Raw genomic sequence first — 55444 nt, 5'->3', positions numbered from 1 at the left:
TGTCATTCATAGGTGTTCTATAGACATGGAGGTACCAGGTGTTGCCTCCAGGTGATGCCTTTCAAACTTCCATTGAGTACTTCAGCTTGGTAAGTGAATTTTGTGCAGGGGGACAGTTACCTAACACCAAGTTTCATTTTATATGTGTGTGTGTGTGTGCTGGGGGGCAGAGTGTGATTTTCATGCTTTCATCAAGGCTTCTGCAATTACGTAGCAGTTGGCAGAGGGACAAGTGACTGGAAATGCCCCCAATAGCACTTATGAGATTTCACAGACTTTATTCACTCCCAGAATCAGACTCTATACTGTCTAAATAGTTGTTTATCTCACAGATACATGGCCTACACTCAGTACCACAGAACCAAAGGACCTGGTATGATCTCCAGACGCAAACTAAACCTGATGTTAGAATAAAAATGGTTTTGAAGGAAAATCCCCATTCACAGTCTAATATTGCAATAGACTGAATCTGGGTCCATAAGTCAGGCTCTACTTGCTATAAAGCAAAATGTTAAGACTAGTCAAGGTTACCTGACCAAATTTACACTTTATGTAATTTGCTGGAAAGAGAATATTCTTGTGCTGAAGTCATACTCTTTAATTTTTCACAATGCATTGTCTATTTAAAAAAAAGTTTGATGATCACCTTATAATTATAAATATTTCACTTTATTTAACATAGACCCATACTGCTACACTCATATTAAAAAAAAAAGTGTTAAACAGATGCCTGAGATAGATTAAACTGCTCCTCTAATCTGGGCAACATCTTTTCAGTCAAATTGAAACTATTTAAAATTCAACAAGCCTTTGTGATATTGCATATGCAGCTGCTCACAGCACCATACATCATACATACTTACATACCTTCAGCAGCTGCTCTCCATTATTCAGGACCAGCAGGTATGGGTCCTCTGGTGAACCCCAAGGCAAAACCAAAGCATGAGATGGGATTCAAACCAGGGTCCTCTGAATCCAGACACAGTGCCTTTAACCACTATACAACCTGTTGTGCCCCATAAAAATATATAGTCAGCATTCAACACCTAAAGCAAATGACAGTGAGATTCAAACCCACGCATACAAAGCACAGCTTAGCAGTCCATCCTCTTAGCCGCGCTTAAGCAATCTGATCATGTCACCTGCAGTGTATCTATTAAGTGTCCTTTTCAACAGCTGAGAGCAAATCAGTGGAGGTATAAAATGGTCCTTATAAAAAAGAAAGAATTTAAACATGACAGTGTCAAGGGTGGCACAGTGGTGCAACCACCTCACGGCACATGGGTGGTCCGAGAAAACATCAGTTCAATCTCCCCTTGGCCTGTGTGGCGTTTGTATATTGTGATCTGCCCATATCCCTGTATCCAAAGACATGAGTTTCAGGTGAATTAGTGACTCTAAATTGCACTTAGTGTGTGGGTGAGTGACTCTGTATCTGTGGCTAGCCTGTGATGGACTGGTGTCCCATCCAGGGTGTATACCCCCTCAGACTTGCACCCAAAGCTGTCATGATCACTTCAGTTCACCACAACCCTGCTCTGGACAAGCGGTTTTTGAAATTTGATGGATGAATTATAATGCCCTCCACTGAATTACATAATACATGAAAATTCAAATTTGTAAGTAAGGCTATTTTATGAGATCACCTAATGCACAAGCTCAAACCAAAACATCCGAGTGGTTCTGGAAACACTTCCAGGACTTGGCAAATTAAATTATTTTGAAGAAGCATACCTAGTGTGGACAGCAGAAGCAAGGCTGGTTTGAAAACAGATCTGAGCTGCTGAGCTGGGGGTTAGCCTTCGTCCACGTGTAGCAAATAATCAGAAGAGGAGCAATACTTAGGTGCAAGACTGCCAGGAGATCAAGGCAAATATTGAATCTTGACTATAGTAAGATCTCAGAACCTCCTCATGTTGTTCGATCAATCAGTCTATCTATGCATTTAATTTGCTTTTTATTTTCTTTTAGCAATCAATATCATTCCAAAGCACTTGGCGGAGCATATTTTGGAAAGAAATTATAAAGGTAGTTGAAATACATTTCGCAAGTTGAATGTTGCTGTCAGAGCTAATTCATCTATAGGACAAAAAAGGGAATGGAAGGATTTACACAATGCTGGTATGTTTTTTGTTCTGTTCATTCAGACAGAAAATGCTTATTTCCATAATAAGATTGTGAAAATTAAGCAATTATCGAACCCAGTTTTTCTTCTTGTCTTCACTGACGCTTGTACTCTCAGCAAAACCAGGGAGATGGTCTTTCACTACTTTAATGCAAAAGAGGATTATATGACTGAAGTCAATTAAGTCCAAATAGCAAAGCTTCACTGACTGTAATGTGCCAAGCTATTCATAAAAATTATTTTACAAGATGGCATTTTTCTAAATCCCACAACTTCTTTGGCATTGTTAATGTGTATTTCATTTATGCACATAGTAAAATGTGTATTTCATTTAACACATCATTAGCAAGGACACAAGTATTAATTTAATCATAACAGTTTGTCATTTAAGTTTTTGCAGTATACTGTTGAAGAGGGCCACTCAATGCTTCAGCTACATCTTGATGGTTTCAGCTGGAAGAAAGCTGAAATAAAAGTGGAAGAGAGTAACATCATGGATGTTGTCTACCAATGTATTTTCTCCGTATTTTGAAGCTAGTGGCACCTTGGGAAATAGCTGCTTTTAGCACTTCTTCAATGTTCATTCCACTTTTCTGGAGTCATTTTTTTCCTAAGACACACTGAGTTGGAGTGCGAATAACATTTTCTCTCATGTCCCTTTGGTCAAATACATGTTGAAGTGAAGCTTTCTTCAAAGCCCAGTCAAGTGTTTGGTGCTGAAGCTGGTCATCACTGTATCGCTGCAGACTAGAGAAACAATATTTTCCAGATTTCTGAAAATAAACCAATATTCATTAAATAGGCTGTGTGCTGGTGAATCCAGTCAAGGAAAGAAACATGTTTTATTTAGCACTGCTGGCAATAATACTTGATAAAAATACTTGTTAAAAATAATTCTAACAATGTGCAGGGGTCATTTAAGAATGGTCAGTTGTTCAGGCCTTCATTCATGGTGACAATGTTGTATAATAGACGATGAAATGTTACCAGTGTAAACTTGGTCAGCACAGGCTGAATACAAACTTTTGATAACTGACTTTCTAATCCAGTAAGAAATTGGTGTAATGTTTTTAACTTGTATGTAATTTGTAAGTAGAACAGAGTTTTAGATTTTGAGTCACATCTGTTTTTCCAGGATCTAAAGGGAATAAAATGTGTGGTATAATTATTATTAATTTTTCCTTGTTTATTAATATTATTAGTAGTTATTAAAGTATTATTAATGTCTCTCATAAAGTGGTCCACAGCGATCACTGGATGCAATGCTCTACCGAGAAGGATTTTAACTTATCATCAACAACAGTTATTTAAAACGGATTACCAGTAAATTTTATCATTTTCATCGGTTCATTCGCCAATGAAACATGAACTAACTTGAAAATATCCACTTTGATGACTCCCATCGCTGACAGTATCTTATTTGTTACCAATAAGAACAAACTCTCATGGTCACGTGGGTCGGTTCAGCCACTGAAACGTCACCAGTCCACAAATTTAAAATCAGTGAAAGAAACTGATTAGCTTCACTATGTAAACGTCATATCCCAAGAATGACTGTTAACAGTGATATGTTTTTAAAAAAGGCAGCTGAACTTTCAAAATTATATTATTATTCATTTGTTGCTTAATCTTCCAATTGATCTAAAGACACTGGAGTGTAGTTATAATGTAGAGTCAGTGTATAATACTGCTGAAGGGGACAGCAGCGGCAAGGAGCACGACTTAAGACGGCAACCTTCAGGAGACAAGTGTATGTCCTTCTCCACGAGTCTGCTTTACACCCCTTTTACCTGGAAAGAAGGTTGAAGCAGGGGATGTCACAAAATCCCAAAAAAATCACAATTCGGCACTGGGTGCAAATAAAGAACGCAATAAAAAATGTTTTAATCGGTAGAACTGCTGATATTTAAAGTTCAGGTAGTCCGACGAGAAAGCAACTAGAATAACACCGTAAGTCCGCTCAGTGAGTAAAAATGAAACACTCTGCACTGCGGTACAGTACAGTACTAAGTGCCCCACTGAACACCGATTCATGTAGCACGTGCAGCTATAATAAAACCGCCATAACGCAGAGTACAAAACAAATCGTTTAGATGCCAGAAAAAGGGTTTTAATTTTTTCAGCAAAGGGTTTAATTGCTGAATCTGCAAAATACCTCGAACACTTTATTAAGCCCTGTTTTGAAGTACTACAGGATTCTGTTCAAAATATGTTCTGCTTTTCTCGATCACAGAGGTAAAGTCTCGTGAAAGCAGTATTATTTTCATCAAAACTATAATATTTCATTTTGATATATTGCCTAATTATATCTGAGTTGCAGCTGATATGGTTTCTTTTAACGTGGTAGCAATTAAAATATAATGTTATGTTTATTAAAATTACGACATAAACGCACCGACGTAGCTGATTTTATCTGTTTTATTCCTCGGTTTTACAGAGCCTCATAAGCATGTTTCTTTTATATTAGTTTGCAGGCCCTACATACAAAATCGCTTTGTGGTATTATCTAAAAATAGTACAGCATCCTCCACTATTGCAAGGAACCAAGACTAATTTAAGAAGGAGCAGGACTGTGGAAGAGGGACCACCCACTGACCTTAGTGCACCAACCTGAGGTCAGCGCCAAAATGGCGCTCCTGAATACTATTAGCAAAAAGGTGGGCTTTCCACCTGGTTCCACATGCATGATCCATAAGAAATACACGTCTGATCAGGCACCTGTATCCACTGCAAGCAACTGGGCTGATCTATCTTTGCCGTACAAAGAGTGCACACCAAGAAATATGTCAACAAAAGAGCCATTCATCTGAAGGCCGAATGTGCGCCTTCGCCAGCTTATATTCCATGGTTTCTGCCTGCTTAAAGGTGTGCATTTTAAATATGCCTAAATGTGAGGTGAACTAGACACTGTATGTGAGTCTTTGACTGGTCAGAATATTTCTCTTCATTTCTATTGACTTGACTTATCATGATTCCAGTACATAATGAAATCTGAAATATATTATGTACTGATTCTGAAATGCCTCTAATTCTGCATTTTCCTTCTGTGTGAAAAGGGATTTTATTGATTGGTGTCTCTAAAATGCCTTCTTGGCTTTCAGTAAGTAGCAATAAATGTAAGTTTCTAAATACATAAATTATATATAGATTATATATATGTATATATACTGTTTGTACATATATGTATATATATATATACAGAGAGAGAGAGAGAGCGCTACACTGTATGTATTTTCCTCAGAAAATTGAGGCATCCGACAAGAAAGTAAATTTAGTGGGAAGTAACAAAAGAACATGTGTTTTATATCATTTTATATAGTGAAATTTAGCACTGGGCGGTTTAAAATAAGGCCTCTGCAGCGCACCTAACGAGCTATTAAATTTAACAACCAACGGACACAGAATTACGATTCTGTCCGGGTTACTCCCTCTCATCCAAAAAGTTCACACATCTCCCTGTGTGCACGTGCTTCTAAACCGGTGACATTTTCATTCATGTAAAATTTTGATTTATGAATTCCGTAAGCTTCTCTCTAACACCTTTATGACTGATCTAACATTTGCTTCCGGGATTTACCATAAATCCAGATTTACGGATCTGACGATACGTTTAATAGATTGTTGTAACACTAAACACTATAAATCCTGAATGTGAGCAAACGAATAGAACTCTTCTGTTCTTTGCCATAATCCACATATGAGGATTTCACTTTCAGCATTTCATTCTTTTTTACCACATTCAGAATATTGTCTTCTGTTTATTTATTGTCAACAGAAAAATTTAAGCATGTTGTATTTAATGCACCCTTTCTAAATTGAAGCAACCTTTAAAAAGTTATAAACTGTATTTGGGTATGGGCTCTGTTCAATTTTCTTACTTGCAATTAAGGTAAAGAAAGAAAAAATTAAATCTAAAACCAAAAAAATATATAATTTTATTTAACTATATGGCTGTTTCCTTATTAAGTTCTTAGTGCACTGAAAATTTGACTTCTCCCGGTACTGAACAGGAGGCCTACACCAACCTGAGAAAGAGTTGAAATGAAAAAATGTAAGCATTTGTCTCCGACAAAAACAGTGGCAATGATTACTATTAAAACATTTTGCTGATCGAAAAGCTGTTTGTTCAGTGAACACTTCTATATTTAATTACTGAAGCTTTTACGAACGTTTTAATTGCACAGATATAAGCGCCAGGGAGTGAACATTTCTTCATTTATTTTCAAAAATATTGAAAAATTAATATGGAAACTGTACAAAAATAAATCGTCTCTCCCCATTATATTGACTTGAAGGTGAAACTGAATTGTGCATTTAATTAATTCAAACTTACCTCATCCTTTTATTTCAAATACAGTCATAAATAAAATATATACCAGCCACACTGTCTTTTCTTTAACTTGATCACTAAACGTGTGTGCCTCGGATTAATATTAATTGTTCATATGCTGGAAGTCGATAGCTGTGAGAGAATCCGTGAAAAAATCCAACCCGTCCGTCGATATCTCCACAGAACTTTCTGGAGTTTTCGAGAAACTCGAAGAGACCGCATCCGAAAGCTGGAGGCAGGGATCAGAGGGGAAAATATAGAAATCCTGGAAAGGGGAGAGGTTCGGGAAAGGGGTACCGCCGCCGTCCTCCACGCGATCGGACGAGCTCTCGGGCCTCACCGCCGACACGCCGTTGGACGAAGGCTCTGCGAAGTGTTTCGCATTTTTCTCACTGCCGTTCAAAGTCGAAACAGCAAAGCTTTGGTAATCTCCATTCTGCAGATTCTGACACAGATGAGCAGATGAGTTCTTGCTCAGTTCGTAGGTCTCCCTTTCCAGAAGGGCTCCCGGCGCGCTGGCCATCATGCCTTGTTGCTCGGACACTGAGCCCACTTCCCCATCTGCATCTCCTGCGACGTTCTGGTTCTCCTTGCACTGCGTTTGTCTTTTGTGCTTCATCCTCCGGTTCTGAAACCATACTTTCACCTGCCGCTCGGTCAAATCAAGCGAAGCGGCGATCTCAATCCTCCGGGGTCTGCAGAGGTACTTGTTGAAGTGGAATTCTTTCTCCAGCTCCAGAAGTTGGGTGTTGGTGTACGCGGTCCTCAACCTGCGAGCCCCACTGCTTCCCTCCGGAACTTCAGACAAGTCTAAAACAAAACACATTAAAAAAAAAGATACTCCATTGCAGGAATGTGGAATGTTGTACATTGCTAGCCAGGGTGTCAATGACAATAAATTTTATGTGTGGATGCCACCATGGAACTCAGTAGAGCTGGACTCCAAAGCAGGGAGGAAGGATGGAACTGCTGACAAGTCTGGGCCCAGCTTAATAAATGAGACAGCTGTCGGGTTCAACAGCGGCAATTTATCATTCTCCATTACTGTCACACATCAAAACTCAAATACAGCACGGCTATTAACCGCAGTGTGGAAACCAAAAAAAAAAAAAAAAAAAAAAAAAAAAACACAAAAGAGACGTTCTCATCGTGCTTTGAGCAAAGGGCTGAAACACAAACTTCGGGAAAAAAAAATAAAAGCAAATTAGACCGCTAAAGACAGTGGGTTTACAGTAGCCTTCACTGTACAGTACAGGTTTCTCTTGTCTTTTCCTACCTTTGGGGGAGAAGCAGACGGATCCGGCTTCGAGGGCTGCTGCTCCAGAAGGTGAGATGGTGTTTTTCTTGGAGGCTTTCTTCTCCTTCATCCACGGATACTCCGGGGGAGGCGAGGCGGTCGGCGGCGGGCTGCCGCGGCCATGCGGGCTCGCTTTGGGCCGGCTGTGGCGAGGGAGGCTGCCGGGGTTCAGCCTTGGTATGGTCTGCTCGAAAGGAGGAGGAATCCGTGTGGAGAGGGACAGCGTCGAGCTCTTGATTGATGAACTCTGAAATGAATCACTGACGGGGAGAAGAGATGTCAGGCACTCTGCAAGCGACGGCTGACTATTGATAAAACCCGTCTCATGCCTAAATTCGTAATTCATCTCCTCTCCGATTCAGACTGAGCCGACAAGCGCTTTTGTGAATTCCGCTCTCTGGGTAAAAGTCATTTAAAACAATTGTGCGTTTTGTCTAATTCACTGTTTACGACTGTATATGGAGGGCGCGCCTGTTAAACTATAGCTTTCATGAAGACAAGGTTGAAACTGGACCGAACTGCTTGTCACATGATTACCTTTTGCCCAATGACAATTTGGGGTTTAATCAAAAAGAAGTCACAGTCTGCGTGATCAAACCAAAAGTCTGCGAGCAACGCCTTATTGAAGTTATTCTACGATACTTATTCATTTATTTATCCGTTTTGGTCACTTTATCTCTCCTTGTTCCACACAACCAGATTTATTTTGATAAGGGTGAGACAGCAGGCTGTCGGCCCCATGCATTGTCCCTGACTGTCAATACACTTCCTTGCACCTCACAAACGAATCAAGCAACTAAAATCTAAGGCCTGGAGCCATTAACAAAGAAACACATTAATCTAAAAGTTTCTGACAGAAAGTGTGGACAGCCCAAGTTCTGAGGAGGAGAGAATTGCAATGTGTCCCTGTGTCAAACTGCATGTGTGCACAGCAACACGAATACAAAACAAGCACAGAGAATCACACATATTTTTAACCTGTGAAAAACTTCAAAAGAATATTATAGCAAAATACAGCGAAGGTTTAAAAGGCATCTTGCTTTCTAGGCCATTGGAAGACACTCAATGATTCCAGCTGCAGACAATTTAATTTATTTCATATATTACACTAGACTGTCTCTGTGTTTGTGGGTTCTTTTTTCCATAAAAATGTTGCATTATATGTATGTGTGACGATCAACAAATTCAGTTCGCATATACATAGTTAAATTTTTAATTAAAACCTGAATATCTACCGGCAATTTTAAGGACATAGTATTTTGGAGTTTTTAATTTCACTTGTACTGTATATCCTCGTGTGCAGCCATGTGAAAAGTAACTACTAGTTAAATTAGTGTTTAAAACGGCAGGAGTGAGGGCGATTTTTTTTTTCTTTTTCTTCACAAATTTCGCAAAACTTTGGGCGGGAAGAAAACTGGAATGAAATGGTACATGGGAATCAAACTACAGTGAAATACTCTTGTGTGTGTGTGTGTGTGTGTGTGTGTGTGTGTGTGTGTGTCGTATTCTTACGGTAGCCTAAAACGGGGGAAGAGTAATAGGTCTTTCCTAGTTTATTGCTTATATTCCAAACAAAGAGCTCTGGGAGGCTGTGCGCTATCAATCTTGCTGGCCAAAAGGCCTGACAGCTCCGTGCCCTGAGACCTCATTTAAACTTTCTAACTCCCTCTCAGATCTGCCGGAGCCAAGAGAAGAAGAAAAGTGCTTCACTTACAGGAGAAAAGCCTTAGGAACACAGGGCTTTCCTTTTAAACATCTTATTATATCTGGAACAAAAAATTATGTTCATTTATTCAGTAACCGGCGACTTTATTTTAGGATTGGTCGTCATGTTGCCTGAGGAAGAAGTTACTTTTGAGATAGAACTTGGAAAAGGAGAGGAGAGATGTAGCTGCTAAGAAAGAGACGGATGGGCTTGCAATTACACCGGGCTTTGTGTGCGGAAAGCGAGTGGGTGTCAGTATTCTGCGAATTCAATTCAGCCCCACGCCTTTTCTACTTCGGACGTTTTCTTCTGGTCTTCTCTTTTCCCAGAGCAGAATCACACCGGGGAATAAACACTATTAGAGCTGGTGTGTGTTATTTGTCTAGAAATAAATATTCTGCCACTTCGGTGGACGAAAAACATCGCGGATTATTAATGCCTTACAAGTTTGCTCCTAACCCGTGTCAGTAGAAGAAATACGTTCAAGAAAGTATTCTCACCACGACGGTATTTAAAGAATTTATACTTACATTTCTTCAATGCGCTGAAAACCACGATTTAAAGAAATTACGTGGTAAGAAATACCATTGGCAATATAAGTAACTACAACATACAAATGTTGTTTTGCTTTTAAATGTTTTTTTTTGACACATTAATTGTGACGAAATAAATTAAAACCCATCTATTACCTCTTAATGTAACAAAGATCAGTTAACAAGAGTTTTATATCGCACGGATCTTTCTGACGGTTTTGTTTTAAAATAAAAGTAGCGAAGACATAAACAGTTTTAGTTTTCTGCTGAAGATGTAAAAAGAAATAAAAACAAGAAAGAATCATTTTCAAAATATGTAAAGAAACGAATAAATTTGAAGTCTGTTCGCACACATTTGCCTGTGTTTTATTTTTCATTTTACATTTGAATAATTTAAAACCTATTTGTATTTATTACTTTTTATTGCCTTGCTCACTTTAACTTTATGCATCGGAAGTTACATGTTTGATTTTTTAAATTTACATTTCTTTTCTCTTTCTGATCTCCCTCAGGGTTGTTACTTATGCGTAGAAATAAATGTTGTGTTTTTTTTTTTCTTTCCCAGACCCGGATCGCTTGTTATATATAGCTATATTAGATATATTCTCAGACATCCCAGACCCTGAAACATCGAGAAAGAAAATCCATCTTTGTATATATATTTCATCCTTATATTTAATTTTCAGGACAGTGCCTGACATACACACGTAGGACCTACTCGAATATTTTAAAATATTTTACAGTAAAATTCATTAGATTACCATATATTTTCACCTATAGAGTATCGAGGCACACTGTTTATAATGATTCGTTGGGATAATGATGCATTGCTCTTGTCATTAATTTCTATAACGAAGGGAATCACCACTAGTTAACATGAGCAATGATATTTGATATCATATTGCTATCATTTTCTTAAAGTAAAGGCTCTAAGGTGTTGTATTACCTACACTGAGTTCGGAAGCACATCCCAAAATACCGTATGGCATGTGCCAATAAATCTTATTTAACCTCTTCCTTATTTCAAAGAATTAAAAGTAGACTTTGAAGAAATGTCTATATCGACCCATGATAAGAATCTCTTACAAGTACCAAGAACTTTTCAAGAACAATTTATGCAGTTACATCATTTAAACGTTTTGTGTAAACTGTTCAAACGCAACATGATATATGCAAATATCAAGTATTGATAAATAAAAGCAACAAAATTTTTTTTGTCAAATTGAATCCTAGATCACATAGGAAGCATTGATATGAGGATCACATTCCTAGTGTGGAACAAGTTTTCGATGAAAAAACAGATATCCCACAGCAAAAGTGTGACTTCGTTATAAATGTGGCGAAATGAACCTGAAGTTATTACAGTGCTAATGTCTTCCACACCATGCCTGTCTGAAGCTGGGGTGAAAGCCCACCAGTGAGTCTTTGTCAGTGGAGTGGAAAGGATGAAATATGTAGCATAAGAATATTTCATTTCTTTCGATTTACAACTAACAGTTTCACTGAGAAGCCTCATTTCTTGACGTTGTCTCCGTGTACGTGGTCACACTCCGCGTTAACTCTCGGTAGCCCTGAGAAGGGAAATGATGAAAAATGGCGGTCAGTGGCACCGGATATGACGTTGATTTTTTTTTTTTTTTTTTTAAAAACGCTTTATGCGGAAGATTCGATTGCTGATGAACACACGACCTTCTCTGCGTGTAGAGCCTGAGTGGTTTCATTTCACTGTAAATTATTTTGCAATAATTGCTATGTATTACCTTTTGTAATGAATCACACAAACCTGCACCATTTATGTATTTTTAAGCAAATTATTTTCTGTGTTATTTTTGTAGCTGTTCTAGTCTTAACACCAAGATAACTGTTCAAAACCAACATCTACCATAATATTATTTACCTGCCTTTTCCATGGTAACTTGCAATGTTAGATAATCAACTTTTCAATGTTATATTAATTTATCCGGGAAGGTATTCTTACTGCATCAATTCAGAGTGAGTACCTTCATCAGCTGAAGCGGTACTACAGCTGGAGGAGGAATATGAACCTGGAACCTTTGGATTACAAAAGAATGACCCTTATCTTGGCACGTTGTTATGCCAATGCTATGAGGTATCACAATGTAGGTGGATGCATTGCTCCATAGCTGTTCAAGAGCTGGTGGGCTCACCCGTGTGGTGGGGGCAGTAAGTCCACTTAAGTGAATGGGACAGATGGGAAATGTAGGGAAGATGGGGGATCTCCAACCAGCATGGTCTGCGGTCAGCAGCTGGTGGGATGACCAGCGGGATTGTTGTGGTGGCGTGCAGTTTTCCACATGCAGTTCTCAGTACATTCATGATGCCCCTGATGGGAGATTTACCTGCCAGGAAACTACATGGACCATGCATGTGAGAGTGAGGATATTGCTGCTGAACAGCACTGTAACTGAAAACATATGTGCCTTGATATGGGTCAATGCTATCTACTGCAGAGCTTTCAGAGACTGTAGTCTTTTATACCTTCTTGCTTCCCCCACAAACTAATTATATGCACACAGCACTGGCTAAGAATAATTTGTACCACAACATTTGCAACTCTTATTTGTGGTCATACCTCCAGATGGGGCAACGCTGAGACCTATTTGAAGTAATTAATCTAACTTCATTTCATAACACCAACTTGTTTAATGTGACACCACAAATGCCTTTTGTCACAAACATTTTACTGTAGCATTCTTAAATGCTTAAATAATTCAGCTGAAATAAGGTTAAAGGGAGCATGGGCTGATCAGAGTTCTGAGGAAATGCATTTAAGATACTCTAGTATCATGAAACATGCAACAAAAGTGTGAATGTGCAACAATTCATTATATTTTTATACTAAACATTTTTCTTATCATACAATATTTCCCTTTAATTTACTCTGCCTAACTAACTTTAAAACATCCAAACAGTTTGAGTCATTAAGCAAGTAGAATATCAATTTCACACTTCTTATCACAGAATGTGTCACAAATCCGGGGGGTGCGGTGGCGCAGTGGGTTAGACCGCAGTCCTGCTCTCCGGTGGGTCTGGGGTTCAAGTCCCGCTTGGGGTGCCTTGCGACGGACTGGCGTCCCGTCCTGGGTGTGTCCCCTCCCTCTCTCCAGCCTTACGCCCTGTGTTGCCGGGTAGGCTCCGGTTCCCCGTGACCCCGTATGGGACAAGCGGTTCTGAAAATGTGTGTGTGTGTGTGTGTGTGTGTGTGTCACAAATCCTACAAATACTAAACGGATGCAAGTATACATGGATGTGAAATTATTAGAATGGAGCATATTAAGACATACAACTAACAAGCTGTAGACAAACATTAAATATTTATATTATGGTCCAGTCACTGGATGTGCTCTTACAGCTGAAAAATGATTTTCTTTCCTGAATAAACATGCTATACCTGTGGGTGTGTCTGGCTCTAGGTGTGACCAGGGCAAGGGACACCAATTAGTGTTCTTCCAGTTTTTATTGTCATTTTTCATACTGCCAAATCTGAGAGAGCAAAATCTCCTGTCACTGCTAGGGGATGTCAGTAGCAATGTACTACCTTGCAATTAATTGAGGACTGGAGTATTTTTTATCCTAGAAAGTAAAATAATAAATACCCTGAAAAACACACAGTGAGACAGACTTTTATTCAATAGTCACAATGCTTGAAATGTGTCAGTTTTGTAATCCCTACACCTTGCTGTCCCTATTGCACTGCTCTTGTAGCATAAATTAAGCACAGCAAATTCAGTCTGTTTGCAGTTTAAAAATAAATACACACACACACACACACACACACACACACTTTCAGAACCGCTTATCCCATATGGGGTCACGGGGAACCGGAGCGTACCCGGTAACACAGGGCGTAAGGCCGGAGGGGGAGGGGACACACCCAGGACGGGACGCCAGGCCGTCGCAAGGAACCCCAAGCAGGACTCGAACCCCAGACCCACCGGAAAGCAGGACCGTGGTCCAACCCACTGCGCCACCGCACCCCCTAAAAATAAATATTTTTCATTATTTTTATGAAAAACTGCTTGAACAGCTTTATATGAGCCTCAAATGGTTGTGTAGCTAGCATTGCCTTGTTGTCTGAGTCTATGCATGCAGGCTGCACTATCCAGGGGTCCCACACATGTCAGTACCTAGAACTAGCTCTAGTTGTACCAGTTGTGCAAAATAATTTCATTTTTAAATATGTTTAATATGCGTTCTGAAAGTCATGCCACACCTTAAGATAGCCTGGAAAATCATCTGTCTGAGAGGTTGATAAAGAAACAAAAATGTGCTTTACACAGGTCAGCGAGTTCCAGTTTTTCCTTTCCAGGTAATGAATCATAAGAGGGAAGTGTAAAATTCTACCTAAACAAAGAATTTTATTTTAAGTAGCTTGGTATTTACAAGGTACACCTACACAACATCTACAACCACTTGTCCTGAGTCAGGTTGCAGCAAGCTCAAGCCCAACCTGGCAACACAGGGCGCAAGGCTGGAAGGGGAGGGGACATACCCCAGACTGGATGCCAGTCCACTACAAGGCACTCCAAGCAGGACTTGAACCCCAGACCCACCACACAGCAGGCCCTAGCCAAATCTGCTACCAAACCTATGCTACTGCACCACCTTTATTTAGAAGGTACTTATCTTCAATTACACTAGTAAAAACACTCAGCTCTATAAATGACCCAATTATAAGTAATTTTGAATAAAGACATAATAATAATATGACATTTATAATTGGGATTCTTGTTAAGTAGTTGGGGCAAGTATATGGATTTTTGTTTTTAAGATTTTTAATTTGGTTAATGGTGTAGTGGAAGTGGCCATATGGTTGGAAGAGAAGAAATGGACAGCAGAGATTAACAAAACTGGGTTTTATTAACTGAATTGTGAAATAAAAGAAAAAGTCAGCACAAACATAGCAGCAACAAAAATCAAATATACTCGCAAATAATTCCATCATTCTATTGCAGAGTGTTTGAGCCTCTTCCAGTTTTCTCAGTTCTCATCCTTTATCACTGCTTGATCAGTTGCTTTATGTAATTTCCTAATTGTCTTGTTGGAAAAAGACAAGAAAACTGCTAGAACAGCTGGTGGTGTAGTGATTAGAGCTACTGCCTTGCAACCCAAAGGTTACAAGTTTGAATCCCACCTCTGGCTAATACTAATGACTGTTGAGCAATGTACTTACCCAGCTGTATAAATGGGTGAATCATAGTAAGTAGCTAATGTTGTAAGTTGCTTTGGTGAACAGCCTCAGATAAACATAAGGTCTTATGAGAGGAAGCTCATTGTCACTATCTGTGTGCATTTCTGCATGTAGAAGGCAATAGGGCACACTATTAAGTGTTATGGTTCCTTTTCCCAGCAGCTCACAGATCCTGGAGTCATACCTGCCTAAAGAGGAAATTGCCTTTTTAAAACTCTTGTGGCCGTCATGATGCCACTGAAAAGGTAACTGCAATTATGTAACCACGCATCATGGTCTCCTTTCACTTTTGCTCGGTGCTGTATAGCTTAGGCTTGATGGGCTGAACATGACTATTCTATACATGCTGTTGATGTGAAAAAAAACATTTGCCAAATTTACAAAATGTTCCTGGTTTGAATTGTGCCTTTGAAATGCTTTCAGCCTTATGTGGCTGAGAATTTAAGATACTTGTATTTGTGATCTCAGTAACTGCTACAGCATCCTTGTTTCTTAAAACATATGACACACACCTAAATGGTTGAAAGGGACCCTGTATAATGTAAGCTTCTCTGATAAAGCAATCTCTGCAAGCCCCTGCCTTTCTCACTCAGAACTGCAGAATCTCTTTTTTAACATTCAAGAAGGCTCGCAAAACACATCTGGTTGAAACTCATTTATCCCCTGACCTTCTATGTGCTTGAAAAATGTGTACTATGTTACCTCTTTAATGAAACTATATGTGCAGCTACTTATGTAATGTCCACAGGTTTAAATGGTGGAATGAGACACATAATTGGCTTTATTTAGGAATCACGGTGTCTGTATCCAGATCTTTCTGTCCGCTGGTATAATGCACTGATTTTCTGAGATCCATAACTTCTGAGAGAAGTGTCTGCTAAATCAATTAATCTTAATGTAAAAGTACACGTAAATGAAATTATGTTCAGCTGCTAGTCTATGTTTAATATGTATTCACAGCAAAGATACCTTACCAAAGACTGTCTATATTATTGTCTGCCTATAGTTTCTTACCCAGAACACACTCAGTGTGAATCCTCAGCACACAGTCCTAAATACAACACACGGAGCATCTTCTTAAAAAGATATTTTACAGAAACTTGACATTTTCAGCTGTTGCACACTTATAAATTTGTATACACATCATGTGATGGAATAAAACTCATGTTACTAGGATTAAATAAATGGCAACATGTAAACTATGACCTGCAAGGTACTAGGAACTATATATTATAACAAATATATATATATATTTGTATATATATATTTCAATATATATATATGTATATTTCAATATACATATATATATTGAAACGATCTGAGCAAACATTATGCAAGGGTATAATAAAACAAATCAAAGTTATGACTCATATAAGAATAAGCTAATACTGTATTTCATGCAACTAAAACCAAAAAGAAAAAAGTGTAAATGCATAGGGAATATGAAGTTGCCAATATGCTAATTAGATACCTAATTAAAGAAACCATTTGAACTACGAATTCAAGTGCATTAACCAGAAACCTATAATGCAATAAATTAGCAACAAACCTCTTATGAAGGATTTTACAAATGTCATAAATATGAATTAATTTACCTATTGAAAGTCAGAGTAGCTCTTGATAAAGAGTGGGGAGAATTTAATGTGGCTAATTTTGTCAACAATCTGCTGATTTACAACCTGGGCCACCCTGTACCTAGTATCCTTTACATGGAGTGAAGAGTTCAGTCAACAACAGACCAAACTATTCAGGCCATTATGAAACAAAATATTCTGTTGTAATATAAGAAGATATGAAGTAATGTAAAGATTTATTACATTTAATATAAGAATGATGTCAAAGAAATTAAACAATATATTTAAACACAATGCTACACATTATACAGATTTTTTTTTAAATTGTTCTAACAGATATTGTATTAAATATTTAGTATTTCAGTATTTTCTCTGATAACATATTTCAGTCTTTTGCTGACATAACTTTAGCAAAATGTAAAAAACAGTATTATATTGCACGATGAAAATAATGTAAGTAAATTATTATTTAAGTAAACAATTTATTTCTTAAATAATTATTAAATTATCATTCAAGTAAATAATTTAACATAAGTTTTGGAACTTAGAAATTAGTACCTTGAAAATTGCAATATTTTCCAAATCTGTATACATACAGTGTAATTATTTTTCGATAAGGGAGAATTAGATTTCCTATTTTGTAAACTGGGTTTAAACGATATTTGCACACATTCGGGGAAAAAAATGTACACGAAACATATTTTTGAAAGTTATTATGCTCTATTACTTTCTGACACTGAGGCGAATATCAGAGGAACACTCAGAATTGGTCATTTGACAGCGACTTTCGTCTCACTTTTCACAGTACAGGGAACTTTACGTGTCTGCCTTTTATAAACGCTACACGCCTACCTTGTTTTTTCCCATTTGAGGTTATAAAGAGTGCACGTTCGGATATTATCGTCGTAAACGAAATCTAAGAGAATACTGTTGTCACTAAAACTATAAATAAAGGTAGAGAAAAAAACAACATTATTTCTGATTGCAGTGAATTAACTGTGTGGAACTTCCACCAGTACTGTAATATACTGCACCTCCGTCTTTCCTAACTAACGGTCTTTCAGAATCATGTGCAGCTTGTTTCTCAGCTGTTTTTAATGCTCCAAGTGCAGTTCGTGGACAGACGAGCTCCTTCGGGCGAGTGAGAGCAATAAGTCCTGCGTGGAAAAACAAGGCGAGTTCACACTGAACCCACCGCTCTAGCGCTGCGCCCGCACACACTACTACTGCGCACCACTTCTCCGAAACTGCGCTTTTTTTCGCTTCTCGTTAAAATGTGTTCCAAACCACCCCTCTTTTAAGAACTACACGCTACAGTTCTGCTACAAGGAAAAATTCCGTTTACATACAAAACTGAAACGTCCTTCAAATAATACTCTGAAAATATGTATCGAGGCGTTATTATCGTAACACTTACAAGATATAAAAATGAACGAAATAGCTCTAAATTATATTTTGACAGCTCACAATGGGACGTATTTGGAACGACAGCAAGGGAGACGGACATGGAAAAATGGCACATAAGCCATTGCATCGAGGGCCGTGTCTGCAGTGCTCTCAAAAGTTTATTTTCTCCCGTTTTCCCCAATTTAACTAAGACCTTCACATTTTTTTCCGACTCTTAAAAAGGTCTTAAACACGACCAAGTAATAAAAGCACAGTGGAGCAGTCATTTGAACAGAATGTAAGTTTCATGTCACCTAGGAGATACATCCACAATAAATCTCACATTAAATTTAACACATATTGGATGAAGAGGTGAAAGACGCACGCTACTTTTATTTCCCGCCACAAAAAAAAAAATCACATAAAATTTTATTCCAGGGATTACCTTATAAAATTACATGGCCCGTGCACTGCACATGTAGCCTGTATGACTGCGTAAAAAATGACACAATTAATGGTTTCTACTGACGTTAATAGAAGCCAAAACATTAGCCTATAACAATGTGCCTAAACAGGAGCATACGGTCGATTCACTGTGGATTTGTTTGAGCTCAGATTTTCAAAATAACCACACTTTACTTTTCAAATACTCTGTGTAGGCCAACACCAGTACCCAAAAATAACCAAATACTACAACATAATACAATACAAATTTAGGTACAATTTTATCACACATTTCTGGAATATTTCATTGGAAATATTTTTCTGTTTTATAACCGCAAAACTTTCAAATAGTTGATTTTATTGTTGCCATTGTTGTAGGAAAGTAGCTATAATAATTCCTGATCTAAAGCTGACTTTGGACATAATTAAGGGAAGAATCATTGAATTTTACCGCAGATGTAGTAATTTGCTGCTTTTGATTAATGAAGTTTGCTTACTTTCGCCATAGCAAACTTAGTTTTCATTCTAATCACTTTTATTCCAGTCGAACACAAAGGGGCAGCGGGAGGCAAAGGAAACATGAACACGTGAATGTGCCACAGAGCAGAAACCAATCAACAGACGAATATAAAGAAAGAAACAATTTTTATTTTGTGGAACGGGGGACCTTCACGTTGCAATACAATATCCCTAACGAGGTCACTGTCCGCTGGTTCCCAACACAATAAGTGTTACTATAACCCTAGAAAATGCAGGACTGTGCATAAATGGTGATCATACCTTAGATCCGTATCCAAGGCCACTGCCGGAAGTTGTTCCCCATCCGCGAGACGAACGTCCCGAGCTCGTGCAGCAGCCAGGGGAAGGTCACGGTATCACAGCAGAGACACTCGCGGTGAAAACAGCAGAAGTTCAGATTGCAGGCCTCCGAGGGGAGCGCTTTCTGTAACATCCTGGATTACTGACACTGTAAAAATCTGAGAAGGAATGACTGCTCTGCAGTTACAAACATACTGAGCCCATGATTGGTTGAGCGCGAGTTTAACATTTTGAAAAATCTGCTCTCAACTACATGTGTACTAAACGGTCCATTCACACAAGAAGTGCAGATACTGATACTGGCCAGTGATTTGTTGGCCAAACAGTTAAAGCCTGTTTTCACGAGTAACGTAAAATACGACTGAATTACAAACGAGATTTACGCGGAGACCCCATTTCCCTGAGAATGAGCCACATTTGGTCACATGACATTGAACAGCCAATCAGCCAATCAAATAAAAATTGGGAAGGGCAGAAGACGCGGGGAAACTACATAAACATGTCGCATATGCCTCCGACGTGTTTTTTTTTTTTTTTTTTTTTTTGACTGTAAGGGGCGAGTGAGCGTATCGTATGTGTGGCCGATTTTGTGGCGTAATTTAATGTTTTAATAATTAATGCACAAATTAATATCACTGGTAGCCAACTGTTGTTGATGTAAAATCTAAGTTAAATTTAAGGATTGTGTTTTTATGTTATTATGAAAAGATACTCTTCCGTAGATCTGTGTGTACCACCGCCTCGTAACACGTAGAGAAAGTCAAAAAAAGTCTCTGCAAACTGCAAAGCACCCTCAGAATAGTTTTCTCTGAAGCCGTCGAATTTTTATTAGTTTATTTGTGTGTACCGTGTTGATTTCAGCAGGTGCAGTTCAAATACCGAATAATATCCTCGTTTCCATTTTGTGTTTAACTTATTTCGGGTTTCGGGTTCGTTCTTAAATAAGCATTTCTTATGAGATCTTTTTGTCTGAGTTACATGACAAAGGCTTGGAGAACAAATATTCTGTTTCAATGTTGTATTTTAATAAAACAAAAAGATTTAGCAATTATGCAAGAATGATTTTAAATTCATACGATGCAAAATGAACAAGATGTTATGATACCTTATTTTATTTAATTTCTTCGCAAGAAATTGATTGCACAATCCATAGTTTTATCTCTTTTAGTTTTAGGTATAGCTATACTATATTTCCATATTTATACTTACTGGTGTGAAATTTTTATAACAAATATTTTTGTCAAGAAGGCTATTACCTAAAGAACGTACTTTTCCTTTTTTCCTTTTATGTACCCAATTTAAGGGGCTTGAAATATTCTCAAACGAAATCTCAAAGTCTTTAAAAGAAAAAAGAACCAGAGCACTGGCACTGTGTGTGTGTGTGTGTGTGTGTGTGTGTGTGTGTCTGTGTGTGTGTGTGTTAATTTTAACCATCACACAAACAGACAGACGGCACATATAAAATATATTTTAATACTGGACATAAGACTCGAGCGTTCAGTATTTATTCAGCTATTATTCAGCTTTTAATGTTTGTGAGGCCTGGAAAGAAAACGTTTTAGCAGCATTTTACGAGATATAATCGGTTAGTTTTATTGCTGTTCTGAGAAAAACCATTAACATAAAACGACATTGGTTGAAACCATACCTATAAACTTCTTTACGGCAACGGCAAGAGCCGTTTTAAGAAGTGCAAATATTAGGAACAAGAGAACAATAAAATAACTTTTTGGGGTAATAATTTGGGAATTGGCTGGGATCTTAAATACATGTATTAATAATCATAAATATTCTTTAAGAAATAGTTATTTATAACTGTGTGTCACGCATATGTATATGGTGGTCATAACGGCACGATGAACTTTTATTTTATTCAATAATAAGACCCTCATTACAAACTGTAAAACTTCCACGTACAATTCCTTATAATAATACATGGTCGAAATTTACGCGGTGTGAACCAAGTCTTCGTGTAAAAACGTTAATATCGATTACTTTTTAAAAACTTAAATATCTTTACTAAACAACACGTTGTCAAATGCGGAATACAAGTTTGGTGTTTTCATATTTTGCTGTATTGAATCTTTTACATTTGTCGGCTGCTTGCGTTCGCCTTTCTTCATAATACATTTTAATAAACAATGAATGAGGCTTTCACTTGGATTATGCTGCCACCTATCGGTTGTCATGGACACAGTAATAGGCTGAAACAAACGAGTCGCCTGTTCCCTCGAATATTCACGACTATTTCTCCTTATCGCTGTTTATATCAAAGAAATCATTTAATTCCTTAAATGCCCCATTGCTAGACAGGATAATGTTAGCCATTAATCACCTAATGCAATGATTTGTTAAAGGCAGAAGATCAGAGAAATTACTCAAGCAAAAACAGCGAGGTTTAAAAGGAGTGTCTCGTCGCTTCATGAAAATCCTGCGTAACTTTCCCCAAGCAGACGGAACAAAGAAGGAAGAAGGGGCGACAAGTACGGAGACGATAATAAAACTGGGCATTTCCGTTTGCCTTTTGTGCATAAAAAGAGCAACAAATGGATGCCCCGTTCTGAAAGTAGTCTATTTGAGGCTGGACAGTCATAAACTAATAAAAGGAGAAATTCCAGACAGAATGGCAGACTGCACAGTTTATTGTGCCTTCGGAGAACCTACCTTTGAAGTTTGGTTTCTCCGCAGTACAGCGCAGGGCAACGCAGTATTAGGATAAGTGCGCTTGTCACCAAGTCATCATTAGTATATTTCTCAACTATGTGTAAATTGAGCAATGCCTGTTCAAGGAGCACAAAAAAAAGGAGCGCTATATCTTTATATTTCCTAAGCATACACCACGATCTTATCCCAAAATGTGTTCTTCTGAGCAAATGCTGAGTCGAGCAACTGGTTCTGGTTGTCATGTATCACTGATTCAAAGATGTTCATAATTAATGAATGTTCATCAGAAAACATACTCTGTCTCTAGACTTTCGGGATCCAGCTTTCATGCATTCGACGTCTTTCTGTTGCTTTATTCTCTGGCCCTCGAGCGCTTTGCACCCCATAAACGGTTACAGCAGTGATTGTCTTTTATTACTGCAGAGATAGGGCCGAGGTGCTCTGCCAAGGCACACAAAGAAGAACCGTTCGTCCACATCACCGCATGTTACTGGTGCAAGGGTTACAACCACAGCAACCAACATTACATTCTCTCATTCGCTGTGATTTTTGAGTGATATGCACCTAAATATAACAAGCAAAAAAAAAAAAAAAAAACAAATAAGAATTCTACTGACCAATCATTTTTTTTAGATTTAGATTTTATAGCCAAGATGTATGTTTTAACATAAAGTAACTAGTACATAGTCGCATAATCGAAACAAATGTTTTAATCCGGTAAACGTTATACAATGGCGCAGTGAAGAAATCCAGTGTGTTAAAATGACGCGTTTGTTATTTTTAATCTTTGAAAGGGTGTAAAAAATTTTAACGATAAATATGTGTATTTTACGCCTTAATTCAAGCATCATTTGAAGTTAAACAACAAAATAATAATAATAATAATAATAATAACACGCCACCCTCTGAACCACGTTATTGATGTAATAGAACTATTAAAAAATTTGTGATAAAATGTTGAAATCAGTGTAAAATGGATATACCAGATTGAGAAAATTTACATATCTGATTTGTGTATATAATATAGCATGGTTTTGTGGTTCTAGAGTGAATGCACATGAGCAAGCGTACAAACGTATTCGTTAACATATGGTAATATTTCATTCCGCTTTAATACATGCTACATTTATGTAAAGGTAGTAGAAGCACATGCACTTATTTTATTGTTAGAATTGCCAGCATTGTTTGCAATTTTGACACTTGTAGACATTAATTAACAATTAGAGGCATCTGGAAAGAATAATCTTTCCGACCTGAGATATGTACGACAGGCAAAAGCAATTCACACCTAGACTAATAACTTTACAGACATACCTGAAAACAGGAGAACATCTTTTACACAACACAACGCACTTTTGTATTGTTCACCAGCTGGTGAAATATAATGTATCACAAATCATTTGAAGGCTAAAAACTGGATAAATAATTAGTTACATCAGACATGTTATCCGTAACGAAAATACAACGAAAGAAGCTCATTTAAAATTTGCTTATGAAGCAAATATACTAGAGTAACAATTATTTCTAAATCATGATTTTATCCTAATCGTTTTTGATATCAGTCGTCTTTCCGTTGGCATTTATTGATTTTCTTCATCTTCATCCTGCGGTTCTGAAACCAGATTTTAACCTGCCTTTCGGTGAGGTTGAGCAATTTTGCTACTTCGAATCTGCGATCTCGGGTGAGGTACATGTTGAATAAGAACTCCTTTTCCAGCTCGAGGGTCTGGTGTTTGGAGTACGGGCAGCGCTTTTTCCTCGTGGACTTCGCGTGAAGCCAGTTGGAAGCAGGATTGTCTGAAAGAAGCGCACCGAGAAGAATGTGAAGCCCCAAATCACATCACCGCACCATTTACAAAATTTTGGGAAATTAGTCTAGGAGGAGAGACACGAGTCCTTCAATTATTTCTACTCTTTCGGTGGGCCTGTAGGGACAAAGGGCATCCATGCACACATCGGACATATTTTCTGGCCGATTTTCTTAACCCTTATGCTTATTGCCAGGTCCAGGTTTTCTTAGTCTTACTGAGACCAGAGCGATTCTATCCTACCACAAATTTCACATGATCCATCATCATCATCATCGGACATAACATAACATTCAATTGAATTTAAAATATAAATATAATTATAAATTGGAGTCGGGAGAAAAATCTGTCCTTCAGCATCTTAAATATATGGAAGATTGTTCAATTAAGCAAGCACGCATTTAAAACCGATAAGTTAATAACAGCATTGATTGAATAGGAAAGTCTATGCATAGTATACTTACTTGGGTCCATTTCTGTCTTCTCCCCTGCGGTACCGCTGTCGTTTAATTCGGAGGAAATGGCATCGCTGGGGGGTTTATCGTTTTCCGCTTGCGGTGATCCTGTTGAGAAATCGGACAGAACTAGGGTACTGGACTCGAATTTAGTACAGTCACCTCTGTCGGCCTGAGGCTCGTGCTTGATGTGGTAATGCCCGTTGGACGGTAATCCAGCAGAAAAAGACAACGATCCAGCCGTAGGTTCCAACAACCATGATCTCATGTACAATCCTTCAGTGTCCAGGCCAGGACCCTGTGGAAGTGTGTACGGGTGGTACACTGCAGACACGTTGCCCGGGTGCTGCTCGGGCACCGGGGCCCAGGAAAGGCCGAATGCGGATGTTTTCGCAGGGAATTGGCACGGATCGAGGTCGTTGTGGTCAGTCAGTGTGGGCTGCCTCGCGTGCTGCAGCCCTGATCCCGATGGGTATCTGGCTACTAAAAGATCCTCTGACTCCAGAACACTGTGACTGTCTCCATAATAGCTCAGCGTCCCCGATGTTGACATGGCAAAAAACACTGTTAGACGTGCATAAATAAAATACGGACACATTCACTGTTCTGTCAACACTTCATAATAGGGGACCCACTTGGCCTCTCTCGGACCTGCGGTCAGCTAGGAAAACGACATCTGGCATTTGATTGGACAGCAAGAACACGTGATCACAAGACAACAATGGAAGTGCCCCCCCCCCCCCCGACTGCTGGATAGGTCTTTGCGATCCTGATAGATAGATAGATAGATAGATAGATAGATAGATAGATAGATATTCCTTTCATTATCTCGGAAAAATCTTGTCTAATAACCGCCTTCTATGATCTGAATAATTAAAAGGCGTAAAATGTTGACTGTGGAGTTTAAGTATTTTTTTTATCGCTTATGTTTTCTGTAATTTAAAGTCATGCATTATCATACCAAGGACGCTGACCTGACCGAAAATCACGTGTACTTAACGAAACTATATCAATTCTAGTAATTCGTAGTCCTTGAAGCATCTAATGGAATGGCGTAAAATGTCCCCAGATCTCAATAACCATTTCCGGAGCAAACCAACAGTGTTATTGCTATTTTTATACCATTCTGAAATTCCTTGCAGCTTTAAAATTTATATATTTTTCTAAACTCAGAACTAATATAAAAAAATAAATGCAATAAACAAATGACCAATTACTGTACATTGTATTGTTCCATCTTATGTAGATTATGTGTTGTGTAGTTATGTGGGTATGTCTTTACGATTCATTCTTAGTTCTGTAATGGAATTGTGTGTCTTATAATTTTTATTCTTAAATCTGAAAAATTTTAACCCAGCTAAGGACAAATAAAAACTTACCGCAGATATTTTCGTAGCTGGGAAATTACGGAAACAATACAAATAATAAAAAGTCTAAAACCTTAATTTACAATTCACTCTGTAAATACTTCAACTGCAGATATTTCAGTCTAATAACACGGTGTCCGTCAAACATTATCGGAGTATATATTTAAACGAAAAATTTACATCCGTTAAAACTGTGCGTACAATCAGCATCAGAACATGTATTCGTTTACTGATAAACATAAATAAGCTCAATCAATGACCGATTATTTTATAAAGCACCTTTATTAAACTTATGCCTAATTTTATTACTACTCGTTAATAGGTTTATTTGTTACTGGATGTTCTTAAACGCTTCAGAAGTGTTCGAAAATGTAAAAATGCTGCAGTATAAGGAAGAATTGTACGAAAAGTTGTATAAAGAGTCTAGCACGGGTGAGCCAAAGAAAACTCAGTTTCCTACATACCGAAGTGAATCTATGAAATTGAAACCTCCTGCTCTGGGAACCTTGAGGAAATGACACTGATCCTTCGCAAACTGCACTGCAGGCCCTGCTGCTCAGCTGAGCCCGGACATTACAACAGCCCCTTTTTAACGCTGGTGCTGTTTACTTCTATTCCTGTGGATAACAGCATGTCTGATCTAAATTTCGCCAATAAAAGAGTTTCCTTTGTGTTGTACTGCAGCGGCACTGTGGTGTCCAGTCCTCCGCCTTACATGTGCGCCACGGAGGTCGCTGTTACGCACTGAGCTCCGCTGGGACTAAGGCATTGCTAACCTCTACAGCTCACCTAAGACCAAAACAAGACATTTAATCCGCACACTTTCTCTTGCTTGAGCACCGTGTACCACCCATAAACAACTCGATGTAGACCCGGATTGAATGTACGGGATTTAAAATAAATCAAAGTTTGTCGAGTATATATATAATGAATTAGTGTAACGGGAACGGGGAGACGTGCCCAGCTCAATGTTCAGCAAGCCTAACATCCCTCCAAAATTTGTGCATTACTCCACCGGGGACTCCTGCTAATACTTTTGGTCTCACAATACACGAGAACTTGCTATGCCCATGATACAACCAATATTTTAAGAAGACGTAAGACAATACGTTGGAAGTAAATCATTTTAACTAAAATGATGAGATTATTGCTTTTTGCATTGTTGTACAGCCAATTCGGTGGAGAACAGCAGTTGGTTATGCACAGCATTTGATTTTATTGGGCAAGTCTTTGGTGGATGAGGAAAGTAAAGCAGTTCCGTGTTTTGCGGTAAACAGCGGAGCCGAAAACACCAAAGTACCTAAATCACTGGACAGCACACACTCAGCAAAAATAGTTTTATCCTTATCCTGAATTCCAGTGAAACACTGCAGAAAAAAAAAAAAAAATCATTGTCTGAAAAGTTGATTCCTGCACCGATTTATGAAAAAGCAGTATACGAAAACAGCTGAACTGATTTATGCTTAGTAATTTAATATCTAACGAAACTACATACATAGTAAGTTCATATCAGTACATACAAGTTCATGACGCAGTCAGTTTTGCTGTCAGCGTTTTTCACATTTTTTTTGTTTGTTTGTTTTGGAGAAGTCACTATCGCTAACCGCAGATTCGGTTTTCTTTGATGTACAAACTGGCAGTAAAATCTGTGCTAGGCTTGCACATAACTATGTAAACCATTCAAAACTTACATAATTGAATACATTCAAAAAGCAAATAATTGAGTGCCTAAATATAGTGGCACTGGTGACTCTTTTAAATAAAATACGAGTTAACTATGCAGTTCTCACTTGTCTGAAAACTACGTAAAATGAGTCAAATCAAAATCTTCAAAGGCGCATAAATATAATTTCTTAAAAGGTTAAAGTTTATTTGATGAACAAATGTACATGGCTACATATCTGTAAAATATTAAAGCATTGTTTTAATGTCTTTATTAAAGCACTATAAAATTCATTAACGTTTATTGAAACGTTTTTTATTAGAATTATTTACACCACACCACAATAAAACATTATATTACATACTGGATTTATATTTCTTTTTATACTGCAACCTAAAATAAAAAATGGCCTGAACGTGTAAAACTCTCTTTAAAACAAATAATGTAATGTATCTCTTATACAAAATGGATTGCAGAAAATACTGTCAGACAGGATGGGATGTTCAGGAATATCAACACAATGTACTACAAAAAGAGGTATATGGAATATAATTTATCCAGCAGAAACAATTATTGTTCATTTCAAAACTGAGATACTGTTTACCTAAGCAGTGTAACAATATGTTTATTTGGTTTCTCAAATGGTTTAGACAAGCTCAACAACAGCTGTAATGTACATCATGCACAGTTCTCCTTGCAAAGCTCTCAGAGGCCAACTATTAGTAAATTTACACTGTGGTATAAACCAGAGTCATGTTTTACACTAACTTAAGTGTGTCTTACACTTTCCCAACACACAAATACTACTATATTTGTACTCCTAGAAGATGCAATATTCGACCACATTTCATAAATAATATATTCCACCTTGAAATACACGTGACAAACCTTTTTTTTTCTGCGAACATCGTGAACATGCAGCTACCCGGAGTCACCAATCAAAGGTCTTCTTGCAGAGTCACACAAGCAGTCAGGCAGGTCTGCTAAGGTAGATGCACTCCAGACACTGCAGCTTGGTCATGAGTAATGAAGCTCCCGAATCCTGTTCTCCCGGCTCATTTTCTTCAGCTTCATCCTCCGGTTCTGAAACCAAATTTTGACTTGTCTGTCGCTCAGGTGGACGCTGCGGCTGATCTCGAGACGGCGCTCGCGCGTCAGGTACATGTTGAAGAGAAACTCCTTCTCGAGCTCCAGAGTCTGGTGTTTGGTGTAGGGACAGCGCTTCTTCCGGCCACTCTTCGCTGTCAGCCAGGTCGCCGCACACTCACCTTTCGAGCCTCCTAAAGAAACAAGACAACAGTTACACAACAACTTCAGGACTGTTGTCCTTCAGGATAATTATCTCACATATTTGCATAAAGAATTCAGCCCCTGTGCTTGAACTTGATAATATTATACGACACACTGAGGTAAAGCTCACTACAATCATAGTAACTGATTTGTTTTATTGTGCATTTTGCTTTTACGCTATGTATCCTTTTTTGCACATGTACACAGGCAAGTCTAGAAATTATCTTACTAAGTCTGTATTACTACAAATTCCCACCCTGCAAGAGGCACAATCTATAGCAACACTATGAGAAAGAGTATTTACTTCAAGAAGGTGTTATAAAGTATTTTTATATATTTTCAGATGCTGACTATAAATGAAATATAAAAGTGTAGTTTGCAATCGCAGGAATTGGCCAAATCCTTCACCTCACCTTGTAGAACTTGCATGCATCTTTTCCATATGTGCTGTTTATTAAGCATGCATTTTGGCTATTTATAATGCAAAATAAAGACGTGTAACAGTTTTTAAAAGTCTGTTTCTGTTTGTACGTGCATATGATTCGAGCCATTTTTAAAATTTTCTCTAATTCAGCTGACAGTAGGAGAGTAAATTACCCTATTGCCAGTTTCTACTGTATAGTGCCACTGTTGTATAAGGACACATACAATCTCACTGCATGAGTACAGAAAGATACAAAACAGACACACAGGTGTGTGTTAGCTATTATTATATTCCCCTTTCAGTCATGTTTATTATACATTGCGTCGCATAGCGATAAATCTGAATGTATACATAATTGCTACAGCTCTGAATAATTTATGAAATGAAATCATTTATCCAGACTAACCAGCTGAAAGCACATGCTTAACACAAATAGCAAAACAAGAGCATTTTATTTTAATAGATGTTATACATCATGATTTGTACGCATGATTATTTGCTCTAAGCAAATAAAATCGTAATAATAAATACGACAAAAAGGAAAGTGCTTTTTAAATCATCACCAAGTAAGCAATCACTAACTGACTAGCATCAAAAGTCTTCCTAATTATCAAGTGAAAAATATTAGGGGAAAATTTTCGGCGCAACCACACACGGACAGAGTGAGAAAGCTGCACAATGAAGATTCGCTGAGAATAAGCGCGACTAGGTAGGAAAGCTGAGAGAACAACTCGAACGCGGAACAGGCCCATAACTTACCATACCTGCCTCAACCTGCCCGGGCCGAGAAGGACGGATGCGGCCACACCTTCACCTCATGGCCGCGCAGTACTCACCATGTGCGCCTGTCAGTGCGTCCGCTCCCTCGCTGACACTGGCGCTGCGGCTTTCGGCGGGATCGGGCGAAGGCGGCTCCTCGCTCGAAGAAACGCGCGTTTCCTCCTCTCTAGTCTGCCTGGCGGGCGCGCAGCTGAAAGGCGCGTCCCCGTCCCTCCGGGCGCGCTCTGTCGTCGACGTGGACGAAGGTGGGCTGTCGAAGCGCGCGGGGGTCTGGAGCGTGAAGTGCGACGGGCTCGACTGAACGACGTCGCGATAAACTTTGGACGTCGCGTAAGTCTGAGACAGGCGGAAGTACCCGGGTACGGGGACCGGGCTGCTCTCGCCACCTGTGCACGAGCCCGGCGGCGCCCTGGGGTAGCACACGACGTCCTCGGCGTTCGAGGCTTTTGCGGTCTTACCCGACTCGTACACGGAGTATGAGCTCTCCTCTTTGATACTCGCGGGGAAGGAGCACACGGTGCCCTGCTGCTGCTGCTGCTGCTGCTGCTGCTGCTGGCCCACCACCGACTGCTGCTCCATGCGGCACGACCTGCCGCTGCTGCCGCTGCTGGACGTCTCCAGCCACACTTGCATTCCCGACATATAAGGGCTGCTGGTCGGGACCATATTTTGACAAGTCGCGTCGTTTCTTTTACTCAGTCCTGGGAAAAATCCACAGTTTGGCAGTCCGTAGGGCAACTCCGACGCCGCAGGGAAGTACACGCCGCTTCCCGGGTAATAATCCCCGCCGCCTTCCGAGCGCGCGCTAATTAAGGAATTCACTAAGAAGGAGTTCCCTGCTGGGCTGTCGGAGCATGACATTGTTGTGGTGTAATTTGTCGGAAGGAGTAGATACCCGCTCCTGGCTGACATTTCTTGAGCAAAACATGCTGAATAAGACTACGGGTAGCTTCACTTCGCTGAGCCTTTTGACAGCCAATCAAAAGCCGAGGAGACCGAACCGACCCCGCCCCCTGAAAGGAACGTAACCAAGGGGTCAGACCCATATGAGCGTTCCAAAAAAAAAAAAAAAAAAAAAAAAAAAAATCAAAGTTTATTTCCCCTCATTTGTGTTTCAAGTAGTAATATGTGGTGAAGGAAGAACATAAGTATGCATCTCATTTCGTTTTAGAGAATGTCAGTGCATGAAAATGGCTGATAAGGTAAAGGCACTCAAAGACATCATGTCCATGTCCAACATCATTGCTGGCTGAAAGCAGCCAAATTCAGCAATCAAATGGTGTAGTGTATGTATGCAATTAAACTGAATCACAAAATGTCTTGTACATACCGTACATTTTATTTATTTTGTATGTCCATATCACTATTTTCAATCCCCACTGATGAATTTATGGCTTAATAAATGAAAAACAATGCAATTCCAAACAATTGTTTTAATCCATACAGGCTATTCTGATGTATATCTTTTAAAGAAAGTGTCTTAAATGCTTACAGTTGTGTACTTGTGGTGTCAACAAGTTTGGAGACATTGTATGAATATTTAGTAAAAAGTTTCTCGTTTATTCGGTCTAGAAACAAAGAATGCACATTTGAAAAAATTATTAAGCACTAAGCACAATTTCTAAATCCATTGGCAACTGACCTGAACAATTTCTGTAAAAAGTGTGATTTGGCTAACGAATTTCCACCCATACTGCAATAACATTCAGCCAATAGATAAATTCGGAAACGACAGAGGGAAAATGATTATAGCGCATTATAAAATTATGTGATATAGCCTATGATTACACGGAATATTCTACATGTCGTTTTTGTGTGTATATCCCACTCTTAATTACCATGATGATGAAATATGGCTTCAACTGAAATTGGAGCATCAATGTCCTTTATTATGCCCGTTTTTTCATTTTTTAAATTTTTTTCTTTCAAATCAATCGGCGACCTTCCAGGAAGTTGTTGATAAGAATATAGATTCTCTTTAAGCAGTTGAACATCTCTAGTCACCTCTCGTCTTCATATATTACCTGTAAGTTTCGGCTTGTAGGTGTCTGAAGACGTTCAAATTCATTTGCAAGACAGAATGTGCGATCAAAGTCGCGCTGTACTAATATACAGTATAGCTTATCAAAACACTAGAAAAAAAATGCATTATAACGCAACTGATTCGGTACTAATTTTCTCTAGAAAAAAACAAAAATATAGAATTCACTAATGTTATGTAATAGAATACAAAATCAAACTTCACATTACAACATTTAGAACACGAAGGTGGTTGACTAATAAAAATATACTTTAAATGATGTATGAGAGCTTTAATCTTTTCTTTACAAGAACATTGTCTAATTTTGGTAGAGAATTGTCCTTGTCAGTGTTTTATTTGTATAATCTAAATTACTTTTTATTTACATTTACATTGCTTTTATGCTTATTAATTTATCTGTACAGTACAGCAGAGACATGGATAAAAGGTTGAAGAGATCAAGGGTTCCCTTGTATATTAAATAATGGAACATCTTTACAGTTCAAATAAACTGTTATTCGGCTCACCGGGTAGGCTGCTACTACAAATGAATAAAGTTACCATCATCAAGGCAGTCACACTATTCAGTGGCACTATATAAATATCATGGATGTTATTTTTACAGCTGTGCCATTGTGGCCCGTTGCGCTGTGGGCCTACAGTATTACCAGCCCAGTACTGTGTATTATTTCGCTATAACGGCCTGTGAATGTTGGTGTCTTTACTTCAATAATGCGGCGTTTTATTACATCTAGCGGAAGCTTTTATTTCTCATGAGAGTTCAAGCCGCTGGGTTTGGTTAGTCTGTTTCCATTCCGTTTCTGTTCTTTCTGCGCTGTCTCTGTCACCTTCTGGGGCTGTAAAAATGTATGATTTTATAATTGTTCTCTTATAAAATCACTTTTGTTGGAGGGCAGTTATAAGCCCTTCCACAAAACAGAGAACCGTAACTATAAAGCGGAACGGTTTGTAAGGGCAAACGACTGTGAGATCACCACATTTCATATTAGAGTATTTAAAAGAAAAGAGGGAGCACAGACGCGAAGCGAAAATATTTTTGCATGATTTCACACGCTTAAATGTAGCCTATATCTGGGACAATTAAATTAAAAATAAAAAATTTAATTAAATATTCAGCATGAGGCTTCCAGATATGAAAAAATCTTCAGAAATAGTTCATCTTTCTGATGAAAATTGGTTTCTTTTAAGTCCTTATGACCTTAACTTCTTGTTTCCTGGGTTTGGAGTTTAAATTTGGATTACGCCATCTACCTATAATTCCGTTTTGCTTATGATTACGCTTCTAAGGCTTCCACGAAAACAAGGTAATTTATATTACGATTGCCACATTTTTAAATGTCTTGGGCATTCCCGAAAGCGAATAATGCTAAAAAATCTCGAGTGTCGGAAATGCTTCTACAGTGGAAAAAATAGGCGGTAATAAGTTTATGTAATGTCAGTTAAATGCAGGGAAAATTACATAATTTGTTTACCTGTCATGCATTGGAGAGGTAGGAAGGAGCCTTAGGACTGCTTGGATAAAAAAGCAGTCCAAGATCCACGGCAATGACATTGATCTAAAGTGCGCCCCCCAGTGGAAACAGTCCGCATGTCGGGGACACCGTCTCCCAAACAGCTTTCGCAAAATGAGACTGCGGAGAGCAGCTGGCAACGGCTTTCAGCGCGTCCACTCGTTGTGCTCCACTCCTTAGTAACAGCTAATAACCTTGGTCTCAGACGGTTTATTGCTGCACTCCAGTTCTGCAAATTCTCCCGACACAGACGACTTTTACGACGGGGTTGTTACAGCAACAGGGAGGATGTGCGGTAATTAGGACGGAATTCCAGAGACCCTCAAAGGATGCGCTGGGCAGGACGGTTCTGTAGAGACACAATCATAAACTTCAGCCCCTCTGTTGTTTGCTGCGCTTTTCACTCACTGTCATATATGTGACTCGCTCAAGTGCTGGCAGTTTCACTGGAATCACGCCGAAGAGAAAATTGTACTCATTTTAGTCCATTACCTAAGTATAGCAGGTATGAACGTTAAGATAAAGATAAAATGAATTTTTGACAGCGTGTCTTTCACTTGAGTGTGTAAGAGGTATTCTATTGGACTGCTGCAAAAGCGCGGTTGCCTAAAATGTATTTATAAAATGCATCAGGCTGGTTGCGTGTTTAAAATGAAGGTCACGAGGCAATTCACAAAAACAGCAGATAAATAAAATATTCACCTCAAGCTGTCAAGATGCAGTATGGCCCTGGAGAATATTCCGCATTAAAAGAATACATTTTTTTTTCAGCCGCCCTTAAAAATCATTAATAAAACATGCAATTTTAACGCCTTAGTCAGTACTTGTTGTGTGTGTGTGTGTGTGTGTGTGTGTGTGTGTGTGTGTGACGCAGAGAAGACAAACGGCAGAGCCATTCTTTTCCTAAAAATCCAGTTTCGCTTTTTTGTCGAAATGAGAACAAGAGGTAAAGACTAACACTAATATTAAAAACCAGTACATATAAATAAAAAAGCTTTACTCGTATTAATAAATTATATATAAACTTTGAATAGCCTATTTTAACCGCTCTAATGGGGAAATACACATGCATAATTGCCGATAAAGCAAATACAATTGTTTAATTACTAAAGGATCAGATTTATCGAGATATATTTTAACATTATTTTTGAAGATTAGGAATAAAATTACACTTTCTGCTTTGAGATAATTGAAATATGAATAACTTTTTGGATATTAAAACTTGCGACATTTGTTATGCATACGCAAGGCTGATGGGAAAAAAAGATCACAACACCTTTCTGCCTTTTAGGCGTTTTAAGTTTTACTTAATAGTTTTAAATGATACAAGTTCGACATTTTTAAAGTAGTGATTAATGCATAAATATGGTTGGGGAGATGAAGATATTTATCACGATATTTAGGATATTCTATTTTGGTCATACCAAAATCTACACCCACCACGAATGACATGTACAAGACTGTTAACATATATATCATATAGTCTGGGCATGGGTGAAAATAAATACAACTCAAAAGTCACGTCCTTCCATTACAAAATAATCATCTCTAACTCAGCTGTCAGCTCGGGGGAGTTTAAAATTAAATTAAACTTCAATGACTTCTGCGTAAAGAAGCTCGGAAAAGAGAGGATTTATGGCTGGGGGGGGGAAAAATCCAGTTGTTTTTTTTTTTACTCCATTAAAAGCCAAAGTCCACCTCGACACAGTTTTTAAAAAGTCTCTGAGAAAATTAATGTGGATCCTCGAACTTGAAATTAACCCTTGCACCACTGTGTTTGAACGCTGAGTAGAAGACAAGTCCAAGTGAGCTCGACTCGCGATTACAAAGGATTACTGGAGTAAAACTGTAAACGATCCCTGTTGAGTTTCTTCTCCTTCATCCTCCTGTTTTGAAACCAGATTTTCACCTGACGATCGCTGAGATTAAGCATTCTGGAGAGCTGCAAACGTTTCTCCTTGTTGATGTACACGCTGAAGAAGAACTCCCTCTCCAGTTCCCTGATTTGGTATTTTGTGTAAGGACACCTCTTCTTGCGAGTCTTTTGACCACCTACAATAACAAGGAAATAAAAAATAAAGCTTTGTGCATTATGGTTTAAGCATCATGTATCCAAATGTGTAGGTTACAGTGTCTGAAAACAGAAACTGTTAAGCGCGTTAAATCAAGAGTTCAACATGAAATTGCTTTAAACTACAAATTTTTGGCACCCCCTAAGCCAGTCTATTATCATCACATATAGCTAAAAGTGAATACTAATAAGACTGGAAAGATTACCAAGCATGATACAAATAAAAGTCCTAGCCCAAAATCCGATGCTTTTCCTTCGTAAACATCACTTTACTTTTGTTGGATGCTTCACAGCACGACTCACAGAATTAAATGCGCTGCTACTGCATGAGAGCGCATGAAAAAACCGCGTTACGTGATAATGATTTATTCGGTAAAGAATCACAATGCGTCACTCCGATGTACAATATATAAAGTGTAAATGTTTCACACCGCCGAAGGTATTTTCACAGGTAAAGAGAAAAAAAATGTTCAGACGTGATTCTCTGGTCACATTTGGTCCTAGAAGCATAGAGGCGCTGGGTTTATAACAGGGTTCGGTGGAGTCCACGCACAGCACAGGCCCACCATAAACCCCATTCTGGTTATAAAAGCCCATGGCATATAAAATGTTTAAGAGGAACGTCAGATCGCGAGCACTCTCTCTCCCGATACATACTGCTGTTGGGTTTCTCCTCACTGTTGCCGGAAGAGGAGCCCGGGCTGCTGCTCTCCTCCCTCCGATCTCTCCCGCTGGTCTCCCTGCACGTGTCGGACCCGGAGCCCGGGATACCTGCTCTTCTTGTGGGGTTCCTGTCCACAGAGCTCTCTGCTGTCCGGTGCTCCGCGTTCCCGTACGCGCTCTCGAAGAACTGATCGAAAGCCTGCGGCAGCACCCCGTTCCTGCCCACGCTGCTGTAGAAGCTGGGCGCGGAGCTGGAGCTCGAGTGGTACACGGCCGAGTGGTTTTTCACGAACATCTCCTCCACGCAGTCTCTGTGGACCATCTCCTCCGTGGGGTAGCAATGCGACAGATTTCCTCGGTGGTGCCATTTGCTGGGGGTCTCGATGTAGTCCCGGAAGGATACCTCCCGCACGGACTGAACCTGCGGCAGGTTCGAGGAGTACGAGTACGTCACGGCTCGAGACGACGGGTTCTGGGACAAAAACGGAGGGAGACTCGAGAAGTCAGACCCCGACACGTAGTACGTGCAGCTGGGTAAATACATACTGGACCCGACGGGGACGCGCTCATCGAGATCCATCATGATGATCGCTGCAGCTCGGGGTTCCTTCGCGAAACCTCCGTGGCATGGTTCTCCTGCGCCGCTCCCACGCTCTCTCTCTGAAGCAGACCACTGGAGCAGGAATGTGGAGACGTAGGCTGACGTGGAGATCCATGTCCATCCACACCGGAGCGGCGCCGGTCATGTGACCGAGCGCACAAACAGACGTTAAGACAGGGTGCGCGCGCGAGCAGTGGGCTCGTTCGTCGTGTGCGCCTTGGCACGCGCGGAGCGTGACTGAGTTTGTGGTACGACGTGCTTTGGACGTTTTTTTTTTTTTTTTTTTTTTTTTTAAACGATGCATTTTGCGTTTACATTTGGACGTGGTGCAAGGAGCTGCATTAAGAGAATACATCTGACCGACGAAAAGTATTATACAGAAATGAGATTAGTTGATACATTTGAAGAACATTCCATTAAAAAGTATTTATAAGGGCCAATCACGGAATTCACCGTTTTTCTTCAGTGCTTATTGTGTGGTCTAAGGACTTCTGATTATATCATGCTGAATGTAATATGCTATCTGTTTTTCTGATGCTCAAGTGAAAATTACCGACAGTCGGTTTTCACGAAACAACAGGTGTTGTGTCCCAGTGTACTGTTCATAAGAACGGTAAATGAGAGATGGGTCACCAAGTGAAAGGCAGTTAAAAATGTACATTTATCTATATTATATATTGGTCAGTGATTCTTATAAAATTAAACTTTTACAGGCTTATTGTGTTCATTATGAATGTCTCCTAAATTACTCTTGTGTGGAGATGTTAAAAAGAGCTTTTAGTACGTCTGTGGAAATAAATGTGTTTAGGGAGGAAGGCCAGGTTCATATCCAATTGCAATGAGCACGTTAGGCCCAGTGTGTTCATTTAGGCCCAATATAATATTTCTTTAACTGTATTTGAAAATAGTGCTTTAAAATACGTTTGGGTATGTGCCTCAACTCGGATATTTTTTTTTATTCATTGAGGTAAATTGCAGGGTATAAAACATTCTTTGTTACGCAGATGTTAAGTTCTGCACATGTATGTATATACATTTACTTCTGAATTGGTTCCTGGAAAATCAGGTCGATTATGTATTATTCACCAACACAGAGGGGGAAAATTCATATATGAATTAGTATAAATGCTTCCGTGTTTTGTGTGTATATTCGTGCCTACCTAAACAAATGCAGAGGTTAACTATTACCTAACTTATTTTTTTATTAAATAAAACTAACTTTTAAGAACATGATCTTCAAACATGTTTAATGTAAACCACATTGAATACACGCCTCCCACCAACATATTTATTGTCAAATTATATTTATAGATGCTATTATAATTCAAACACTGGGTTAAACTCACAGACAAGCAATGAGCAAATTTAATGTTTCATATAGGATGAACCAAAATTCTTTCTGCATATACTGGAAACATTTTACAGTTTCTGCATATAATGCTAAAATATAAAAAACATTTTGTACTAATTTTTACATAATGTCAATGTCAAAACAGGGTTAATTATAAAGCATACTAAACGAATCCTCGGTGCAATTATTTTATTCATTATGTTACTTTTTGGGAAGTAAGTGTATTTCAGTATTGCAGTCAGAATGGTCATTTTTTACATTTTTTTGATTTTTATAAGGATCTGTTTTTATAAATTTTGGATGTAAAATTATTGGAAAGCAGATTTTCCATTGATGTATTCTGTTTTCTTTTGTCACTAGGGAAAAACAACGTGGGTGTATAAACATGTTTTCACATTCACTAGCATTGAAATCCCAGGTGCAGAGTAAAGCCCTCCATGTCTGGAAAACTTAAAGCTACACGTCTGGTGAGCACTGCTGCAGTTTCAGGAGGAATTTACTTTACATAGCTAATTTCTGACGTAACGATTATTGCAATTTTGGCAAAAAAATGAGTTGCATCATACAATTTGATGAGTTTAACATAGCATCAGCTTAAAGTATCATAAGTGAAAGTGGCCATTACCCCACTGATGCTCTGGGTGAATACAGAGAAATCTTTAAACTGGGTTTTAAAAATCCAACTGCAGAGGAAAAACTAAACCGTGCTTCTATAGCTCTCCCCGCCACTCTACAGCCTTCCCCAAGGTCCACATGGCTGACACCATCAAAATGCAATTCAATAATTCTAATAAAAGATGGAGCCACTGTCGAGTGGAAAGCAAAATGGAAGAGTGTTTCATTGAATGTTTTCTCAGAGAACTCTATTTAAATAATTTATTCATGCCCTTAGATATTATGCAACAAATCTAATCAAGGTAAACTAAAGTGTAACCGGGCCTAATTCGTTATTTTCTATAAAAACGTTGGAAAGTTGGCTTGATGTTTGCCGCCTTTAGTTTGTGCTGTTTCAGAAGCCTGAGCGCTACATATTTATGCAGATTTCCCCCCCCCCAGTGCCTTTAGCTGTGCAGCAGACTTCAAGGTCGGAGGGGAGGGGCTCCTCCGGGACCACTGAGCAAGGGCATCCCTCAGTAACCCGGATGAGGTTTCTCAGAGACTGTCCGTTAAGCAGAGAATGACTGCTTTCCACGGGAAAAACTGTTAAAACCATTGTTAGGTTTAAAAAGTGAGACTGACACAATGAAACTAATGCAGGACTATATCGTTTAATTATACTTATTACATTAAAATTAAAAATGTAATTTCTGTTGTGACTGGACGCATTAGAGGCGCAATTTTCAAAAGCATTGAAGACTGATACATATAGATATATAGTACAGTCAGGAAGGGTTATTTCTGACTTGTTAAGTTTGGGGGGAAATGAAAATGAGCCCTAACCGTGGGGTGTACGTAATGGAATTAAGTATATAATTGTTAAATTAAACGAATAAATTAGTTTATATATATTTAAAAAAAACTACATGATACTTTAAGGTTTCGTTTATAATATGTATGAAAGGTGACTGCACTGACTTGAGCAGTGGAAGACTGGAAGTTAGGTTTGCTAACGCTACGAGTAGTGATATAATAGCGATTTTCGAACGGTATTATGAATATTTACGCTTCGAACCGTTAATGCCTTTCAAAGGTTTTGCTCACGCTATGAAAAACATAGTCCTCCCCCAGCGAGCTGAAAGTTCTAGAAGGGTTTGAGGAGTGCGGCTAAAGTAAAACGCGAATTCAATAAGTATTTATAGTGATAAACGAGGGATCATGTCGTAAGCCTAGTAAGGAACTGTCCAGTGTTCAACATTCTCACGAAATTGTTCAATAAACAGAACGGGCTACCCTAATGCTACAACAACATACAGTAGTGGTTTCTTGTGAAGGTTTCTATGATGGAATTCTGCGCTATAATTCAAGTGTTGAGCGTCTCTCTGCATCCGTGTCATTTTGCGGTCTGTCATCTCGTTTTTTGCGGGAAACAAAGCGAGATAAAGTACCCGGGACTCTCCTTCGAACAGCTTTTTCCACAGGTGAAAATAAGCCAAGGGGAGGTAAAATGGCGGGTTTGAGGGCAAACCTCCCACTATCCTGCGAGGCCCGCTGAAGGACATTCGCTAGAATTGCTCAGGACCACATTCACTGAGTCCTTCAGGCTCACTTGGAGATAAACGAGAGTGTACAATACAACCCAGCTGAATGTATAAAATGATGAATGTATTAAAAAAAAAAAAAAAAAAACTGGACTGCAAAAAGCTGCGGGACGAATTAATGAAATACTTGAGGTTCAAATTCGGCTGCAGCCAGCAGTGATAGATATTGTTGTAGGTGTTTGTTTCCCTCTTGAAATGCAACCAGGTCTGGGCCGGTCGACCGATGGACTCCGCGCATCACCAGATGTCATACAGCATTAGCGCAAACAAACCTGAAATACAGCCTCACGTTAAAAGAAGTGTGGCCGCTAAGTGCAGCTTTATACTTAAAAAGTTTTGTTTTCATTGTTATCGAAACGTGACTATCTTCCACGACATGTTGGTGACGAACAAAAAATGTTCAAGATTCAAGAAGGCACGAATGTAAAATGTGTCCAATCCAATACGGAAAAATAATGTAAATTTGTAGGTGGCATTGGATAAACGCTACTAAAACTACAACAACTAATAATAATAACAAGAAGTGATTACATTACCGTAATAGATTCATTGAAATAGTATCTGTATTAGCTACTGCTGTCCCTACTGGGAAATTAAAATAAATACAACCATTTAAACACTTTCTTAAACATTTTTAAAAGATTAAACTATAGCCGAAAATCCATGTCTGTAATTGGATGAAAAAAGTCTCATAATTTAAACATGATGCTTGTCAACCCATAATGTGCTCAGAAAAGATTTCCATCTATCTTTGCAGTTTTCATTAATTCAACAGCGATACCTTTTTTGTAAAGCATAAATGTAATACTAATAATAGTAGTAGTAGTAGTAGTCTTTGTAGTAGTAGTAGCAGTTTTAGCATTACAAGAATTATTACAAGTAGTTGGCGAAGAGGTGACTGAGGAGTAATAAAATATCATTCTTAGAGAAGAAAATAATTTACGACAATCTGGCTCCTGTTATCCATTTTCAAACATTCATAAGAAGTGAGATAATGAAAGATGGGAGACTTAGCCAAATTAAAAAGAAATACAGCAGCTAATGCTTACATCAGCACAAAGGACTTTTAAAATCAAGCTTTATGTATCAAAAACAAAGAATCGGGAATAAGAACCAGGAATTCATTAACTTCCTTTCTGGAACAAGGTTAGCCATTAATTTAATTTAAAATGCTGGTAAGGACAAAACAGCTAACGAGACCGAGTCAGTGCTGTAAGGCTGTCAATAAGCCAAATCGAATACACATGTTTCAGTTAGTATATAACAAATTTAAAAATTATAAGGGTAAATGCGCAAAGCGTACTTATTTTTCAAGACAAAATATTCACGTAAACTGCAAAATCAATGAGCAATAGTCGAGACATTACTTAAATTCTGGACATTCTTCCACTGCGTCCGATTTAAAATAAATACACAGTAGTGTAGGCTACCATACACGCTAAAAGTAAAAAAAATAAAAAGGTGTGACTTTAAATGACAATTTAAAAGAATATCTGTAATTAACGTAATATTTACTTAGTAAATCGGTTTACATACCTTTTTTAGATGACATTACGGATCTGTTTTTCAAACGTTTTGATTGATTAATTACTATAATGTGACGCTGTCTTTAAAAGCCCAGTTGAACATGAGCACATACAGTATACAGCCCTGTCTCAGGATCAAGTTAACCTATGTGAAAAATCCACCAGTCCGCTGAAGTGCAGGAGACTTGAGAAGGTCAACAGTAATTAGCAGCGCTTTCGAGACCACGCGTGAGGACCCTTCACTTTATCTACCCCTGGACTGGAGCAGAGGATCCCGGGAGATTGTTTTAGCGCTCCACCCGGACCCAGGAATCCCAGAGTTACACACAAATCCTGCTCACTCGACACAATTTCCGTAACGCTGATTAAAAAGCAAACCGTCTTACACATGACTAGATCTTATGTGCATTTCGCGAAAACCGAAGTGCGCAGGCTTTACTTTTTTCAGCCAATGTGCAGCTGTGTCATGTATTTTGAAAGCGCACGTGGGGTGTCACCTCAAACTGCTATTACCTCGTCTACCTTTAGATGGCAGCAAAATCCACTTTCACGTCTAAGATGCACATTTTATTTCCTCCCCTGTGCTTTTTTTAATGTCACTGATAGGTGATTTTTGTGGGCGCTGAGTTGACATTGCAAGAGAAATGCCGCACAAATCAGGAATCTGGATTTCTTTGCCTTTCCACTGAAATCTCATTTAGTTTAAAGGCAACATTCTCGCAACGGAAGTGATGTAGGTATTATTATTCATTTATGTACGAGATTTTGCACATGACAGTTTACACTGTAAACATATTTGCAACACATTGTTTCAGATGGAAACTATTTGCAAATTACTTTTCGACGTTATACTTGTCTTTGTAAAACGACTATTTTAAATGCATAAATATTCATAGAAATTCATCACTGAAGACCTCTCTGAAAAGCAGAATTAAAAAATACACGCCAGTACTTCCATTTTAAGACATGATTGTTCCGCCTTTGGATAAAACAAATATTCTTTAGCTGTGTTTTTGAAAACATATGAAACAAGTAGCTGATAAGGTTATATATTGAAAGTACTGAAAGGAGACAGACAAAATGTATATTTTAAGTCCAATTTCGCTCTAAATTGGCCAGTCACTTATACTGCGTCTTAAAGGAGGCAGAATAGTGACACTCAGACTACAAGGAGACAGCAGCGCGTGTACCACGTTCCCAGTGGGACCGTAGACTCATGCGCGCTAAACGACTAAAAATTCTCTTACAACTGAAAGAGACAAAGAGTCGAAGAAGGAACAACAGATTTTTCTAGTGCATTTCCATTTAAAAAAATTCAAATGGAGCGTCATCTTCTCAAAGCTCTAACAATATGGTTTAAAAGCAAGAGCCGAAGTAAAAACACGAGCAACATTTATGTACACTGCAGTTTCATATGTTTATTACTGTTTTATAATGTTGTTTATATTTAATAATTTTCGCTGCTTTGTAATTACTTGTGTTTTAACACACCCTTGAATTATTAATTTTATTTAATTATGGACAGACATGAATTTATGTAGTTTAAGATGAAAAATATTTATAATAAAAAGAAATCAGGAATAATTACTAGAATAATGATGATAAAAACAATGTTTTTTTCTGCTATTCCTGCTTCTTAATGTTAAATAAGTTACAGTGAAATAATGAAATAATTTTCATTCATATTAAACCTCTTGTAACAATGAAGTTAAGTTTGAGTTTATGTGAATACAAATTCCGGAGTTTCATGTCCTTTTCTGAATTATTTTTAAAATATATAAACACTGAAACTGTCATTGACTTAAATATAGGCCTAAGCATGGACTAGCTAGCAACACATTACACAGACTTTAAATATCATGATATAAATTAATTGAAAATTTAAACCAAAACAAATGTCCTAATCAAATATTATTTACAATTCTAACAGTTCATTTTAAAGGTAATTTTTATACATGAAACAATATTAATCCCGACACTGACAAGGCAGTTATAACATTTTTGTTGTCTTTACAAAAAAATCTTGCAGTATTTTTGTCAGTTATGAAGTAGAATGGAGAAATTGCTGTTTAAAATTGACACCAAGTAAAATCTAAAACCTGAACGAACAAAATAGGTATACATAACCATATACATAAAATCAGATATGTCATATGTACATTACATGTAGGAAATCAAATTATTGCAAAAAGAATATAATGATACAAACAAGGACGAAAAGACATTAAAAACTATTGTAGTAAGCTTTAACCGTTTAAATAATCATGTTGATATTTAATAATCCATCTGCGGAGTAAATCGTCTGGTATCATTGTTATAAAATAACGCGCGTTTTGAAACACATTTGCCGTTTTAAATGCTACCTTTTCATGCAAAAATGCACACAGCTGTATGTTTTCTTATACTAACATCTGAATAAATTGCTGACTTATCGAAAACATTTATCAGCAATAGACGTACTACAGGAATTGGAAATATCTGATATCGCTGAAGTACTATTTTACTGTACAACTCACAACACAGCGTTAATCATCCCATTAATCACCGTAATCAACTGAAAGTATTTATGCGTTCGTTTTACATATTGCGAGGAATCTAAACATGTTTGATTTTAACCTCACATCCTCGAATCTAATTTGATCTCATGAGTGACACGCAACGATAGAAAAATACTTTACAAAAAAGCACAAAAGACACTGGTGTGTATATGCTGTTATGGACCTTATTACTGTAGACTAGTATAATTGGTTTTATTTGCACGAATCTCTGCATGATTTGAAACATAATGACAAGTCTGCCGAGTTTGAAAAGTATGTATTTACACATCTGCGTCAACAGGTGTCGCTGTTGTATCAGTGTTGTTCTAAACTGTATGAAAATCCGTCAATTTAGTGCTGCGCCAAGGTCAAGGTTCCAGACCCTTATGGAATACACTCCCCAGAAGAAATTATTGTTTTTGCTGAGAACCTGCATTATCTGCACTATAACAGCAAATACATTCATATGAAATTATTAACTGTTTTTTTAATCTCAGAAGAGATTTGCAGATAATCTTTTCCTATAAATCTCTGAAACCCGTATTTTAGTGTAAGGCACAGTATAAATACCTATTAGACTATGGACTACAGTTTATGTCCAGCTTTTATTTGGACCGAGTTCTACCATATTTTTCCAGGCACAAATAACTGAGCAAATGAGACATTTGACGATTTCTCTCATATTTTCACGTTTACATAGTTACACAAATGCGACATATATAGTATTTGAAACGAGCAATCTGAAAACCTTGTTTTCAGGGGAAATTTAAAATACTATCATGATTACACCAGCAGTTCTTTAATACAACAATATACAAATACTGATTTCATGAACACAAATTGTCTTAAGTTGCAGTGCAGATTGTTTCAATAAAAGGGGGTTAAAGCAGTATGCATTTAGTATGTTTAACTAAAGTACTTATTAAATCTTGCACAGTTCTTGCAAGCTCTCGTGTTTACTGTTGTTTTTAAACAAAGACAAAAACTTGATGCACATCTTCTTTTTTCCTGAGCACAGGGTGTGTGGTGTGGTGTTAATTTGATTTTCGCAATTTCCTCTATTGCAATTTCACAAACTTTTCCTCCGACTTGGTCTTGATCTGCTCGCTGGCCCATGCTGGTCTTCAGCAACATCCCACAACTTGGTAATATAAACCTTTCCAGTTTGCGTTTCAGACCCGCAAAAAAATACAAGGGATACCCGGCTGTGTTGCGAAGCACACCTACCACCCTCTCACACCGACTGTCGCGTTGGTATGAATTAATCAGTCATAACAGAACAAATCTCCCCGCGTGATCCATCTTTCTGTCTCTCACGCTTTCCAGCAGAAGCTAACTCGGACTCTTGAACTTGCTCACCAGTTTCTTCTCCTTCACCCGTCGGTTCTGGAACCAGATGGTCACCTGCCGCTCGGTCAGGCTCGTCTGGGCCGAGATCCTCCTCCGCTTGTCCTTCGTAATAAACTTGTTGGTGGCATACTCGCGCTCGAGCTCCTTCAGCTGCACCTTCGTATAGGGTACGCGCTTCTTCCGCCCGCGCCGTGCGGCGCCGCCTTCCCCCGCGTGGGACGCCGAGTCTGAGTTGAACAAGAGACAAAAGCATTTAATTAAAAAAAAAAAAAACTGTTCTAATAAGTGCTAATAATATTATATATATATATATATAAAAAAACATCAATGCATTTAGTAAGACATTTTTATGACCGCAAAAAAAAAATAATAATTTAGGGTACCCATCATCTCTCCGCAGATTATCCATACACTTGACTTGACTTGTATTTTTCTCTGCTGGCTGCGCATTGTCACTCACACACTTACACACGCGTCATGTCACACTTGTACCTTGCATGGAGGACTTCCACAAATGGTTGCTCTGCGCTTGCTCCTTAGCGCAGTAAACCTGGCCGTTCCACGCGTTAGACAGACCCCACGGCTGGTAGCTGTCCACGGGCAACAGAGGCTCGTGCCGGGACTCCGCGGGGCCGCTCAGGGTGGGCACCACGGACACGTCCAGGTAACTGGGCACCGGCTGGTAAGGAGCGGCAGGATAGCCTTGGTAGAAGGCGAACTCCTTGGCTCTGGACGTGAACTCGTCCCCGGAGACCGGCGTGTCCGTGTACTTTTCCCCGTACGTGGAGGGCTGAGCGCACGACTTCGCGCCGCCGTGGAGGGACGGCCTGCACGAGTAGTAGCTGCTGCCGAAGTAGCCGTAGGGCAGAGAGGCGCTGGGGGAGCTTTGGGCGGCCGAGCACGGGCTGCACTGTTTGACAGCTTCGCCCACGGCGGACACCGGCACCTCTCCCGACGGGTACGCCGAGCCGGGCGCCAGGGATGCGGGATGAGCCACCAGATTCCGGCACTGACTCGCTGCGAAGTTGCCTCCGGGAAACCCTTCCATGTTTTTGTTCACTTCATCCAAGGCACTGTCGTACAGGAACATCACCGGGTCGATCCAGCGCGGGTGGAGGAGCAATGACGCTGTCATAGCACGTCCAGCATCGGGGCGACCAGCTCTTTTTTTAAAAACCCTCGAGACTGAAAAAAGAGACGCGCGCTCCGCGAGAGTCACCGACGGCGACGCGCCTGTGTGCGGCACTGCTGCGCCGCTATTGGCTCGACCGTGGCACGTGATATGCAAAATAGACGTTATCGGCTCAATCGCGAATAATCCGGACCCTCGATCTCGATTGATCTGGATGCATCGGTGTTTCTGTCCATCGAGTGCTTAAATCTGGAGGAAATCTCTCATCGCTCCAGTCCCACACTGTCAGACCACCTCGTGAAACTGACACGGTTCCAGGGTGCTGAGAGTAAGGGCGAGTAAATCACATACCAATTAACTGATTGCGTCGCCAGTCTTTCATCATCAAATTATTTACAATACAGTACTGTGTGTGTGTGTAACAAGTCTCTCTCTCGGTGTTTGGAATGTGTACTTGGACCTATGTCATACATTTTTAAAACCGTCTTAAGACATCATATCCACAGCTTTTAATTATTAAGTTAGTGTTGTTACTGTTACTTTCGGAGCTACATCATATCTTAAACAGCCGCGTATGTATATATACATATACACACACATATGTCATATATACCTATATACATATATTATATATAATATTATACTATATACAAAACTTCATTGACAATCAATCATAACTTACTGAAGTGACACCTCACTAAATCTCAACACTCATTTTTTGCATGTTCTACGATGTGACAATAAAGAATAAAGGCTATGTTAATATATGCATGTTAATATATTTAGTGTACTATGTATATTTTAGGGATCTTTTTTGATAGACACTTTTGCGTAAAAAGGTGGTACTAAGCTAATTTTGTTTTAAACGTTTTTATGCTAACCATGTACGTTTATTTTGACTGCTGGAGATTTTTGATAAACCATTTTTTAAAGCTCCCACTGTGTTTAAGAAAGACGTCAAAATGACCTTAAAATCTTTGCGACGTTCTCTTGATTGCCCTACGAAGCTGTGTTCCTTAACTACTTTATTGGAGAGGAGACCCAGATGAGAGCTGCAAACCTGGAAAGTGAACGTGCAAAATAGCAGACATTCAGTGACCGTAGAAGTATAGGTTTTGAAAACATCTGCATATCCTGCACAAAAAATATCAGAATCTGAAAAGAACCATGCCAGAAGTCTAATGAAAGATAGTCTACATTTATTTTTTAAACGACACTGGCCTTTTTTTCCAAGCACTATACAAGAATTATCATAAAACCATTTACTGATGTTCATATAGAGACATAACGTATAGCCTGTGATAACACGGTTTACTCGAAACACATGCAAGTTGATTTAAGACACGAACATGGGATGAATTAATAATATATTTATTACTTTTAAATAAAGAGGACTACTTTATATGCTGTTGTTTTAATTAACCTTATTTTGTACCTCCAATTCAGTTTTATTCGATAATCAATACCACTAAAAATTTCTTATTCGGTGAGAGACGAAGGTTTAATCCATAAACCATGTTCCAAAAGCAGAACTTCTCCAGATTTCCAGAATATATTTAACCATTCGCTATCAGCATGAAGGACCGATGATGTAGTAATGGTAACCTTGTAACAAAAGCGTATACGGAACACGTGTTCAGCCGATTTTGCGTGAATTATTTACTGTACCTTATGCTCATGCATGCCGCGTTTTTGCTTATCACGTCGCACACCCACGTGTGAGGGAACATGGGATGAACGTGTTTGATCCTGGGCTGCTCAGTGTCCTCATCGTGCAGTCAAAGGGAGCTCATCCTCCGACTGGCAGCGCACTTTTTACAGGCTCTGCGCTGCAGACGGGGCTGCGGGGCTGCGGGGCTGCGGGCCAAGGTCAAGGTGAAATCTGCAGTCTGTCCACCGTGAGCTCGATCTCCTCCAGGCTTCCAGGGCCTGTGGCCTCAGTTCCTGCGTGGATGGGTAAGAGACCCACGCGGCTGTGGCACTAACTGGCGACATTCATTTCTCACCTGCCACTTCTCAGTCAGTTCACTAAAAAACTTCTCCGGTTGTTTCGTGATCACGTCAAAGAATTGTTTTCCATCCTCACGGTGGGCTTCGACTCCGGGGTGTTAAATTGTAATTAGTGAGAAATGTTGCAGATGAAGTCTTTGGCACCCAGTCTGCGCGTTCACGACTGCTGACGAGACTCTTTTCCAGAAATAAAAGATAATAACGGGGTATGCAGAATATTGCCCATTAAATTGACACCACCTTACTATAGCCTGTAGTGAAATTAAGAAAAAAAAAAAAACTTTTTAAAGAATGTCTCGGGAACTGAGCCGTGAATCAGTCTAAAAAGAGCTCGCAGTTGTAAAACAGTCTTACCTCAGGCCATTTGCTCAAGTGAAATTGTCCATCTTTAGGCTCCATCGCCTTTCTTATTTGTGGTGCAGTTATGCTGTGTTCTGCCTCTGCTTATTTAAGGTGAGAGCAAAAACAGGTACAATTAATGCGGAAAATTCCATTTTATAATATATCATTGCATTTTAGGATTCTTACCAGTGCTTTTAAGAGCACTCTAGGATCTGCAGCAGTCATAATAAACTGACATAAACGGACACGGGAAAAGCGAAGGACAAACCAAATATTGCAAAATGACCGAAATACAGAAAACTTCTAAATAAATAAATAAATAAATGTAAATACCGGTACAATTAATACAGTTAGGCGAAAGATGCTTCCGTTCAGAGAACAGAGCACAATTTCCAGTTTTGTTTATTTTTATATCAGCAATCGAACTCAAATGGAAAACCTTGTCTCTATTGTGCACATAAGCTTTTTACATTGTTTACATTGTCTGTATAGTACAGTACCTCTCTATACACAGTTGCGTGGACCTTATTGTTTATTATACATTGCAGTCTATCGGTTCCGTTAACGAATCAATAGACACTAGAATAGTCTACACTGTGAAGAAACCAAGAATAAATGCGTAAAATGTGAGGGGTACAAATAAATTCGATTATTTGGAACTTAAACTGACTTTAGAGGATTGCTAGTTTTTGTACGCCTGTCCTAAACACAAGACACGGAATGCACTTAATTTATTTTTAACAAATAAAACTACATATGGCTTTTCATTGAAATAACAGATAGGAGAAAATAACTTCTTCTTATGTCTCAAAGCTCAAGACGTGTTTGTGTCATATACCCGCTAACGGTAAACCACAAGGAGGAGTAGGGTATTGGATCTGACCCTAAACCTGAGATGTTCCTTCAAATGTGAGCTGAGAAACCATCGTGAAGGGCGTATCTTCCAGACTTTTGCGCACTTCAGCAGCTCTACCCAGAAAGCAAGCAGTACAGTGGCTTATAACCTTTACTTACAGGATCAGGCCAGTTCATTCTGAGATACAGGATATATATATTAAGTTCGGTTTAATTAAGTCCATTAAAAGACCAGGATAAGACAGTTATAGCGGTTTGAAATCACTGTAGCGAGAACTTTAATGTGCTACAAAGCCCAAAAACACTTTTGACTCAGTGTCAGTTAGTCTGTGATACTGCTGTTACGTTTCCTGCCTCTTAAAATACTGAAAACAAATTAATTAAACCATCTCCAGTTTATTCGATTTGAAATTTCTACTTTGTTGATTCAGGTAACAAAATAAGTTAAACTGGATAAAAAAAACGGATGTACTGTTTCATATGTGAAATCACACATAAATTGAAAGAATTGCTATTCTTTGTAGGCCTAGAACTGAAATATACAAATTTTATTTAATCACTAAGAGATTTTTTAATTGGTAGGCTTGTTTTAACTGAAAAAAAGGAAGCAATGTACCAAATGATATTGAAATAAAACAAAAACAGCAATTCCTCATCTGTCCTGAATCGCTACAGACTGTCTGAGGGAGATGAAGTCATAGGTGAATTTTGATAATAACGCATATTACATAACTTTTTAAAATAATTCCACGAATTAAATCGCTAACTTGCTTATTTTCATGCTTGAATTAAATATATTTCTTGACATACATATTTTGAATTAATCTATGAATACATTCAATTTAATGGAGGTCGATTTAAAATTCATCGAGAGTAAATATGTTTTAGTAGGAACAAGAACGTTCATAATGCCGACTTTGTAATTTAGCGCATGGGTGTTCGGTCATTTTTTTCTACTCCATAGCGGCACCTTTGTCTTTTTAAAGATTAGGCTGAGTTTCATAGAGCCGCTCAATTGGAAATCTTAGATATTCATTACTGTCACTAAGGGAGAAATTTTACCTATTCGCGATTAATCGTCACTCAAGCAGAAATGTTCTATATTCCTAATTCTTTCCCTTCGACGGGTGAGCTGATGTACATTAATGCGGACTGGCAGCATTTCGAGTGAGTCATTTATATTCGATATACTCTAGGACAATGTCAATGATTTTAGACCCAGCACATGTAGCTCTATGGCTCAGCGTCTATAGTCAGTTCATAAATAGCAAATGAAACTTGTCCTCTCAATGAACAAGAAGAAAAAAAAATCCATCTAATTGAACTCTTGCCTGCCTCTGTTGACTTGGAGCAAAATCTGAAAATAGGTTATATTAACCAAACAACCATATATATGGTTTAAAATTTCTCAGATTTAAATCGGTGTATGATTGAGACAGAGAGTGTGTGTTCCACTGATGTATGGATGAGTGACCCATTGTAAGTAGTGTATCTAGCAGTGTAAGTTACCTTGGTGAATAAGGTGTGTGGGCTGATAACACTACATAGAGTTCACTGGAAGTCACTTTACTTTGGAGAAAAGCGTCTGCTACGTAAATAAATGTAAATCTAATGTAAAACGGAAATCAAAAACACTCGAAATTTTCACCTAAAATGGTCCAATGGAATGTTCAGAAATATATAGGAGTCTCTCGCAGCATCAGAATAAATCTCATGTCTGATTGTGAAACCGTACGAAAGCAAAGCCTTGTGTGATCATATGGCTTAAACCTCCTGTACCACTGAACACACCAGTAGACGCTAGATTACAGAAGCAAGGCTTGTCTTTTAACCTTATGAACAATGTAAAAAACTTTTGTTTGTAATCTTACAAATTCCTCTGTGTTAATTAACCCTGCAAACTGATTGTCACAAGCAAGAGAGTCTATGAGTTTTTATACAGCAATTTTATAAAGGCGTTATAATATAGGCAACTTGATTTCTTTTCATTATTGCACATTGTGGGCATTTTATTAGCCACATTCTTGATGATTCTTTGTACACCCTGGAGATTGATTCCTTTTGTATGTTGTTTATTTAGAACAGCACGTTTTACTGGGGCACTACTATGGTACAGTGAAAAAGAACTGAGGCTTGTGAGGTCAAATCAGGGTACTTCTGTGTGGTCTCAAGATGTGTAGCTTGCAGAATCAGAACCAACAGTAGCTCTAAGGATACTACAACAGTACATGAAACAAGACCACTTTTTTTACTTGCTTATTATCCTGTTTAATCTCAGTGTCTCACCTACCTGTGTAATTAAATTCCTATAAACCTCTGAGGACACCAAACAACAACCAGAATGTACACAGTCACTGCACTTATTTTGTTCTGTGCCATTAAACTCCCCGGCCCCCCAGGTCTTCCTTCTGGCGAACCAAGCGAGAGTAGAAACCCAGATATGATTAAGACACCCCGGAAACATCACATTGAGCCACTGCTGTTCCACATTCTTCCTTCCATTACTATCCTGTTAGACTTTTTTAATACATAATCTCATGTAATAGGCAACAATCCTGAATTAAGCGGTTCATAGCAAAACGACTGTGTTCAAATACAGGGTAAGATTACATCCAGGCTACCAAAGACATTACATTTATATATTTAGACATTTCACCATTTTGATGTTGGCCTATACACATACTCTCGCATTTCTTATATCTAGTGGGTGAAACTGATTGCTTTGAGCACCATATTCATGGGGCAGTTGTGTTCCTCCGTCTAGAATTGGAACCGACATCCTACTGTTTTTAAATCCAGTTGAAATGGTGATATCGGGCAAGGTGACACAGACCACATACCTGCAAAAAGTGTCTTACATCCTCTTGTTTCAGTTTCTAACTTGCACTATTATACAGTTACTGTACAGTACTTTTAAAGCTACCTAATACATTGTAACAAATGGTACATGTCAGTGTTATGCAGTATTGCAAGTTTTATGGTGTGAGAGCAGTTTGTGGGAAATTTGAAACTGGACAACGGTGAAGTGAACACACGCCCTCAAACCAAAGGTAAAAATAACGGTAAAACCACCACTTACATTTCAGGTATTCGATTAACTGCTATTGTGTTTGTTCTTAGTAACACATTGCTTTTGCTTATTGTTTTTTTGTTCACTTCAATGGCAATATGGTATACGAGTAAAAAAACACTGTATGTTTACTTTTTAATTAAGAAAGCGAAAAGGAGCAGATTGGCATTTAGAACTTCTCAAGTCTGTATTATTATTATTATTATTGTTGTCGTTGTTGTTGTTGGCCTAGTAGGTCACGTAATTCAGCATTCAAGACGTAAAATGCGAACATTTCGAAAATGTGTTCAAAATATCTGCATTTACGTATAAACCCTTTATATTTGTGAAGTTTATCAGAATCAACACATTTTTATTTTGAACTATAACAGTAATAGTACATAATTAAAGTATGTTACACATAAACATGTTACACTTGAAGTGGGTGGCACAGTGGCACAGCAAGTAACACTGTTGTTTCACAGGGCCTGGGTGGTGGTGTGAGAGGACATGGGTTTGATCCCCACTCTGCATGGGTTTCCTCCAGGTGCTCTGGTTTCCTCCCACACTCCAAAGACATGCTGTTCAGGTTCACCCATAGTGTGTGAGTGATGGAGAGAGTGTGTGTGTGTGTGTGTGTTCCACTGTGTGGATGAGTGATGCAGTGCAAGTCACCCTGGTGAATAAAATGTGTGGGCTGATAACACTACGTAGAGTTCATTGGAAGTAACTTCGGGGAAAAGCATCTGCTAAATAAACACACACACACATTTTCAGAACCGCTTGTCCTATACAGGGTCACGGGGAACCAGAGCCTACAGGGCGTAAGGCCGGAGGGGGAAGGGGACACACCCAGGACGGGACGCCAGTCTGTCGCAAGGCACCCCAAGCGGGACTCGAACCCCAGACCCACCGGAGAGCAGGACTGTGGTCCAACCCACTGCGCCACCGCACCCCCTGCTAAATAAAGAAATAAATGTAAATAATCCACCATTTGCAGAGGGTTTGACCGGGTCCTGCACTCTGGTGGGTCTGGGTCTTGGGTCGCCTTGCGACGGACTGGCGTTCCGTCCAGTCCTGGGTGTGTCCCCTCCCACTTCAGTCTTGCGCCCTGCGTTGCCAGGTTAGGCTCCGGTTCGCCGCGACGCCGCTCGGGACAAGCGGTTTCAGACAATGTGTGTGTAATCCACAATGAGGGATTATGGCGACGGCTGTGGTCAAAAGAATACATTTAAGAGCAGCGTGACTGCACAAAATGTGCACTGATTTCTCGGTGCTGAACACGAATCCGATTGCGATTGTCTTAAATGAATGGCCACCGTAAACAATTACAGAGCATGGTATCCGTGACATGTTTCCACCATCTGCAACAGCAGCATTTACACAATCCGTCTGAATTTATAACTGGAATATTACACAGCGGCATTTACTTTATTGACAGATCAGCCTACCGCACAAACCAAAGTCCAGACACACACCCAATTTTACTAAAATACACTTACTGTCCGTTGCTATTTAAATAGACAAATTCAGTATTTCTTCTAAGCAGTAGGCAAATTAAGAGTTTATCTTAACCACAGCATCTTTGAATGGAAAGTCTGTGCAAAGCAATCATTACTTTTATCACTTATTTCTATGCTATTTTTAATAAAATGCGATTTACAGATGACACTGATGGAAAACATTAATGTTTCGAGTCATTCATGTGACCAATTTATTTGGACGCTCGTCGCCCTTTGTAATGTTCTCCGTCCGCCACTAGAGGGCGGGAGGATTTCAGCGCGGTAGCACGTGGATCCCAGACGCACGTCTCGTGACGGGAGTTTTTAAAAACCTTCCTTTCGCTTTGTGGAGGGGCGGAGGAATGAAACACCTGGCGCTCTTGGAAAAGATGGCAAGCGCGCAACACTCCGCCCAGCGGATCATCTATAGTAGTAAAAACGCCAGCAAAGTTCAAGGTCACGTGAGCCACACGTCGCCTTTATCTCAAGGCCAACTTGGTTATAAGAGAGGCAATTCGGAGAACTAGTTAACCCCGGGTGAGCTCTCGGCGTCGTGCTTCTTCCTTTATGAACTGGTGCTTTATAATCATTAATGCAACAAGAGACAAGCAATTTAAGCATAAACAGGGTACCCCATCTTTCTATGTTTTTTCGCATTTCAGTGCACAGTGACATTTTTAAAAGAACACGTTTTAAAGAAATTTTAACTATAACAAGCAGTCATTCAAGCCACAGACATGTCACGGAAAACGTATGAAATTCACACATTTACAGATTAGATTTTTTTCTGGGAGCAGCTGAGTTTGTTGGGACAGTCCAGCCTTTACCA

At 38.9% G+C, this 55444-nt stretch overlaps 5 protein-coding genes across 6 annotated transcripts; all 5 read right to left on the bottom strand.

Annotated features, from left to right (window-relative positions):
- Window positions 1-6405: 6405 nt before the first annotated feature.
- hoxa2b (homeobox A2b) lies at window positions 6406-8098 on the bottom strand. Its single transcript, XM_018740755.2, has 2 exons — window positions 7732-8098; window positions 6406-7265 (listed from the first exon to the last, which is right to left on the bottom strand). The coding sequence occupies exons 1-2, from the start codon at window positions 8096-8098 to the stop codon at window positions 6559-6561; spliced, it is 1074 nt and encodes a 357-aa protein (XP_018596271.2). The 3' UTR covers window positions 6406-6558.
- A 15435-nt stretch (window positions 8099-23533) lies between these two features.
- hoxa9b (homeobox A9b) lies at window positions 23534-24992 on the bottom strand. The gene is made up of 2 exons (XM_018740752.1): window positions 24362-24992; window positions 23534-23886 (listed from the first exon to the last, which is right to left on the bottom strand). Exons 1-2 carry the CDS (start codon window positions 24948-24950, stop codon window positions 23648-23650), a joined length of 828 nt encoding a protein of 275 aa, XP_018596268.1. The 5' UTR covers window positions 24951-24992; the 3' UTR covers window positions 23534-23647.
- A 2804-nt stretch (window positions 24993-27796) lies between these two features.
- On the bottom strand, window positions 27797-30888 carry hoxa10b (homeobox A10b). The gene is made up of 2 exons (XM_029260001.1): window positions 29933-30888; window positions 27797-28662 (listed from the first exon to the last, which is right to left on the bottom strand). The coding sequence occupies exons 1-2, from the start codon at window positions 30786-30788 to the stop codon at window positions 28400-28402; spliced, it is 1119 nt and encodes a 372-aa protein (XP_029115834.1). The 5' UTR covers window positions 30789-30888; the 3' UTR covers window positions 27797-28399.
- A 3836-nt stretch (window positions 30889-34724) lies between these two features.
- Window positions 34725-36832, bottom strand: hoxa11b (homeobox A11b). 2 transcript variants are annotated; one of them, XM_018740754.2, is made up of 3 exons: window positions 36709-36812; window positions 36157-36583; window positions 34725-35480 (listed from the first exon to the last, which is right to left on the bottom strand). In XM_018740754.2, the coding sequence occupies exons 1-3, from the start codon at window positions 36730-36732 to the stop codon at window positions 35251-35253; spliced, it is 681 nt and encodes a 226-aa protein (XP_018596270.1). In that variant the 5' UTR covers window positions 36733-36812; the 3' UTR covers window positions 34725-35250. The 2 variants fall into 2 exon arrangements, with proteins under 2 accessions (XP_018596270.1, XP_018596269.1); XM_018740753.2 differs by having other exon boundaries at window positions 36157-36832.
- An 8340-nt stretch (window positions 36833-45172) lies between these two features.
- On the bottom strand, window positions 45173-46932 carry hoxa13b (homeobox A13b). Its single transcript, XM_029245943.1, has 2 exons — window positions 46218-46932; window positions 45173-45952 (listed from the first exon to the last, which is right to left on the bottom strand). Exons 1-2 carry the CDS (start codon window positions 46858-46860, stop codon window positions 45708-45710), a joined length of 888 nt encoding a protein of 295 aa, XP_029101776.1. The 5' UTR covers window positions 46861-46932; the 3' UTR covers window positions 45173-45707.
- Between the last annotated feature and the right edge of the window lie 8512 nt (window positions 46933-55444).

The sequence above is a fragment of the Scleropages formosus genome, chromosome 18, assembly GCF_900964775.1.
Source record: "Scleropages formosus chromosome 18, fSclFor1.1, whole genome shotgun sequence".
Classification (NCBI taxonomy): domain Eukaryota; kingdom Metazoa; phylum Chordata; class Actinopteri; order Osteoglossiformes; family Osteoglossidae; genus Scleropages; species Scleropages formosus.
Note: the sequence above shows the minus strand (reverse complement) of the source record. Positions and strands in the feature narration are given on the sequence as shown.

Bases quoted from the DNA above. Each gene is read 5' to 3' on its own strand.
- hoxa9b (XM_018740752.1), bottom strand. From the start codon at position 24,950: ATGTGTCCGTATTTTATTTATGCACGTCTAACAGTGTTTTTTGCCATG. The intron at 23,887-24,361 runs GTAAGTATACTA...CGCTTCTTTCAG, and splicing joins GAAGACAGAAATGGACCCAA to ACAATCCTGCTTCCAACTGG.
- hoxa2b (XM_018740755.2), bottom strand. From the start codon at position 8,098: ATGAATTACGAATTTAGGCATGAGACGGGTTTTATCAATAGTCAGCCG. The intron at 7,266-7,731 runs GTAGGAAAAGAC...GTTTTGTTTTAG, and splicing joins CGTCTGCTTCTCCCCCAAAG to ACTTGTCTGAAGTTCCGGAG.
- hoxa11b (XM_018740753.2), bottom strand. From the start codon at position 36,745: ATGATGGATCTCGATGAGCGCGTCCCCGTCGGGTCCAGTATGTATTTA. The intron at 35,481-36,156 runs GTATGTATCGGG...TTGTTATTGTAG, and splicing joins TGAGGAGAAACCCAACAGCA to GTGGTCAAAAGACTCGCAAG.
- hoxa13b (XM_029245943.1), bottom strand. From the start codon at position 46,860: ATGACAGCGTCATTGCTCCTCCACCCGCGCTGGATCGACCCGGTGATG. The intron at 45,953-46,217 runs GTACAAGTGTGA...TGTTCAACTCAG, and splicing joins GTGGAAGTCCTCCATGCAAG to ACTCGGCGTCCCACGCGGGG.
- hoxa10b (XM_029260001.1), bottom strand. From the start codon at position 30,788: ATGTCAGCCAGGAGCGGGTATCTACTCCTTCCGACAAATTACACCACA. The intron at 28,663-29,932 runs GTGAGTACTGCG...TTGTTTCTTTAG, and splicing joins CGCACTGACAGGCGCACATG to GAGGCTCGAAAGGTGAGTGT.